Source organism: Hippoglossus hippoglossus, chromosome 19, assembly GCF_009819705.1.
Source record: "Hippoglossus hippoglossus isolate fHipHip1 chromosome 19, fHipHip1.pri, whole genome shotgun sequence".
Classification (NCBI taxonomy): domain Eukaryota; kingdom Metazoa; phylum Chordata; class Actinopteri; order Pleuronectiformes; family Pleuronectidae; genus Hippoglossus; species Hippoglossus hippoglossus.
In genome coordinates this window covers 8468858-8540946 of record NC_047169.1, presented here as the reverse complement: position 1 = coordinate 8540946, position 72089 = coordinate 8468858, and the positions used below count along the sequence as shown (strand labels likewise).

General features: G+C 41.2%; 1 protein-coding gene across 5 annotated transcripts; it reads left to right on the top strand.

The window, feature by feature from the left end:
* The first annotated feature begins 31790 nt into the window (after positions 1–31790).
* pax2b (paired box 2b) lies at positions 31791–61297 on the top strand. Of its 5 annotated transcripts, none has more exons than XM_034571013.1 (10): positions 31791–32338; positions 33949–34114; positions 34626–34823; positions 38130–38209; positions 38617–38736; positions 46852–47027; positions 50248–50362; positions 57739–57840; positions 59969–60055; positions 60546–61297. In XM_034571013.1, the coding sequence occupies exons 1-10, from the start codon at positions 32296–32298 to the stop codon at positions 60665–60667; spliced, it is 1209 nt and encodes a 402-aa protein (XP_034426904.1). In that variant the 5' UTR covers positions 31791–32295; the 3' UTR covers positions 60668–61297. The 5 variants fall into 5 exon arrangements, with proteins under 5 accessions (XP_034426904.1, XP_034426901.1, XP_034426903.1 ...); XM_034571010.1 differs by having other exon boundaries at positions 34608–34823; positions 60527–61297; XM_034571012.1 differs by having other exon boundaries at positions 31792–32338; positions 60527–61297.
* The last annotated feature ends 10792 nt before the right edge of the window (positions 61298–72089 follow it).

Here is a 72089-nt window from a genome sequence, read left to right as displayed (position 1 = left end):
TGTTCGTACATACCACACCATAGAATTATTAGTTTGTCTGTTCATTTAGTGGCTAATATAATCATCCACGTGCTCCCGTCCTGCCTGACTTTATGTAACTCCTACTGTATCACATTGCTAATGAGTTATTCAGATTTCCCAGATCAAATTCAGGGCTCCTAATTCTCGCTGAGTCTGCTGCAACAGATCAAGACATTTGCTAATGACAAAGTTTGCTCCTTTTTCCGAATAAATAATGTTGATTAATTAGCGAGTCAAAAGAAGTGAAGATGATCTATGCGGTATACATCACTGTCACCAAACTTACTGAAACGTTTCATTTACATTGCCTGACTCACTAATTAGATGCATCCAAACTTTGCACATTTGATGGAGAATTAATAACGTGTAAGGTGAAAGGTTTGGTGGGAAACTTGCCATCTACGAATAATCAAGATGTTGGAGTAATTAAAGGATCCAAACAAAACGGTAAAGCCGTTAAAGATATTATTTATCGAAAAAAGGTCCACTTCATCTCTCAGGTAAGTCAACCGCTTTGAATATTTACACATCTGTATTCTGTGGATGAATAAATAAGGCCTCCAGTTAATGTTGGGATGTGTTAATATTAATGTCTGTGAAATAGTTTTCACCTCATGCAGGGAAAGTGTTTGCAAAGCAGGTAAACGTGACAGCGGGCGTAGGGTAGATAGATTGTATTCATAATTTAACACCATTACAAACTGATGGCCTCCCTCCACCTCTCCCACACTCTAAAACTGAATATTTTAATAAGCAACACGGAGGTAGGGTTTATAGCAGGGCTGCTGGAAAAGGTCCTTATCTGGCAAACAAGTTCTGATATCATCCTCACAAACCATGTAACAAAATAAACTGTCATATGTCTAGTTTGTTGCTGTCTTTAAACTTCTTTTGGTCCTTTAGGTCAGAGCTGATGATTAAAAGTAAAGTACATTAACACTTTTCAGGTATTATTAGTTCGCGTAAGTATTTTCTGCTCCTTCTTTTACTTCACTGCAAAAGCAAATACTGTACTTTTTACTCCACTACATTAATTCAGCCTAATAACAGCAGCCACTAGCTGATCTACAGACTCTGATTAATAATACACAATATAATGCAATGAGAAATAAACTGTGATGTAGTATTGCAGGTCAAGACTGTATTGATCCCTGGGAGAGTCATTAACTACCCAGCAGTATATAAAGCAATTAAGATTCTTCTCACCTTCATAAGCTGTAACATTAAATTCACTAATGAATCAGTGATTTCATGATAACAATTAAAATCCAGTAACACAACATGCATCATTCTGAAATGGGCCACTCTGCATTATGAGTACTTTAACTTATGGTAGTTTATACATAATCTATGTTTCCTGCACATTTTGTACAATGTAAATCACAAAGAATGGACAAGTACACAATTACACAAGCTTAATCCAGATCTTCATATTGCACATTTTGAAATATTGTATTATTCTACTTTATTGTATTTCTATTTTTATTCATAATTGTGTTCTTACTACTTGATGTGAATACTTTTCCTTCAGTAAACATTTGAATCCAAGACTCTTAATTAGAGCAGAGTAGTAACAATAACATGTTTGACTTGCTAACAACACAATAATACAAATATTAAGCATTTTGTCATACTGGAGACTAATACTACTTCAAATGGTTTGCACCATTGTTATACTTATAGCCTATAGCATAGCGAATTTATGCTAACGTTATCTTGTCTTACATTAACTACTAATAACAGTCTATCGATATTTTATATTTCTGCTGTGACGTATAGATGTTGGTCGACATGTGGGAGACCAACAAAAATAATAATGATCGTAATAATAACCATAATAATCATAATAATAATTTATACTGTTTACAGCAGTTGAAATGTCGAGCAGTCATTACTCAAGTTAAATAAAAGAAAAAAGAAAGAGAGTAAGAAACAAAGACAGAAAGACAGAAAGAAAGAAAGAATATAGTTACATAAAATGATGAAATAAACAAATAAATTCCAGGTTAGAATTTATAAGCACAAACTGTGTATATAAAATAATATAGGACGTCCTGTGATTGTACTCGCCAGCCTAAATCCACAACAGATCTGTATATACTCATTTAATATCGATAATATAAATTGAATGATCTCCATTACATGCTCATCCTGATATATACACATCATACATCCACCTCTGATTCTATAATCCATGATGAATCATTTGGGGACGAACCCAGAGAAATTTAAAATCTTCTAAATGTTTTAACATCAGAAAGGTGAGAGTGACACAGAGACAGCTAATTATCTTCAAGTTGTACCCATGGCTTACAATCACTACATCACCATCAGTGACACCTCCTCCAAGACACCTTCTTCCTATTCAGCACCATTACATTGCAATTGATATTTGGGTAATTGATAATCCCTGTGTGAGTAATGTTGTCAATTTGGCACCTAAATCCTATTTTGGTGGCCATCTGGGCTCCTGGAATTGCTCCCCGGAGAGCAGAGGTTCTAGGTGGTAATTATTCAGAAGTCATTTACTTTTAGAGGTGTTTAGTACTTAAATGCCTCGCAGTTAAAACGCTGACATAAAGCCCAAAGACTGTGAGGTGTTCTTTTTTTCCCCAAAATATAGTTTGGCCCTGAAGCGTACAGCACATAGAAGACAAATTGATCCATTTTATTGGGGGTATTTAAGTGTCATTTAATCGGAGGAACAAAAGTGGGATCTTCTCTCCGCGTTTAGGTTCATTTCTGAGAGGAACAAACGCTGCGACGAATGGAAATCAAAACTTTCCAGGCTCTTCCTCCACGCAGGTTACACGTGTGATCCGAGTGACAAATGTTAGCCTTTACACACGAGCTTATCCGCTGTCTGTGCATTTCACTCACTTATTGCTGAGGCACTCCGTCAAATTGATTATCCAGTCAACTAATTCCCAGTCTATGTTTAGCTAAAGTATGATAGAATCATTGGGTCCCGCGGGTGCAATTCTCATTTGTGTGTCTGTCTGTGTGAGTGAGAGTTTATGCGAAAGAGGCTAACTAAACTGGGCCAGAAGCTGAATATTGAGCAATCTGGGACAGTCGTGGTTATTTACGCTTTCAGGCTCATCACGGCCCAAAATCCTGGGATGTTGACGGACAATGGCAATAAAGCACAATGGTCGTAGAGATGTTGTTCGGCTGTTTCGTCCAAATCTGACCATCACATAATGTGGGATTTTCACACTACATGAACACTGTGGAGTAAAGAACTTCCAGAGAGGTTCATGATAATGGAGCAAATTTATATTTTATGCATTTATGACGTGTTTTAAACAGTCCTCGCTTTATTTACGTTTCAAATTGAGGTTTATTATTCCCTCTTGTTGGATGTTACTCATACAATGACGTTATGTTTTAGGCCCCATTTGGTTCCTTTTCCTGCTTTTTGGCAGAATGTCTCAAAAACCATAAATGTTGGATTTATTTTCTTCTCTTTTTTTGTTCATGATGCCTGAACCATGGGAGTAGAGGCAAATGTATTTTTCCCTGGAAACTTTGGTCGAATTTTCCCACTGATTCATGTCAATCCTCAGTAAATTTCATACATTCATTCACACATATTGACCCAGAAAGAATATCTGAAGGATTTTGCAAACACTTTAATGTGTCCAGGTCTGATCTTGCATATTGTTATTGATTATTTGATTCAACTATATTTCACAACATGAAATTTAAAGCTTTTCCAAATTGACATAAATAAAAATCATCAAAATGTATACATTAAATCACACTTTAAATTGTACAACAGGGTGAGAAAACACACGATATGGGGATTTACCTACTTCCAATTTGTGAGGAGAAGAGGAACAAGTGTGAAGAATGAAAAACCACAGATTTTCTCTTTTATTTGTCAATATTTTTTCTGCCATTTCCATTCATATCAGCTGACAAATTGTCATTGATGTGCAACTTTTTGGCATTAAGTGACTTTTAATGGCTCTTGCTGATTAACTCTTGCACCAGAAAATCAAATAACATTCACAAATCTTTCAGACAGTTATCAGAATTAAAACATTGGAATTATTTTCTTCTAATAATCACTAAATATTTGTGTCATCTTAGTCTTATTCTCAAAGTGAAGTGCTTCCTGTTGCAGAATTGACTTTAAAGGAAATTTCATTGTGTGCACATCATACTGTACCTAACTATCCAGTCGTTCTGTAGCCTGTAGCATGAACCACAACGTCCTGCGCAGGTCCACATAAGAGCACAGTTCAATACCGGCTGGTCACACAAGGACACTTTCTTTTATTTCCTATTGGAGCAGAAATATCTTTATTACATTTCCTGGTGCGTCTGGCCGAGCCGAGTCCGTGGAGAGGAGAGCGCGGGGTGAGAGAGGTCATGTAGAACCAGACAGAGACACTGGCATGACACTGTGACATGTTAAGATCCCCTCCACTGAGCTGTGCCGTGCACAACAACATGAAACAAGGAAATGAACCACAAACATTTCCCTGACCCCTCCTCTCCGCTCCCCTCCACTCCATGCACACACACACGTACATATGCATAGCCACCATGCAAACACACAAATGGGAACATGAAATAACTGTAAATATGAATTGTTTGCATTCTAAAAGTCTAATTTTAAGGTCATTTGGATACATTACTCGGTAAGAATATGATGCCATGTCTTCTGCAGAGTTGTTCAACGAGGCAGCAGCTCCACAGCCATGTGCTCATCTTGTTTAGTGCACAGAGCTGACAACACTCCGCTGAAAGGGGAATTATATGTCCTCCGCTGGGTCTTCTCTCTAAATGAGAGCCATTGCCCCTATTAGATAAAGGTTAATAGTCATTTGGTGAAGAAAACAGCTGATTTTTATGTCAGATCCAGCACACAAACACAACCAAGTAATGGCAACATTTGTTGTCCACCTCATGAGACCCATCTCGCTCTTGAAAAGGCCCTAAATATTTTAATTTTGACCATAGTGAAAAGATTTTATGTTCATTTGTCTTTGCCCCGCAGGCAGGAATCAATGACATTTGAAATAATTGTTGTTACAGGGGAAATCTCTGGAGGGGGAACGGGGCAAAACTGTAGAGAAGATTTGAGTAAATTACTGTGTCAGCTTCTATTTATTTGCGACCGGATTGCCAGAGGCAGCACTTCAAGATAGCCATTAGGAGTCGGGGCAATAAAGACAGAGCGTGTAGCCATTGTCGAAAAGTTAGCGTGTAATGCAGCAAGTTATCATCAAAGTGCTCCCCGTGGAGCGAGCAGGGCGCACACTGGGGAGAGTACATGTGAGGAGAACCAATTATGGCTCCTCAAATCTCTCTTTCACAGAGGGAGAGGTCATAAATAGGTTGCTATAGTTGTGTACGCTCACTGTATATCACTCCATATGGGGATTTGTGTGTCTGTATCATTATAGGTAGCAGCGATCCTTGCACAGAGCACACATGCTGTACTGCAGGAGAGAACAGTAAAACACTACGAGCAAGAAAAAAACCCATCAGAGTTCCGAACAGGGGGGGTGATGTGATGGAAAAAACTTTCCCATGAACGCGTTTGAAAAGAATATCTGTAAAATGTCATGTGTGATGAAGGGATATCCTGAAATAATTATGAGAAGTGGAGTAAAGCTCAGGATGCGGAAGCTTAAACTAACTTGAATGTGTTGAAGCAATAATATGATTTATAAATAGCCTGAATACGTGTGGGAAAAGTAGAGAAAGTAAAAGTCCTCATCATGCAGAATAGCCCAGTTTAGAAGAATGAATATGAATGTATGTTATTGAATCGTCATTATTATTTCCTTAGTATGTACATTGCTTGAATGTAGTATACTTGGTAAAGATGGGTTTAATATACTTCATATACTGATGGACAATGTGTGAACCACCTTAAGAGATAAAAATGTTTTTTTCCTAAACCAAATAAATCATAAGTTACATGCTGATTACATTTTGTAATATTAATCTGAATCTACAGAGTAACTAGTAACTAAAGTTATCAAATAAACAGTAAAAAAGTACATTTGCCTGTTCAATGTGATGGAGTGGATGTGTTTGGTGGCAGAAAAGTAAAGTAAGATGCAGTTCTCGGATTCAGTTGCCCTGCATCACTGATTACATGCAATTAGTCTGCTTCTAATTGAACTGAATGAATTTGAACAAAAACCAAACAAACAAAACTCATCGTTCTTGTAACTATTTAAAAAAAACAAGGAAGTGATTCTTTGTTTTGTGTTTAATTGCTGTTTTTTTTTCAATGTGAACCTTGCTAAGTTGACACAGGACTGTTTTATAAACCATTTTTATGCCACAGTACATAAAGGCTTTTCATACATGATTTCTTCCTCCTCATGTTTTTTATTTGCGTAACCACTTTTTATTTTTCATCCTAAAAAGAATCATAACAATACCTGGGTTTATGGCACATGAAGCTAACAGAGTAGGCCCTAAAACATAAATAATAGAAGTAAAAAATATACTTAAAGTATATTCAAACCAATAAATGACCATACAAATGTTGAAAATTAAGAAAAAATTAAGTTCCAATCTCAAGACTCATGACCCCAAATCCTTGCTGCAGCCCCTTCCCTCTTCTTTTAATGTGTCTCTTTTTATTTGCTTATTCTTTTGGTGATCTCTCTGAATGTGTCGTTACGTAACAGATATCTACAGTCTCAGAATATAACTGCGTCTCTTGGGACATCCTAATTAAAATGCTAATGTCATGAACAATGTGAAAACACAAAATTAGCTGCAAATTAAATCACACGAAGCCGCTTCAAATAACAGACCGAACTGGTTAATCCTTTTTTAACTCTGTTTAAAACGAGTCCCGGCCTCTTTAGCTGCATTTCTGATGATATTAACGGAAGTAATGGTAAAACAATGAATATGTAAGAAAGTCATAATCCACAGACAAGACACCTTTTTAATCCTCAGCCACTCAAATGCTATGGTATCATAACCGGCAGTGGGCATTGACTTTTAAATCTGGGACTTAAGAGAGGAGGGGGGGGGGGAGAGAGAGAGGATCAAACAATAAACAGGAAGTGGAGATGAAAAGGGAGGCTGCATTAATTAGATGACGACGATGGGCTACAGCGGCGGAGACAAGGCCGGGGTAGAGGGAGGAAGGGATTGAAACTGTTTGTAGGGTCTGCCAAACAAATGGTGCAGGTCCCTGCGGGAAAGAGATTATTATGGGCTCTGTGTCTGTCAAACATGTGAACACAATACAAAAAAGGAAAGGGGGTGGGTGGGTGAGGGGCTGGGGGTGGGGGGGGGTGCCCGAGGCTTGAGGGCCCGCAAAGGACCCGGGCTCTCCGCAGCAACACTGGCCCTGCCAAAGAATGTCTGTAATCCGCGGGCTGACTGAGGGTGATCCCGTGGCTCTCCCCGGCAGTGCAGCAGGCTTCCCTATTGTCAGCGGCGCTCAAAGAGGAGAGGGAGGAGGCCGGGGAGAGGGCAGGGGTGGGGGAGGCGGCGGCGGCAGCGGCGGGGGCGCTGGTGGTGGGTGGGGGGGGGGAGTGCTGTCCTTTTCTCAGCCGGGCCTTATGAGAGCTCCTCGCCATTGTCCGAAAATTACAATTGCACTTTTCTGATCTTTTGTGCACTCCTGTTGACAGTGGTTATTGACTAAGCAGTTGGACATGGAAAGGATATGACCCCCCACCCTTACCCTTCCTCCATCCCTACCACCCTCCTCCTATGTTTTTTTTTTTGCTTCTTTGGGGGGCCTCCGTGAACAAGAGAGGAAGCAGGTCCGAGGTTTACATGTAGCATTAGACTTAAAAAGGGGTTTGTGGAGGCTTATGCGAAAAGGGGAGACAGAGAGGGGCGGAGGCCTCTGGCTCGGACAAAGACGGCGGAAGACACAATGAGCGAGAGAGAAGTTAGACGAAGAAGAGGAGGAAGAAGAAGAAGAAGAAGAAAAAGAAGAAGAAGAAGAAGAAAAAGAAGAAGAAGAAGAAGAAGAAGAAGAAGAAAGAGCTGACTTTTTCCCCTCAGTGTGAAGATTTCCCCCCCTGTCTCTCCTCTCAAACAGATGCCAAGGCAGATGGCGGTGAATTAGCAGAAAATGGGCAAAGAAGAAATGAGACAGTATATTAGAGGTCCGGGGAGGACGGACATGACGAAATAAAGATTAAATCGCCGCTGCAGAGGGGAGGAAATCTCACCCAGGGGTTGTGGGAGGTCCGAGGTGTCATCTCAGACACATAATGTATAACGGCTGCGGTGATGAGCGATATGCTCTGGGCCTCGCGCTGCAAAAGACTCATCATACAGTAGCAGCAGGACCCTGCGTCTCTCAGTGTGCGACTCACAGGGTGAAAAACATCTTATTAATGTAATGATGGGGTTAAATTAGATTGGGTTCACGAGGGAGACACAGACTCAGCAGATGGATGTGGATGGAAATTCTACTTTTAAGTGATAAAATTACTATTTTTTTAATAAAAGGTAAGAAATGATTGTTTTGCACTGAAAATGGAAAAAGACGAGAACATTTGGTCAGTGTTTTGGAAAATTGAAGCACGTTAACTTAATTCAGAAAAAAGTAAAATTTTGTATTCACATTGATCAGGCACAGTGTATTTTTACACTGTAAAAAAAATGTCCGTATAACCTGCTTTTAGCCTTGCACTACATTCTATAAATCTATAAATAGAAATTTAGCCCCCTTCTATTTCTGCAGAGCGTCTATTAGTTTGAGAGACTGACAGAAATAGTGAAAGAGCCGACTAGGTTAAGACTACACAACATTACAACCAGTAATTCGTGCTGCCTATTAGATTTATCTGTTGCAGGCTGAGGGGAAAAACATGCACTTTGTCTTCAGACATGAAAATAGCATCTCAAGTGTTACGATTCCAGAGGGGGTAAAGTGGAATTGCTGTTTTTACATTTCTATATCATTTTTTTCAATTGTTTTGCCCATAAGGAATATGGATAACAAATGAAATATTCAGCCCCAATGTCTGATTTATTTCTTTTATTATCTGCAAATATCACCCCGGCAATTTAAAGGATAGCTCGCTCCATTCTGGGCCTTTTCGCTGGGGGCCTGACAGCCTATCAACTTTATACTGCATAAACAGGTCAGGACTGTGTGAGCGTTCTTATGTGTTGTACTTTAAGGTTTGGAGCTCGCAGAATTCCTAAATAGAAATAGAAAAAAAAGAGGATCCTTGAGGGGATGCTACAGAGCCCCTTAGCCAAGAAATGATCAATTTGCACCACGTCCGTTTTTGAAACGGGGGAACAAAATGTTATTAATTTCAAACCAACTGGAGACCCTTCGTATCACAGTTTCTCAGACTGTAAGTAATATAGGACTCTCCTGGAGAGGATGATTGACTGACAGCCGCTCCAGCTCGGCTTTTTGTGTGCGGGCTGAGTGTTCTGGAGCATCCCTGCGCTCCAGTTTGTCTTGAAGCAGTCAAACGATATAATAAGCCTCGGTTCTTGTCCTCTGAAGGGCCACAGGAACTATTAGTGCTCCTTATCTGACCAGAGATGCACAATTAAGAGGCTCCATCCAGGCTGAAGAGCTCTGCATTCGAAGAAATGAAGGATGTCATTGGAAGGCCTGGGAAAACCAACCCGACATATTGGAATTGAAAGCTGGTTTGATGTCGATTCAGCACAGTAGTTATTAAATGAATTGATTTTGCAAAAATAAACAACTTCGGAGAATCATTGTCCGGCTGCACATCTGTTGCTAAAAAAGATTTGAACTATAGAGATTTATGAAAATGTTTTATTATCTTTTTAAAATGTTGTTTTGGAGCTTCAATCCCAAATCTTATGAAAAATATATATACGACTTTGGGTCTCGGAGAAATCGTATTTTCTCTCGGGTCAGATAGCATAATATGTGAATGACTTTTTGAAACAAAATAGTATTGATTATACATTTGTAGGATATGGATACATATACATATTGTGTTTTAATAGGTAAAAAGAAAAGAAACGAAAAAACTAGAACAGCACTCAGTATAGAACATTCCTCCACCAAGGCCCAACAGTCCTCTTACATTAAACCAGGCTGCACCAGATTTCAAACACTCATAGATATCAGTTCTCTTAATGTGGCAGATTCTTTTTTTCCATCAAGATGCATCCTTCTACCAAGTGTCATGGTAATCTGTCCTATAATTTCCGCGTAATCTTACTTACAAACAAACCAACCAACCAACCAACCAACAAACAGACAGGGGTGATAACATAACCTTGGTGAAGGTAATTCGATTTTGCAGTTATTTGTGTTTTTACACTAACAACAGCAGGTAAAGCCGATGCCAACTGCAACACAAGGGTTTCCCAAATTTGCCATATCTGTAGCCGTGAAATGTTGTCTCTGAAAAATACAATAAACAGTTTCATTGTTGTTGAGCAATAACTGAGTCAACAAATCTATGACCTGCCTCCTGACAAATACATAGAAGGTATTCTGTAAAATATGTGTCATAAACTCGGCTGAGCAGAGGTGGTTTTGCCCTACGACCTTGAGAGAACGTCTCTGCTGCATCTCTCTGCTCCTTCCAGGTATCCGCTGTCCCTCCTCTCTCTGCATTTCCAAACACGCTGCATGGCTAAAGATAGTTATTCCACCTTGAACCGATCTACATCACCTCCCCGGAGAGTACGAGCACGAGTCCCTCTTGTGAAACCTTATACAGTAGAGCATTTCTCACCCTCCTAAAAGGGGGAATCGAGTGGCAGGGGGGGAGAATATTCAGCAAGCCTCACTTTAAATCAAGATAAAAGACTGAAATGGAAAATAATAGGAGGAACAAACCCCTGGATGGCCCGGGGCCCCTAATGGAAACACATGGCTGAAGGCTGAGGTGTTGTCAGCCGCCCACACTGTGACGTTCCTTTCTGATAATCTGGCCTGCCATGAAATTAGAATCGCAAATACCTCCTGACAAAGATGCATGTTCCCTCTCTATTGTGCCATCATAAAAAAAGAAAGAAAAAAGAACTGACTCCAGTGGCGACTCCGAACACCGCAAACTTCAATTTAAATTTACAGCGCTGCGAAAAGAGAAGTGATATGCACTCAAAAATTTTAATAACCTATTAAGTTATGACTTCAATTTCATTTTATGAATATTTTCCTTGGGGAGGACAGCCATCAGCAGAGAAAGATAGAAATTTAAAAAAGATAAATAGTGCCATTAATCTACAACATTTCTCTTTCATTATCCCAGAAAATGAGGAGTTATTTTTGCTCAGATCCTCACGTAATTAGCTCCTTACACTTGATTCACTAGCCAGAAAATGACCATGTTCAGAAAATTAAAAATTTGTCATTAAGTGGGATTTAACATAATATCATTTATCTTTATATATTCCTCGGCTGACAAGCGGCAGCGCTGGGTGTTGATCAGGCTTTTGTGTGCGAGGAGTTAGCGTTACGAGAAGGAGAAGGACTGTTAACGTGCGCTGGGTTAGCAGGTGAATGCCGCCGCTTTCAGCACTCACAGTATTTATCCTACTAATGCTGCTGTCAGTTGAAATAGGGAGTTGCCATTCGTGATGAAACGAGGACTCAAACGACACGTTACACTGTTACACTCCGTTATGAAGACAGATGCAAACATCCAGTTATGTGTCCGCTTTGGTTTAAAAAGGAACATTATGTTGTAGTGGATCTGTGCAATTCCCTCATTTACACTTTCTCAGAGTTTAATGGGAAACATTTCAAATTGAATATTGTACATGAAGTAAATGTATGGCAAAAACCAGGATTATTTTAGCTGTGATTCTAAAATGCAGTATTAAGCTAGAAAATGCTAAATTCATTTTTGCCAAGACAAGATCCGGGAAACCAGATGAATCGGCGACATCATACTTATTCGCTCTCCTGAATGGTCGGGCCCTGCTCCGATTCACAACCAATTTCCATCCATCTGGAAACAGTTTCAGCCAATCGCAACTGTTTATCTAAAAGGGGGCTGGTTGGTTATGATGACTGGCAGAGAAGCACCCAATGGGAGCACTGCTAAACATTCTCCACAACAACTACGATGGCTATTGCTAATGTGGAAAAGTCTGTTCAACTGTATAAGGAGATAGTATGGGTGAAAGTTTGTCTATTTACCTTTTACATGTTACACTGCTCTGATTGGTTACTCCATCCCAGGACCATTACTGTGAAGACTGGCTCCAAAGACGCAAGATGACAGCATTTGTATCACGGCTGTTTTGGCTTTGTTTCCGGATATTGGAGGAATACGCAGATGTAAAAATTGGGCAAATGTCTTAAAATGTACATAACCAGGCTAATCGGAATAAAATGTTTGAATGCCTCGGCTGTGTGTGATATGGAAGCAGCAAGTACGAAAGTTAGATGCCAGTTAACTGTTGCAATGGAAAACAGACACGAAGGGACGTCTCTTAGCAACAAGCCCCCAAAAATCAGTCATCCATGGGAATCCAAAGATCTTGAGTTTCCAAAAAATATTCAAAGACCAATATTTGAAATATCGAAAATTACGCACAACAGCTGCAGCATCATTAGAGTAGAATAAAAAATCTAATCCAATAACGACACGTTTAAAATGTTGTAATCAATGACTGAAACACATAGAGACAGATTCGAATGGGGAGGTTGAGTTCTGCTGCTGCCGGCTGCTGCGTGTGGTCCTGTCATTTAACAAGTTCAACACAAAAAAACATGTTGGTCATCATCTCAGCGCACAGCAGGCTATCCATTAACATCTAATTGATCATCAGAAGCAATGGAAGGAAGAAATGGAGTTGATAATGGTGAGGGGAAACCATTTTGTCTCGCTCCCATTACAGAGTAACAACGTTCTTGTTTAGTTATTATTCTCCTGTGACTATGAAAACAAGAAGTGAGGAGACACATGCTGCAACAAAAACTAACTTTGCATAATAACCACGTGCATTATATTATATTATAATCCTTTGTTTTCCGTGATAAGGACATTAAAGAATTGCATTGAAAGAATTGCAAGAATTCAAAGCGCTTATTGGGAACAAAACTCGTAATTATTCACGACTTCAGCTCATACAGTCGTGCACCACAGCTGAATTGTTTTGCATCGTGCATGATGTCACGGTGCTGAACCAAATTAGGGATACATGTCGTACAATGGAGCCCTCACGTCAAGTGGCTAATGCAGGCTCTCGTCACCCATGCCTGCTCCCCTAAAGCAAAAGCACATTACTGCGAGCTTTAAAACTAATAAACTCATTTCATAATAATATGTGCAGCTGGGCTGGTAATAAATCATTATGGGACTCCTTGTTCCCCTGATACAGTATCGAGGCACTGACCCCGATCAAGTGCTTGCAACAAATATTTGGAATTGCAGAGTGGAGCTGATTCATTTTCAGCAGATTCTTTGAGGAGATCAGTTACAAATTCTTCTTCTTTTGGAGGGTATGGAAAGTATAAAAACAAATAGAAGAGCACATTCATCACAGGTTGGAAGTTAAGAGCGGTTGAATGGCACAACTTCTGACTGGACTTCAACTTGCTTTGAAAAAAGACACCAAGGATCGAAGAAGACTTTGATCAAGATGATTTTGCAAAGATTACAAGATTCCCTATAACCCAATTGAGGTGTGCTTTTAAATTGCAATTTGGGCTTTGAGCCTAGAAACTTTACATATACTTTACTGCAGTGAAACAAAATTATTAAATATCTCTGTTTATGTGGTACAGCTAAAATGGAGACTCTTAAGGAACCATAAGGGTCGACAGCAGCCATTATCTCCACAGTTTCAGTTAAGCTCTCAACTTATAGGGTTGAACTTCGGAAAACAGGAAATATATTTATATAGTAACCTCCACCAAGGAGGTTATGTTTTCACCCCTATGGGTTCATTCAATTTTGGTCAGATCCAGATTAATGTGCGGATCCTAGATAGATAGATAGATAGATAGATAGATAGATAGATTTGTGTCATATCATGTTGAAAAAGTATTAGATTTGATTTATTTTGTCACTTTTACTCTTAGCTAGGACAGTAAAGATGTAGAAGTGAAACACGGGGGGAGATAGATGAGTATATGACATTTGTCTTCGGCTGGGATCAAACCACTATGATATTTTCCCATTATAATCTTCATGTGAAAACTTCAGGTTATAAGGTGTTGAACTAAAGCGATTTGTTTCCGAGCAGATGTAAAGTTGTAAATATGAGCGCTGAGTCCTTGGAGTTAAAAAGCTGGATATCAAAGATGACATCTTAAGTGTGGGATGGGGGGGGGCTGGTTGACACACGTTGGGGAAAGTGTGAACATGGCAGTCAATCACCTGAAATGGCAAAGGAACAAAAGAGCGTCCCGAGGATGTGGCAAAGTCCAACACACATTTTTCACCAGCAGCCCCTCCCCTCCGAAAACAAAAAACCAAGCAACCTTACATGCGACTCACATCCATCCAGCTCCCTGGGGTTCAAACCAATCTCTCTCGTCTGCAGCCGGTCCCCCTGCTTCAACCTGCAGCAGCCATCAAACCCATTAATCCATCCGCCGAACATGACTATGACTGATTTAGCCGCCAAACAATCAATTTGTATCTCTCTCGCTCTCTCTTCCTGGTGCGGATGTACCAGATATCATGAAAAAGCGTCAGTGGTAACAGCACCGGTGAAATAATAGAGTAATAAGGCAATCAGCGTTTGACCTTGGAGGACAGCTAATTCTTCTGCCCATCTGTCTTAATTATTTCCTCTGAAATGGATACAAAAGGAAAACAACATTTCATTTTTTGTGGTCCTCAGAAGACAATTTCATTTTTTATCTGCCGGTAAAGCCTCAATTTTTTCTTGACATGATGCATCATTTCTATGTGGAGACTGGTCAACAAGCACAAGAGCAGCATCTCAAGACCTTAAAGGTTTCAGTTTAAACTCATCTGTATAGTTAATGACCAGATGGAGCAAATGGTCTTATAGGAGGAAATTTATATCTTTTAATGTAAATGCAATTCCAAACTCCTGTCTATCCCGATTTTATGCCTTTGTAAGAATTCATGCAAGATATTTCTTATCTTCCAAATTTTCTGCAATAAATAGTCCAACTAAAGAATCCTGGGTCAATTTTAGCCATCAACATACTCTAGTTGTCCACATATTAATGACAATCTAGTCTATAACATCAGTATCTATATGTAGACATTGGAAATTTGTGACTTATCCTTTAAAAAACCTCAAAGAAGTGTAATGCATTAGATTAGATGTTTCATGTTTTAGTCACCCTCCTGTCTGCAGCATTGGGATAAGATGAACCTTGAGTCTCCATTCTTGACAAAATTACAACAATATTGACGTAACTCAGACTTGTTGCTTCCTCCCATATGGTTAAATCTTAAGATTTTTCTATCATACTAGTTTTTTGGTTGTTTTTTTTTTACTGGATTTTAGACCAAGAATCTTCTCAGTAGATCCATGCTGTTAAAAAACATGTATCTTCATCGAGTAAATAATTAATTTCAATTAAAAATCCAGCTATCTCCCATCAAACATCTGAGCAGAAGATTTATATTCATCAATATATAAGGACAGCAACTTTTAATGGCCAAATAATTTTTCTTTTTCAAGCTGATCATTTTTAAATAACTGAAGTGTCCATCTTTTGGTTAACTGGGGCAATAACGACTGTGACTCCGCCCGTCCTTCAGCACTGAGTCACTCAGGACTGACTCTGTCTCCTGTCGCCTACAAAGAGCTGCTGGTGCTGAGCAGCAGTCGAAAGCAGTCGCAGCTTGTCGGTCTCAGTCGACCTCCGTCAGAGAGACTTTTTGAGAGTCGGACAGATGAGTCAACATGTGGGTGCGGCACAAGCTGTCGGTCAGTGAGTGCAGAGGCAGAGTGTGACTGCCCCAAATGATGTCAGAGAAAGAACAAAGCTTTTAGAAGATGACTGTTTTCCTTTCATCTGTTCACCCACATCCTCTTATTTATCCCCTGATTTTGTCTCAGTTATGAGATAGATGAGCAAGTTGTAATCACATTCTCTTCCTCCCTGTGTTGACGTTTGACTTGTCAGAGGTTTGTAAGATTGATTTAATCTGTATATGCATTTTATCACATATAATTTACTCTTGAATGGTTATATATGCGTAGTTATGTTTATCTCAAATCAAAAATAATTCTACATTGGTAAAATAAAGCTGTGTCGGAAGGATTGTGTCGAACTGTATAGCGACCGCAGGTTTGATTCCGATCCAGATAAAGACAATGGCCCTCCACAATATATTTATAAAAAATATAAATACAATTCAGCCAATGGGGAACAGGAATGATACACAATCAAAAGCATTTCTTTAAAGAAAAAACAGTTTTTACAGTATCAGTTGACTTAATGTGTGGTTTCATTCACTGAAAAGAAGTTTAACAAGTTAGGTTAACACAATAGCAAACTTTAATTTGAAATAACTTAATTTAATTGTGTGTGGGTGTTTTTTAATTGGTAATGCATTTTCTTTTTTCAGTGTTGCCAATCTGGACAACTCAAATGGATTAGTTTGCTTTATTCTTTGGTTTGAGTTTAAATGTCTCAAGATAGATCAGCTTGTATATACAATTACATAAGTAAGTGGACATTAAACCTCCCAACATCCACCCACATTCACTTTGTATTTAAAAAACCATGGGGAAAAAAACAATGGATATTAAACATTTTTACAGTATATTTTCTCTTCCTTTAACATATTTGTGACTTCACTGCAAACGTAAAGAGAAGCATCCTCCATTCGTGCCATTTATAGAAAGTATCATATTGTTCTAATGGAGGAAACAGTGCACAGGGTTTGTATAACAATCCCAGTTGAAAGCCAGAAAGGGAGAAAAAGGCATTTAGAAGTTTGGATGCAGCCCATAAGAACAGTGAGTGGGATATAACCCTGTGTGGTGCTGGGCTCCCAGCAGCCGCGGAGATAAAGCAGCTCGTGGCGAGGCCATGCGAGAATGCAAAGCAGGCCATCTGATAGCACGGAGCAGAAGGTAGGAAGGAGGCATGTGTCTGGGAGAGGCAGCCGAGGAGCATTTGTCAGGAGACGGTGACAAAAGGGGGTTGAAGGGGCCTTGCTCGACGCTATTCACAGACAATTTGTAAGCCCGGCTGTTGAAGCCAGGCCAAAGACTCGCGAACAGCTGGAGCCCCGGCATGATTGATAAACGCGGGCCTCCAAGAACTTCATTTTGATATGAATGAAGACAAAGGCGCGACAACATTCTGTGAGTGTTTAATATTACCGTCATTAAGTGGCGACAGTGGACAAACGCCCCGTCCTCAGCTGGGGATACACAATGCCAAAAGGGAGGTCACTACCCCCTGGTAATTAACATTTTTATGACAAAATACCCCTTTTTGTGGGGGCAGATTTGTAATTAATTCAGTTTTGGAGCAGAGCGATTAAAAGAGCATTTAATCTGGATTTAAAGGTTTGGATTACACAGGGGAATAATCCACATAAACTCACTTTTAACCTTTTGGTGATGGAATTATTTTGTCTGTCTTTTATATATATATATATATATCCAAATCAACAATATTAACATCTTGCTATATTACATTTTTTTAAATAGTTGGATTTTCTTTCTACGTGTGCACAAATAGTGTTTGTATAGTGGCAGCGCAACAAACTTAAAAGAAAGGCAAGTCTTCTATCACTGTGACATGCGGGAACGTTAATCTAATTACACTGCAGGCAGTTTGTCATGCTAATCATGCAATAACCAAATCTCAGCACTTATTGACAGCGCGCCGCGACAAGAGTTTCTCAGTCACAGGCCTTTGCAGATGTTTTGACCCATGCTCACATGGGTCAGTGAGAGCGACGGTGACCAGCTATGATCCTTTCACTTAACGGGTTCACTGACTTTTAAACCTGCGGGAAACGTCTTTATCAGCAGCTTGTTTGTATTTCACCGGGTTATTGATCAAACTTTGCATCCGGAGTCAAGTTTTTTAAATAAAAGAAACGCTACAACGAATCAGGCAAGCACATGAAACTAAATCCTTCTTTTTTTTTTTTATTGATAATGCTTTTTCCTAAATAAGCAGCTTTATCAACATAACACAGGATCTCCCATCTCTTTCATAGAATTGAGAGTAAACTATGCACATTCATCCCTGACCTATTTAATGGCTGGATAGTGCCACAGACCTACACGGGAAAATTGAAAAGTTTTCCATCATTAAGTGATATATATGGCTGTGACCGGAGTCCATAAAAATTGGGAATTGTTCTATACTAATTTAAAATTCTATTTCAGATGCTGCTCGCAGTGACAAAGGGGAACATCCATCCAGTAATACAGTTGAGAATTTGCTGCCAGGATTCACGATGAATGAGTGAATATTGATGAAGTTGAAAAACTCCACCGGGTCCCCATTTTTTTTTTTTTTTATCTCCTCCACATCACTCCAGTGGAGGATGGAACGCGGGGGGGCTCGTACTGGGTTACCATGGCGAGAGGCACCTTTTCTCAATATTCAGAATCCCAGTGTTCTGTGCCGAGTCTCAAAAAAGCAGATCAATCTCACTTTGAAGCGCGGGGGGCTTCATTTGTTTGTGAAGGATGTGAGGTGCTGCCTAAAAGACTACGACGATTCTTCAAAAAGACACTTGCAGCTGACACTCGGTGCCTCGGCGCTCATTGTTTTTGGGGCTCGAGTTCACAGACACATGATTGAGCCCGCCCCATTTTTTGGAGAGGCTCGCTGGGGATAAAGATTTAGAGGCCCGGTAGTCATATTTGTTACTCAACCAGAGCCCCGATATCTCAAAGATCAGTAAAGTGAACCATAAAAGACCCTGAACAGAGGAAAAAGGAAGATTTGGTGAAGTGGAGAGAAAGAAATGAATCTGTGCTGTTTTAAAATCTGCAGACGTCAGCATCAGTGTGAGTTCAGAGAATCTTTTTATTTTAGAGTTTAACGAGACAAAGGAAACAACTACAATCAAACAAGTATATTGACTTAGGAAGCAGGAGGTTTGCATGTTTTTTTCAGAAAGTCCACTGGGTTTATCGGGGAGAATTTCCTCAACCCATGAAGGAACGTGTTCTCCTTCTTTTCTTATGATTAAATATAAATCCCCACATTTGGAGATGCATGGTTTTAGCTGGACAGTGACAGATGTGACTAACTTTCAATTTGAACAGTACTCACTGTGAAGACCAGTCCACAGAATATATAAAATTCTGTGTCTGAGTTTATATGCTCCTTAATAGTCACGTTTTTATTTAACTTGTCCTTTAATGACATTTTATTTATAATTTTTCATTTTTTTATCCCAACACTTACAAAATGTTATCTGTTGTCTCCAATGTATTTTTATAGAGAATGTATTTGGAGTTTATGTCCTTCTTGAAATGCATTCAAATGAACTTAAATATATAAAATGTCGTTTTAGTATATGCTTTTTTTCCACAGAGAAAAACCCAAGAAACCCAAGAAAAACCATTAAGATAGGCTTGCTGCATTTATTGTGATTTTCTGAAATCTATCTTTTATTTTTTTTAATCTGTTGTGTCCTTGTTAAAAAATCATTTCTCATAATAATAAAAACCTAACCCAAATGGAAAAGTGGGCTGGAAGGCTTGCAAGTGAGCCACATCTGCATCACCAATCCAAAATTTTGCTTCAAGACTGATCACACCCTATGCATAAAGTCATATCGAAGCTTCTTTCATTCATGTTTGAGGAAGTGCAAAAACCTCCAGGTGCAGAAAGACAAGGGACATGGGGGAAAAGACTGTACCAGAGACAACTACACTGTTAAAAAAAGATAATTACATATACTCCATGCACTTCTAAACTGTTGATGAGATCATGTTTTCGTCCTTTCTGTTTTCCATCTTTGAATCCACCTGCCTGCAAATATTAAAACAGAAACACATCCAATCACTGATAAGAGGATTTAATTCATCTTTTACATTTTTATTATTTTTCTTCCAGTGGGATGAATCTATCTCATGTGTTGTTGTTTTGTTTGGAGTAAAACAAAACAACAGTGTGAGTGTGCCAGTGGAGCCCAACATAAATAAGTCCTCCCCTCAGTCACCGGTGCTTAAGTAGCAGCACGTCAAGCCATTCTTCTCCCAGTTTTAGCAGTGCAATGGCCCATGCGGTTCCCCTCACAGTGTGTTTAGAAGAGGACCCTCCATGTCTGCTCGGTTGTGCCTGGTTTACCAACACTATTGATTGCAGGTGATGTCCTGGATAGAGTCCATCTGACCTCTGGAGGGGCTTAAATACATCATTGTCCGGGCGAGAGACCTCCTGAGACTGTGGTAGTACTGTGTGTGCAGCCCCGCGCCTCACTCCCAGACACGCTGATAAAGTGGCGACAAATACAGTCAACAGGACACATGGATAAGCACTTCTCACTCGTTTTCTGCACTCTGCAAAATCTAAAAATACAGCTGGAGAACAGATAACCCGTCTTCAATGAAGCACTGAACTCATCTTGGGTGTTTCAACCTTCGGACGCCGTGGCCGAGCTGCATTTATGCACGTTGCGATTCTCCCTCGTCGTAATCACGCTGCTCCTCTCATTGCCTCGCCGTGAATTCTAATTGGCGTTATTAATCAGCAATCATGTTAACACTCTCTCTAATCGGTGCGGCGAGCTTTTTTGTTCCATACACACCTCAGAGCCATTGATGGAAATCCAATGAGACATAGGTTTACCTGCCATGAAAGTGCCTCGGCAGCCGCCAGTCGACACATTGTGGGGAGTGAGGGGGGAAGTACACTTTAGATTAATTAACATCAGACCTCTTGTAGCACTTCATTTCTGTAAACAAACATTCTAATATGGCGGTAATTAATTCAATATGCCAAGGTTCCGTCCTCTTCCTCCTGTGCATCCTTCTTCCTGTATAGCTCGCTGTTTTTTCGTTTATCTCTGGTCGGGATGGGAACCTCCAAAGCGTGTCATCCTCAGACAGGTGATGCAGGACTTGTGCTTGATCTCACTGTTTTAATTTCCAGTTTAACTAATACAGTTTTGACATGATGTTCATTAAAATAATGCAAACGGATCCACCAGATGTCATTTTTTGGAAAAATCTTGCAAAACAATCTGTAGTTGTGGTGTATTTTAAAATAATGTAGATGTTTTCATGAAAGTATTGCAAAAATACTCTGGTGCATTAAGAGTAGATTGTTCTGAAATGTGGAAATTAGCATTATTAAATTATTTCTAATCTAATAATAAGGCTGAAATGTTCTTAATGTTAAAGATATATTCTGTGAATCTGTGGTTTACGTACAATGAATTTGCGATAAAACCAGCAGTCAGTCTATACTATTTTAAATTAAGTGTTTTAAAACTTTAAAAGCATCATTAAACACTTATAATACGTATATCCAATCACATAATACAATACTTAACCATCAGTGATTAAAGGTTAAATTGCAGCGTCATGAACTTTGACGCTGTGGCGACCAATTCAGCTTTTCGTTTCTTTGGCCCGAAATTTGTTTGTGAGTGTCACCAGCTCCCAAAACAGGGCGCCATGACTCTCTGCTTTCCAGATTTCCATTTTCATATCTGCAACACTCACGCGCCCCGGCTCTGCATGAGAGCCGCTCATGGCTGATGATTTTGAATCGATTTGCGATTCTCACAAACGAAGGCCACAAAAGGCTGAGCAATCAGTCCAAGGCTGGCTGCTCTCTGGCCCAGAGAGAGGAGGGATGCTCTGCGAGTGGAGGGCAAGCATGGCTGATCTGAATCATGAAGAATAATGTTTAGCCTGGCAGATGATTAGGGGGATGTTAATTTTTTTTCTGGAGAAGGGGGTTGGGGGGCAAAAGGGGGCTGGCACTCTGTGATGTCACTTTGGCTGCCCGAGCGAGCTGGCACGGCCGATCCTGGCGAAAACGCTGCTCAATTTGCTGGGGCTCCTGCTCCATTTGCCTGTTAATGAGCACTGTTGTTGGAGGTACCCATGTGTGCCATGTCACGAGGCGAGCAGGCAGCACCTTCACCTGACGCTCTGACCACAGAGGAAAATGGCAGCCGCTCTGACAGATGTTTTCACAGTCCTGGGGAGGAAGCCACGGGAGAGCCGTGCAGTCAGAGGGCCCGGAATATATCGCCGGCAACAACTGCTACAACATGTGTCTGCATCAGCGTACGTACAGCGTGCACGGAAAAACAAGGAGTCAGCTCTTTGCTTTCAAACGATGTGGAAATGACAAGATTAGGTCCATCGAAGACAAACAAAAGCTTTTGTTTTCTCAACAAAATCTTATTCTGACTATGACAGAAACGAGGACAGTATTCTTGCATGTATAATATATATAAATGTTTCCTGTCTGTGTTTAGAGAGATAAAGTGCTGTTTCCTGGTGCGTGGTTCAGTGGGAGGAGCTCTCGGTGTCACAGGATGGATGGTCGGAGTCAACTCATTACGTCACAGCATGACAACAGCGCTTAATTACCAGGGAGGGGGTGAGCTCTCCACAGTCCACTTCAGTTGTTCAATTAATCCAGGATTAAAGGTCCAAACCTGTTTATTTTTCCATTCTTCCACAAGTTTAAATCACGGCTGATTACGTAGCTGTAATATTTCAGACTTTTCCCCTTTTCTGAATTAGTCATTTTAGAGAAAATGTTGAAAAAGAAAGTAAAGATAGACTCGACAAAAATGAGATGACGTGGATATAGATCACTGGCAGAGACTGGGGCTCTTTTAAGTGTTAGATTATAAGAGCACTGATCTGAGATAAGTATAACAGTGGTGTAGTTCAGGTTTTTTCAACTCAAAGGGTCAATATACCCTCTTAATAAAATTAAAAAAATTTTAATTTTAATATTGTTTAGCAAACGAAGGTCAACTTATCCGTTTTCCTGTTAATAGCAGCATAACAGCAGCCGTTGGTTTCCATTCATTTCTTGCTTGAGTTGAGAAAATCATCACACATATGAACCTTTGCCAAGTCAAATCAAACATTAAGCAGTGAAGGGTTCAAATAAAAAACCTGCTGATTGAGTTTCATATCATTTGGACATGAATGGAAATCGATGGCAATCTGAGAAGTAGAAGAAAAATGTTAAAATACAGTACAAAGCAAACTGCATCCGAATAAGTGTCATTAAGCTTCAACGTTTGAATTCTGCTTCCACAACATTATGATTAATAATATCATAATATCAGCATATGACCATTCTGTAAAATGACTAATTCAAATTTTGATAATATTAATATAGTTTTGCTTATAATCTGACTGCATCTTTACCCATTTAAAATTCAGGACATTTAAAGGACTGAAGTATTTCCTTTTTGAGTAAACAATAGAATAGAATAGAATAGAATAAAAAGCCTCTATTGTCATTGTACAAGAGAAAGTGGTACAATGACAATAGAGGTTCTAATTTTAGTTTTAAGTTAAAAATTTGACAAAAGACATAAACACACAATGAATGTGGGCCTAATCAATACTTTAAAATACAGTGGATGTATTTGTTAATGTTGCCCTAAAAAGATGTGTACAAATACATGTATACAGTATATGTAAACATTTCCTATGTATGAAGAGGTGTAGAGTTTAGAGTTCAGTTGGCCCATGCAAAGAAACTGTTCTTGAATCTGAGAGTTTCAAACTTCGCTTGATTTGTTGGCGGGAAGCTGAAACTCGCGAACACGAGGCCGCCACGTGCTGGAGGCAAACAGACAAAACCAAGAGGATTGTGGGAGAAGAGGAAGCCTCTGGGCTGAGATGGAAGCCAACGGCGGTTATTTATCGACGCCACTGAGTGAAACGTGCCAATAGCGGGGCTATACATTGCAGCACTATAACACAGTGCATCATTAAACAGATCCATAAAACAGACAAGCAACCAGACTAAATTTTAATGACAAAAGCGCTGATCTGAGATAAGTATAAATACGATGTAATTCAGCGAGGTTTTATGCCTGGTTAAGCATGTACATCTTTTGGCGGCCCGCTAACTGATCCTACTTGGGTGCAATATTTCAGAGTGCATCAACATCCCAGTGAAATTAACTCTGATGTGCGAGCGGTTCCCGGGTCCAGCTCTCCGAACTGTCTCGTGATTATATCGAGATAGATCGAGCAAGTCGTGCACAAAAAACTCCTCAAACTGTCCTGACAAATTTAAACGCTCCCCGGGAGAAAGATTGGAGAATCGCTCTCTCTAATGTTTTTTCCGCCTCTGTAAAATAGGAAATAGATGCGATGCCTCAAGAGTGTTTTTGGATTTCCCTCCGTGTGATTACTAAATCTAGGGTTGATCATATACAGATGTAAATATGCTGCTTAGATGCCCCCTCCGCCTCCCCTTCCATCCCTCCCTCCCTGCTCTCTTCCATCTGCCAGACAATAGTTTAAAATTCTTAATCCATGAGCAACCATTGAACATTAGTGAATTGCAAATTACAGATGTTTTACTGTCTCTCCCTCTTCTTTTTTTCCCTGTTTTGATCCGTGCATCCCACTGTCACTCAGTGTCGCGCACGCATCCCTCGCTCCCCTGCATTCATTAGACGCCCCGTGCCATCATGGCACCATATGACACTGTCATCATTTGGTAATTAAACCTTTGCTCGTTTAAATATGAAAAGCTGGCAAGGGTGTGATCATAAACAATGTCGCGCAAACCAGATTTTCCAGACTAAATGAGAATTCAAGCAACATCATGCCAGAGATGGATTTTTTGTCCCCCCCCCCCCCTCTCTCTCTATCTTCTCTTGCAGCAAAAACAAAACTGGAAAACAAACAGTGGAAAAAGTTGCTCTGGTGCCAAACACAACACACTTTGAAATTCATGTAAACAGATACTTTTATTTAAAAGACGAAACAGTAGTTAAGAGAGAAATTCGATAAAATGAGATTAGTTAAGATAAAATGAGATAAACTGATACTATGGTGGTGAAATTCACTTCAAATGAGGTCGGCAAGGGAACACATGAAAGTCTCAAATAAAATAAAATACAGAGAATATGTACATTATATACACCTTTACCTACAGATGGAAAATTATGACAAAATGAAGATGTATACTGTATTTCCACATTATTATTATGTATTAAAATAAACATATATATGCATACATAGACTGTTTAAAGTATATAGGCAGGTATGGTATATAAATTAATACAAGTATATAATAGTGTGTTTTATATATATATATATATGTGTGTAACTTCACACTACTATATAGTAGTATAATTATATAAAGATGTATGTATATGATATTAATATAAAATGGTATGTAAATATGTATATAAAAAGGTAAATTACTCAAAAACAAGAGGCATACGTATGGAATAACACAATTGGTTTATGTATATACATCTTATAGTCACATATAACGTCTCTCCTCCTTCAGTTCAGAAGTAAACAATGACAATAGACCAAAAGATGAGAACTTCAAACACCATTATGAGCACATGTGATAAGGTCGTGGTGGCAGAGGGATTTCTGAATTCTACCCTTAAATGATATAAGCACGGGACATAACATCAGTGTTGCACTCTCCTCTCCCCTGAACACAGTTATGTGCTTGATCATGTTGGACCACCAGACGATAAAATCTCCCCCCCCGGTGCCTGAGGACAGGCGTCAACATCACCCAGACTCTCATCTATATTCACACAGGCCTCCATCACTGAAGATTTAGCCAAATGGCTGTGGAGAGGAGGCATGCCCGAACCATTACAAGCCAAACTCGTGGCTTTTTTTTATGACCACTAAACAATCTTCCTCAGAGCCGTCCTTTAGCGCACCTCCGAGCCGGGAGCCGGCGAGGAGAGTGCGTGGGAGGAGGCCATTCAGTCACATTATGGCTTTCCATAGATCAAGGTCACAATTTTCATGATCATTACACCACTGAAGGTGACAGGGAGCATTTACAGAAGTGATCAGGAGCTTATGTGGGAGCTGCTCATCCGTAGATTTCCAGGGAGAGGAATATATGTGTGTACACAGCCTCACACACACACACACTCACACACACTCACACAGACACACAAACTAATCAGCAAGTCACACTGTGCAGCTGACGTCCCACATCATCATTACAGTGAGGAGAACTCACAAAGACAAAGAGGAGAAATGAGAGAAAACAACAAGACAAAGGGGGGAAATTAAAGAAATCAGCTGATCTGTGGTAACAAAAAACCCCAACATTTGTGATCTGAAAGGCTGCCACCAGGAGGTGACTGCTACATTATGCATTCACACTGAGGCTAACACATGTCAGCGGCCCACCGGACAGCAGCTCTGTTTCCCATATTGCTGACATGTGAGTGGAAGCTGTTGGCTGTCTGGTTGGGACAGAGGCAGCTGGCGGGACACCACCGGGCCGCCTCAGGCTGATCTCTGCTGCACACACACACACACACATCCACACACACACACACAAACACCCACCCAGCTTCTCCCACAGTGATGAGCCCAGGGCCTTATGGGAGGACTGGCTGGTGCCTGGTGCCTGCTGCCTTCACTCCACTGGATGAGGAGCTTCTGTGCAGATCTGGTGGTGGTTGCAAAGGGAAAGTGGATATGATGGGGGGGGGGGGGGTTTGTTTCATTTGTAGTTTGTTGACTTGCATAAAATAATCGCACACAACAATTAGGGGAATGTCATTAGTTGGATATCAGTGACAATGAGGATGAGCCTTTGCAGAAAAGCTGCAGAGATACTCCCACAATATCCCTGACTTTACTTTCCAGTGCCCTCATAATTCCACTGCTCTCTCTCCAGTCTTTGTTGAGCTCCAACCAGAGGGGCACACATTTAACTATTCATGTGGAAAGTTTGATGGGGAAGAGAGGGGATTTAGCCCTCGTTCCCAGTACAATACATGCAACATGGAGAATACTTTTTTTTTTTGAAAATGACAAGATACAGTCCTATTTTTAATCGAGCACTGCGGGGCATATTTAACAATTACTTGCAAATCTGCATAATGAATGAGGAGCGAGAGAGTTTATTTTAAGACTTTGGTGCTTTAGTCCCCCAACTTAACAGCGTGTTAAGAAAAACGTGTCTGAGATATCTGGGATATGGAAATGCTTTTACATGAAACATTTTACATTTAGATATTAATAAGAATAATGTTGTGTTTTTTTTTGGTAATATAGGGTATTTCCTCTTCACGTTTTTATGCAAATGAGATGTTAATTTGTCTTAATGATTTGTTGTACCTGAGGCGTGGAAAAGCTCAGCAACTCAACTGTCTTGGCTGCTTTTGTGCTCAGGGTATGAAAAGTAATTTAACAAAGTGTTTTCTAATCAGAGTAATGTAATCTGATCCCACTTGCATTTTGGATCTTTTAATATAATACAAAAACCCAATGGAACCCACTCAGTGGCTGTGTGTGTGTGTGTGGAGATGCTGGTGTGTGTGTGTGTGTGTGTGTGTGTGGAGGGCTAATGACGGGACACATCACCAGCTGAACAGTCAACCTGAAAACACTGCACATATAAGCAGACTTTAATTGGAGTTAACACCAAACTGGATGAAGCTGCTCCTTTTATTTTCGTTGTGTAGATTTTTTTTTTTTCACAGTACAAAAGACTCACATGCAGCAGCTCAGTGTCCTTCCTGTGTGTGTGTGTGTGTGTGTGTGTGTGTGTGTGTGTGTGTGTGTGAGTGCTTTATCATCTGATATACGACTCTGACAGCTGTAAACTTTCGCATTGACTTTTACGCCTATTCTTAATTTTTGATGATTCCCCATCAAAAGACAGCAAACGGTTAAATTGTCTGCGTTAAAGTGACGTGTTCATACTTTTCTCAGCTCACTTTGAAAAGCAGAGACGTGGATTGAGATATTTTAATATATATTCAAAAATGAATATCAAAAAAATTGCATATATAAAAATATATATATTCTTAAAAATCAAACTGGGAGTTATAATAAATATAAATGTACCTACATATCCTAACTTAATGTAAAAAGACGCTTTTTGCTTTTTTATTTATTTATATCAACTTATTGATATTGTGCAGCATTGAAAGTTTGGGGTTGTGCATGTTTTTGTATAGATTTAATTATTTATTGGATATCAGGCATAAAGTGTTTTTTTTCTAACGTTTGGTTTGGGTGCATTTACAGGAGCCTCACAGCTGACTATTTATAATATTAGAATAAAGCCTATAATAACCCTGTCATGAATTTAGAAATATAAAATGCAGATACTGTAAATGCAAAAGTACATTATAGGATTATAAAATAAACAGAAGAACAATGTCAATGTCAGAAAATACATTTTTATTTTAAGGTAATTTTTCGTTAAGATAATATGAAGAGGATGAGTGTGTGTATTCAAATGAAAAGGCCACAATCCGATTGTTATAATGACTCTTAAAACTCTGCAATATTACAACACAGTTGCATTTTAAGAGCATCGAACAGGAAGCAGACGTTCAAATAAGTAGATTTAACAATATTCGATTATAAAACATATTATCGTGGCTCCAAATCATAAATAAAAGATAAATGCAAACGAGAGGAAGCGTAGATCACGTCCTAATTCAACTTTAGTTTTACATCTAAACGACGGGATCGATGCAAAAACCGCTGTAATGATCCAATTAATTATGGGCAAAATTAAAAGCAAGTGCAAAATCAATCTTTCACGGTGTCGAGGATGGAATCAAATTGATGCTCCATCTGTTCACGCCAGCAGGATTTGTAGCCCGGAGTGGGAGTGTGCGTGGTGGCCTCGATCGCTGCAGGAGCACGCGGGACACTGTGGAAATCCAATGTACAGTGTTTTACCACAGCTCCAGAGTCAGGGAGGTATTTTAGTTTGTGATACAGCATCGTTTAAAGCGGAGAAAAACTCCTCCTGTTACATTAAAATACCAAAAAAAGACAAAATTGCATGTTTAAAATATGTTTTTTTGATTAATTTGAGCCATAGAATTAAGATTATTTATTCATTATTTAAGCATGCACACACTCTTGCACTCTTGTTGCCATGCGTTATTCTCAGGTTTGCAGAAAAGTCCCCAAATCTCACCCCCAAATCCACCTATAAACCTCCACACATGCAGACCCCTCCCTTAAATCAAAAAGGATTAATATTCAACTTACAACCAGTAGTGTCAGCCCCCCCCCCCGCCCCCCCTCCCTCCTTCTCACATCGATTGGTGACGTTGGAGTAACAAGGAGACGAAGCAGCAGAGAGGAAATGACACATCTTCTCCACCATCACCACCATCACGGACGCCCCGGTCATCCTCCCCACACTTGCCCGAAAGTGTGAGCTGATGTTCGGGGCGCGCATGGAGCTGCTGGACCCTCGGTGCTCCCTCCTCCTCCTCCTCCTCCTCCACCACCTCCTCCTCCTGCTCCTCCTGCTCCTCCTGCTCCATGCCACCTCTCTCCTCTCTCCCCTGCACAGGCCATTAGGAAGCGGGGCAAAAGATGAATTGCTCTCTGTCAATACATTACACCTCTCTTAATGGGTGCACGGAGGCTCCAAAAACATTTTTGCAAACTCCTGACATGCAGCTGCGCGTCATCTTAACCACTGCAGGTGCGCGTCGGGGGGGGGGGGGACAATCACTAATCTGGATTTAAATTCATGCATTTTTCTTTTTTATTATGGGCTCAAATATCACATGCATGGTTTTAATTGTTGTCAAAAGTCATATTTCCTTCATCCATCCCATCGTTTGATTTGTCCTGAATGGCCTTTTAGGAGCTGTCTGACCCCATGTTGTAGCAGCTGAATAGAGCCCCCCCCTTTAAAGGGAGAGAGTGAGAGGGGTCTTAAGGCCCAATGTGGCCACACACAGCACGTGCTGCTCAAACAAAGTGAAAACGGTGCATTCATTTGGATATGTGTTTAACAAAATAAAAAAATAAACAATTTTAAGCATCCCCCCCCCCCCTCCTCCCCAACCACATACTGCTTAATTTCTGCAGTGGGGAGCAGGAGAGGAAGACAGGAGAGAGGGGGAGAGAACTGAGGAAGGGGTTGATGCTGGTGATGGTGGTGGGGGTCTTATAGTGTGAGGAAGGAAAAAAAAAGAAATGTAGCTTTAAGGGAAATGTGCAGCCGGCTGTGAAATTACAGCCTATAGTGCTACATATTGTACCAGAAGCTCGCTCCAAAAACAGTAAGAGAAAGAGAAATCATCCCCTAACCTGACCAGGAGGCACACCGCGAGATGTGGCCCTCTGCCCCCGAGAGGTGGCCCCCGCCTCCCCCACACAGCCCACCTGACAAACCCCCAACTCACCAAATGTGTGACAGCGTGCAGGGGAAAAAACACAAGGAAAACCACCTAATATTATGTATTTTATTTTGAAATAGTTTTATTATAATACGTTTTTTATTATTATTATTATCATTATTATTATTGTTATTATGATTGTTTTATTCCTTTGTATTTATTTTTTATTATATCACTATTGTTGCATTTTTTTTATCACTTCAGGTAAATGGAAATAAACGACTTATCGAGGGAAATTTCAAGATGTATTTTTTTTAAATAATTTCTATTCAATTTTTATTGTTTCTTATATACACATATACATGTATACATATCTTAGTTATACATATATATATATATATGTGTAGGCTATATAAACAAACAATCAAAAGAAAACAGTTAGTGTGAAAAATAGGATGAGAAAAATAAGAAAATAACAAATATATATGTTTTACATATTTACATATATGTTTACAAATTTAACACAGGTAATTTTTACAAACATATATATGTCCTATATTTATTTATTCATTTATACAGGTCTATCTTTATTTTTAGAATTTCTTTGAATTCTGATTTGTTTTATTAGTATATTGATGAATCCAAGACATATGACTCCATTCGATAATATCATTTTTTTATACTGCAGGTGTAGACCATCAGCTGTTTGGTTCTTACACATCACATGGATCTATAGCTCGTCCATAATTTGCTCCTGAAAGATATTTTTACTTCCCAGTTTGACCACAGGCTCTCAAGTGCACCCCAACTTTTACTTTTTGGGGGACTTTGGCAGCACCTTCAAATCTGAGAAACTATACAGCGCCATCTACAGAAGCTCGGCGGCACTGCTACGTGCAGATGCAGTTTCACCACTGTACTCCCAGTATGGACCATGCACTGCAATCATCACACCATCAGGAGAACGTAAAAAAAGGTCAATACATGTACGTGATATACACACGGGGCACCAGTCTAACACCTTATTCTTAAAGTTAAAGGAAGAAATAAAGGAATACAAAATATGCATATGCCTACTTGTAATCCAGTGTGAATATAAAGGCAGAAAAAAAAGAATAAAAAAGAAGGATTGAGCTAAATCCAGGTGCAGCCCTGACCACACCGAGATGTCCTGAATATTCCCAGAGACAGGATAGTCCGAGTGATCAAAGGAGGATCAAAGGAACACACATTTAAAAAATAATCTCTCTCTCATTGATTCAAAACTTCCAGTAAACGAGCTTATTATTCACAGCGGTTATAATGTCTAATAAACTCTCAGATTCCTTTCCTTATTTATCTCCCTCCTCTTGCTCCCTGCCGCTGTCAGACCCACAGACCTCCTCATTTGGACCCGCGTTTCTTTTTTTCCTCTCTTTTTTTTGGCGTTGGCGAATCACAAAGTGTTGGCATCTATTGCCTTTGTCTGACAAGTCATCCATATAAGCAAAAAAGGGGGGTCTGCAGGAGGGGAGGAGAGGGGGGGGGGGGGGGGGGGGGAGAGAGAGGGAGAGAGAGGAGGGGAGGGTTGCAGCTTTTAGAAACCACAGACACAGAGAGAGAGGCTTCATTCCCAACCCTAAAGACCCAGCATCACGCATCCAGCGCGCAAGAGAGAGAAACCCCCGAGAGGTGTGTGCGTGTGTGTGTGCGTGCGTTTTCTCCGCCGGTTTTCACGCGTGAATCGAGGCCACCAGGATTGAGGAGATACCCGGGCCCCCCCCACTGCACACTGGACCTGCACGTTTCCTTCCGCGGTGTGCTCCTCTGTTCGCTGTTGAGAATTACCTCTGGTCACCCCGGGCTTTGCACAGAGAACACCGACAAACTGCGGGTCGAATTTCGGTCATGCTGCGCACCTGCCAAACCTCCGCTCCTCGACCGGACTGTTGAAGAAGAAAGGCAACTTTTGTGGGGGAAGAAGTTGCCATCAAATCGCATCGTTGGGGGGGCAGACCGAGTCCCTCCATCTAGTAGAATCGCCTCTTTTTCTTCTTCACCTTTTCATCCTCGATAGGAAGGCGAAACGGCGACTTCAGTTGATTATCGGTCTTTCCTTTGCTATCCAATGGATATTCACTGCAAAGCAGACCCCTTCACGGCGATGCACTGTAAGTAGCACAACCTGAGTTTGTCTCCCACTGCAGCTCTCACATGCACGCGGATGAAAAATACGAATAAGCGGAAGAAACGTGTCGTTTCTTCATAAAAAAAAAAAATACAAAGGCCCGCCGCAGCGGTTCCTGTGCGCGTCTTTGCGCATTAACAGAAAGACAAGTTACGAGCTGTAATAAACTGACACAAGGAAAACAGAGAGAAACATGGAAACATAAAGCTGCTGCTGGAATAATCGTCTACTGATCATTTCACACTTCTTCCTCTGTGCGAGAATTGAAGCCAAAAATGGTGCGTAAATGTCTTTAAGAAATACCACAACACTTGTACGCAGGGCAGAGCTGTGCAGAAATTAAACTTGTGATAGTAAACAAAGAACATGCGTTGGCAGGTGCTCAGTCATTTACACGTGCATCAGCCTGCAGCTTCCCGCGCACTCTGTGTGTTTAGGCCTAATAAGTCAGGACTCACAGTAGTTACACATCTATTATTCACATTATCCAAATAACAGCCAGCCCCACAAGTCCAATTCTGGTCCACGTGTTAGTGTGGTTTACTTGTAATTCGGTGGATGTGCGTGAATAATGCATGACCTCTTCATTCACTAAAATAATACGTAATATGAGTAATCAAAGCTCGTTCAATTATTTAAAATGACCGTGCGGGGAAAATGAAGGAGCTCGTAACTTAATACCAAACATGAGGTGCAACATGGGGAAATATGAAGTGTCTGGGTTTTGACTGTGAGGAACTTTCAAGTACTGAAGACTGAATTAAATTCCTATTTTACATTTTTTATTTTGCAATTAAATATGAGTGTTGTGGCACATGTTCATCACTGGATTTAATGTGCTTGTTGTTTAAAATGCATAATAAATAACAATGGACATTTTGAAAATATAAATGCTGCATAGGTATTCAGTGTAACGTGTTTTATATAATTTAATAGTATCATTGTTACAATTATTTAATTATTCCAACTGTAATAATTATTTGGAAATTTCAAGTTGAAGATAAATTACAGCTTTTTATAATAAAGATTGGGAGTTAAAAAAAATAACAGGACAAAATGTATGGATAAAAACGTGCAAATATATATTTTGAATAAAGCTGCAGTGTCAAATGTATTTATTTAAATAAGGATACAAAATATTTGCAATAGACATTAATCAGTTAAGTAGTTTTGCTGTGATATGATCAGCTCTAAATTAAATGGCATCCTCCTTTATCTATTAATTATTTAGAATAAGTACTAATGACTGATCAAATATTATAACTTGGACAATGAAACACAGAAAAGTGAGAAGTCACAAATATGACAGTAAACAATCACATAAAATAACAAGAAGAAATTCAATATTTCAATAAAAAACATCATTTTGAAATAATATTTTCAATGTAGCATCATTCGTGCATTTAAAAATAATAAATACATATAAATCCAACCTGCTCCATTAGACTAAGTAGGAAAGTGACCTGTGTTTAATATGATATAATAAAATACTACTTCACATTAAAAACACAGCCTTCACTCACCTGCACCTTCTCCGTTACGACCTTATGTAATGTTACGGTTGTGCGTGTGCTGCTGTTGTGTCCCACGTAGGGCACGGAGGTGTGAATCAGCTCGGCGGGGTGTTTGTGAACGGCAGACCCCTCCCGGACGTGGTGCGACAGCGGATAGTGGAGCTGGCCCACCAAGGGGTTCGGCCCTGCGACATCTCCCGGCAGCTGCGGGTCAGCCACGGCTGCGTCAGCAAGATCCTGGGCAGGTAATGGCGCAAACTCTGCGGCCAAAGCATTACGCACAGATGCAGGTGTAGAGACTGATGGAAAAGGGAAGCTTGAATCTCCAAAACGCAGCTTTTATCTATTGAATAGATTACAGTATTTTTAGAATAATAGAGTGCATGTGGATTTATTGTGGATATTTGTCTTTTGGAGAAAAAAAAAGCAGCAGACCAGTCTTTAGAGTTAGATGTGTCGTGTCTTAACGCAAGCATGGATGCGTTTCTCTTGAATTTGAATTGCTCTTTAAGCAAGTTTGTGTTTGTTTTTAACGTTTGAAGTAACGATTCTACTTATAAAACACACAGGATTCACGTTTTGCTAAAGAAAAGTTTGACTTTTGTAGACTTTCTTGTTTGAACACCTCACAAGCTTATCGCCCATGTGCGTAATATTGAGTTTGCAAAAAATATGTAAGGCATGTGTTGTGGGGAGCTCTCCAAAACATTGTGCGTTAAATATTTCAAACAATTGCAGTCTGGTTGGATATTGCAGATACTATGAGACTGGCAGCATCAAACCAGGGGTGATCGGTGGCTCCAAACCTAAAGTGGCCACGCCAAAGGTGGTGGACAAAATCGCAGACTACAAGAGACAGAATCCCACCATGTTCGCCTGGGAGATCCGAGACAGGCTGCTGGCAGAGGGCGTCTGCGACAACGACACCGTTCCCAGCGTCTCGTCAATTAACAGGTAGGAAATAAAACATGCAAAAATATTTATGCAAAATGTGGATATTCTGATTTCTTTTGCATTTGCAAATGGTGCAGGGTGTTAACGGTCTAATGCAGAGCGCACACTGGTAACCATGCATCCCAGTGTTATCTGTGCAGAGCGCACTACGCACACCCACCATGCGCACACAGCAGAATATTATTGTTTGACCAACTTTGTGCTGCCCGGCACGTCGAGGCTTCAGCCCCGCTGGTCTCTGAGGTGCAATTCAATCTCTCACACCAAACTCCCTCAACAATCAGCAGTACATCCAGGACTGAGTGAATCTGTCGAGATGAAAACCGATCAATATTCGGTGACCAGATCCCGTGGCGCTATAAAGCAGGCCAGTTTTCTTTAGCACATCTAATGTGCTGGAGAAACCTGCTGCACACACACACACACACACACACACACACAGAGAGAGAGAGAGAGAAAGATAGAGAGGAGAGAGAAATACATGGCTTTTGTGCAAGATGTAATTTAGAAGAAATGGAGTGAGGAGGATAACTGGAGGGAGATGCCATTTGTTAAATGTTGCATCATGTGAAAATAAGGTCACGAAGAAGAAAATGTATATTTTATAATGAGGCCAAAATTGAGCCTTAAAAATCACTTTCTTCTCAAGCTCGTAATTTGAAATCCTTGCATTAAAATTCAAAGTGCTGCAGCCTAATTAATACTGATACAACATCATTAAGATGCACGGAGGTGCGATTGCAATTTTGCATTAATCGTGCCATTAAAACAATAAAAAATAATGAAACTAAATCATCTCAAAGTAACATCTTCCAGTTTTCTTAAAGAAAGTGATTGTAGTTTGAGAGCGGATGCTACAGGAGGACCCAGGACACCCCCTCACTCACCCTCACCACCACCTCACCCTCCACCCCACCCCCACCCCCACCAGCGACCCCCCCCCCCCCCACCAGAGATCCCTGGTGATGAACTTTGGTTAAGAGGCACTGTTCCATAGAGCCAGCATCAGCATTACATTTTAATGAGCTGATGGGAGAGAGCGCGGACAGCTCCGCACAAGACATCTTTTAAATAGAGAAAGGCTGAAGAAAATTCATTTCATGCTTCGTGGCTGCTTAAAAAGCCCCATTTAAGGAGGCTCAGACACATGTATGTGATAAATTCAAAATGTACATTAATATCATTAAAAGGGGCCTTATAATTTTTTTTTTTTTCTTCGATTCCAATTAAAGCTTTCTATTTTGGAGCAGGGAGGGAGGGAGGGGGCGGGGGGGTAAGAAGAAGAAGCCTTGTGTGTCTTTGTTTATGTGGCAAATTAAATTGTGAACACAAAGAGCTGTAATTCTATCAGCCAAATATGAAAGCTACTTTGAATTTCTATTATGGCTTAATGCTGTTTTTTTTTTTTTAGCAGAGGAAATGTTAAGACTTCAATGTGGTGCTGTGCAGTCTGGTGACACACACACACACACACACACACACACACACACACACACACACACAGAGTCAGTGACACATACACACAAATGAGACGACACAAGCATTTGTTTTGATTTAGCTGCAGCTAAATATTTCAATACATGTTGGAATTCCTAAAGGGGCAGTCTGTGAAAAATCAATGAAAACATCACACTGGCAGATTTTGCTCCACATGATCTGAAGTAAAGAGAAAAAGTATTTTTTTTGTTTGTGGTCTAAAAATAAACGAGAAGGTTCAGAGGGGCTTTCCAACTTAAGACAATTCTGAAGAAAAAAAAGAAAAACCCACTGGAGCCAGTCTTTTCCAGTTGGGTGGCTGCGAGTGGGGCCAGCCGTGGGTTTCTGTGGCAGACGGTCTGACCTCGGGACTGTTGACAAAAGAGGACGCTCCATTTAAACACCTTTCCCCCGCATGCATTATTAAATGCTACCGAGATAGTGTTGTACTACATGTCAGGGCCACCAGCAACAACCAACAAGTAACGCTACCCTGCTGCCAGACATGAAAAAAAAAAAAAAAAAGAGGTCCTCAATGGTGCTTGATATTATTGATTCAGAAGTAAAGCAATTTTAATATTTCTTCAGGGGATTTTCAGCAAGAGCCAGGCCATTAATTCATTCTCCCAAATTGCTTATTCAATATCACGAACATGGATACCAAATAAAGTCTTTGGATTTATGTAGCACGCACAAGTCAAGGGGTCGAATAACTGTTATGGGGAGAAGTGAAAAAAATTAAAACATCAATATGCGCTCTGTGGAAAAGCTTGTTGTTAGGTAGCTTTGCCTCCAAGGGGAGTTCTCTCTTTTTTTTTTCTCCATTTGTGACAGTGTTGGATTTATTCCTCTGCAGCCTCCTGGCACCTCGCACCAGAAACATCAATATCCAAATCATCTAATTTGTTGGGAGGAGGGAAATAAAAGGAGAGGAGTGTATTTTGTGGTTTAAAATCATAATTTGGCTGCTAAATATTGTCCGAGCGAGTAAATCCTTCCAGTCCGCTGAAGTAAAATCAGCAAAAAATTAAGAACAACTGAGCGAAATCTGAATCATGTAAAGAAATCAGCTGTTAAAGGTTCTATAGTCCTCACCCGACCTCTTCCCCCCCATGCTCTCTAAAATAGCCCCTGTGGCGTACATGATGAATAGTTTTAAAGTTTACAAATTATTGTGACAGCTCCCTTTCTCCCCAAGTGCCATTCAGATTAAAGGAATCTAATGCTGGCGTAAGCTAGTGCAAGGCAATAAGGAACTATTGCTTTCCTGTCACATATAATTTATAGCTTTCTATTTGCATCTGTTTGCCCGTGTGACTAATCCCCAACTTTTTCTCCCCAAGCCCCGATCAATACAACCTCATCCACGCTGGCACACGGGGGCCGCTGGTTTCCTACAGAGATGTTTGATCTGGGGAAGCAAAAGGGGCTATTGCAAACGGCCCCCCCTGTGAAACCCCCTTCCACAGAGGGGGAGAGAGGGAGGGAGAGGAGTGTGTGTGTGTGTGTGTGTGTGGGGAGGGGGCTGATTAGTGTGGGCCAGGTAGAGTCAGTGAAGCCGATCATTGAGGTGAATTGATGTGATTTCATGCTTTGTTTGCAAGATCACTCAGACCAAAAGTGCAATGAAGACTTTTCTCCACGTCTCACCTTTAAGGTAGAGCCGCTGACCAGATTCCCTTTTCCCTCCGCGTATGAGTTGTGCTTGATATCTTCATCACACAGTATCTCCATAGTGACGCTGCCGTGGCCGAAACAGTTTGCAGGAGGAGAAACGGGTCGTAGCAAAGCAGTAGTGACAGTCGTGTTTTCTCTGTGTTTCCTCTGCAGGATCATCCGAACAAAAGTCCAGCAGCCTTTCCATCCATCTCCCGACGGGTCGTCCTTGTCAGGGCCAGGCCACACTATAGGTAAATATACATTGGTAAAGCATAGCACACATATACAAGCATACAGGCTGCAAAGTGTTTGTTTGTAAGTCTGAAGGATTACGCAAAAAGTAAAGGATGCATTCCTACGAAACTTGGCAGAAGGATGTGATATGAGTCATTGAAAAACTCATTTAATTTTGGTGGAATTATTTTTCACTTTCTTTAACATTGTGCGATAGGGCGTTTTTCGCATTTTCCCTGATTTCTCAGAGAATAATTCCTGGATCTTGATGAAAAATAATCTGTCACGTTTGGGGACTATTTATGAGTTCATGCAATTTGGTGCAGATCCAATACAAATCTGGATTTAGTGAATTTTAAATGGGGTTTGATAAGGGGACTGTTGGGCCTTGGCAGAGACACTATACTTATTTTTTTCTCCTCAGTACCAAGCACAGCCTCTCCGCCTGTAACCAGCGCCTCCAATGACCCTGCAGGATCCTACTCCATCAATGGCATTCTGGGTATCCCACGATCCAACGGTGAAAAGAGGAAAAGAGATGAAGGTAAGAAAGTTTCTTGTCATTAGGCGAGAGAGAGAGAAAAAAAAAAAAAACACTGCTTAAATTCAGGATTAGCAGACAGAATAAATCTAAAATCCTAAAAATAAAACAAAAGGTTAGCGTTGTGCTGCAAAAACCCACTTTGCTGAGTTTGCAATAACAGCATTAAAGAACCTGCTTCAGTTCCAGAAGATGACCCTTATAAAACACCTACGTCTGAACTCTGTTACACCGCTGTGTCAATCTGCCAAGGAGTCTTTTGATTTGAAGACACGACCTCCGCTGTTGTCTCCTGCAATTAATCTTTATGGAAGTGATTAAAGGGCTTTAGATAATTACATGTCAAGATGATGTAGCCAACCACCCAGGTCAGTCAAGAGAGCCGCTATATAGCTCTGTGGAGGGCTTCTCTTCTTTTTTTTTTCTTCTCCTCCCCTACAAAAGTGGTTCCACTTGTGCTGCTGCAGAAGTAGCAGGTTAGTGGATATAAGGGGGCCTGAGGCGATGTAGATTATTGGTTCTGTAAGCAATAGGCTTCCTTAATGTCACTACATAAGCAGCTGATGAGAATAGCTAAACAGATGCACTCGTGTTACGAGGCGTGCGCGGGTATGGAGGGATGATGTGGCTGCCGGAGAAGGGGCAGTTATCTCAAACAGGGCCGGGGAATGAGTGCCTTATTTCTGCAGTGCTCCGGAATGAGAGCTAATCAGAGCACGGCAGCAGTTTGCATAGCGTCTTCTTTGTTCTGGCGTTGGTTGAGAAGCGCAGGGGTTTGCGGGATATTGAGTGGAATTGATGTTTTATGTGCGTGCGGGGAGGGAGGGGATGACTAATGACCTGTCAGAGGTAGATTTCCTGGCAAAGATATAAAAACCAGCATGACGTGGACATGGCAAATGACATAATCAAGTCTTTCCCTGTAAGATATGCAGTCGCGGCGGCATAATGCAAACGTCTGGTATTTTCAAGGGTTCATTTTCAGTCGTTGGAGGACCTCTCATATTAGCCAGGGTGTAATGTCTAGTCACTGAATGATAGAACGCACACATTTCTATGCAGATTGCTGGTGAAGGGCAAAGAGGTATTAAAGGGCATGGAGAGGACTAAGGTGTGTGTGTGTGTGTGTGTGTGTGTGTGTGTGTGTGCGAGGAGGAGAGCTGGCCCGGTTTGTGGAGGTCTTCCAGGTGACAGCGCCATGTTTCTATGGCTATTCAGTCTCAAATGATTCCCCTGATGTGCTGCCATTTCTGTGATTTAGGTGCTCGGCCGGTATTACGATGAAAGAGAAGAAAGCTGTGTGTGCGGATGGAAGTGTGTGTTCACCTGTGTGTTTATGTCAGGGTAGGACTTGTACTCGTGGTGGAGGGGGTGGGGTGGTTCTTATATACTCTCTCAACAGCCAGCTGGTGCCTACCTGCAGAACCACGGGGTCGGGGATACTTTATCTTTCCAAAACATAAACCGCAGGCATTGACCACACACACACACACACACACACACACACACACACACACACACACACACACACACACACACACACACACACACACACACACACACACACACACACACACACACACACACACACCTGCAAAAGCAATGTCTCGCCTCTAGCCACAGTTTGTAAGAATAGTATATTATGAACAAAGTTACCCTGTAGACACTGTTGTCCTGTTGCTGTCTTCTCTTAAAGTGAACCTTGCCAAAATCAAATTTCAACATTTGGGAACTGTTGGGGCCAGAATGTCCTCTCAAGCGGAACCATACCATTGTGTGCTATGTTCTTAGTGTGTTGGGACAGTGGAGATGTTTGTAATCTTTGCAACCATTAAGTTTTGGTGGAAATTGAGTACTCTTATTTTGAAATTCAGGTTTCAGCACCAGGTTGTCATCTACTGTTTTGTATGTGGGCCTAAATTACAATGTAGGATTGTGGGTGTAGTGTTGAAGGAAAATAATTACAAATAATAGGACTGTTTAATAAAGTACAAATTAAAATCTTTAACCACGTTAGAGAAATGTGTCTGGAAGCATCAACCGGGGCCGTAGTATTTAAAACTTATTTAGGTGGAAATTAAGTGTCATCCAAAATTAATACTTTTATTTTGAAATGCAGGCCATAGCTTCAGTATGTCATAACCTGTGGCCCATATGGCCCCAAATAACCACGTGTTGATGTGTTTGGGTATTACTGACAGAAAACCATTACAGATGTCATATTTGCCATATTTGCCACCAACTGTTTTAATGGGGCTGGTTTTCTTTGGTTCTATTCATGAATTTTTCAACATTAACATATTTTTGAAAATGATCATATGCTATAATCGTTAGCTTACTGGTTAGACTGTTTCTTTTACCGAACAAAGAGATATTAATTCTCAAATTAAATCGTTGAGCAGTCAGAAACATGTCTGTGCATCTCACTGTTTCATGGTCTCTTTTTTTTTCTTTTCTCCTGCGTTTTTCTTGTAGCCTTGTTTGCGTGTTTTGCTTCACTCAGTAGGAAGAAGTCTATAGTCAGTTAATGCTCGGATTAAATTTCCTCACAGCGCAGTAGCTCGCCTGAGTCCTACTTAACTTGGTAAGCCTCATGATGATTATGGCACAAGCAGTCATTACCAAGGCCCGAAAAACATGAACAAAAATGAGCGAAGGCAAGGGTAGAGGAATGGAGGGGAAGGGTTAGGGAGGGGGGGGAGGCTCGCTGTGCAACACAAGCTGCGCCGGTGAAATGGATTGGCTGCGTCGCCCGGAGTATTTGTTTTTAGGCAGTGGCTGTGGCTCGCTGCCAAGCCGGGGCAGACAGCTCCTGAGTTTCCAAGTCAGCAGTGCCCTTAAAAAAAAAGGTCCCCCCCCCCCCCCCCCCCCCCCCCCCCCCCCCCCCCCCCCCCCCATTACAGGAGGGATGTAGAGATAATGTAGTGTGACACACGTTATGTACACTGGGCCTCGGCGAGAGGGGCTGCGGGGACACAGGTGTCATAAGAGCCATTAATTTGCTACTGTCACGTGTTATTGCAAATTAAAAGTAGCATGTTACACTTGGCAGCCATTGTTGCGGAGGGGCAGAGAGGGAGAGAGAGAGACCCCTGGAGATGGTGTCTTCGGTGACCACAGCTGTCCGCTCGTTTTACAACGTGACATACTGTATATTAGAATTTGCAATTCTGCAGAGAAAAGCTATTACCTGACAGATTAACATCCAAGTGCCCCGACACCCGCCTCACCCCTGCGTCCCAACCCCCCACACCCACCACTGACACGGTGGGCTCCGGAAAAGACAAAGGAGAATCTCACGCTTCTTCTCCGAGGGCGAATCGAGCATCTTCCATTGAAGCGTCTCGTGTTTAAGTACAAATCTGCTTTCAAGGGTGTTTCTGTTCACCTCCTTGTTATCGGAGAATGTGCGAGAGAGCTGAATTGACCTGCTTGGAGGTCTGTTGAGAACATGCAGTGTCCATGAAGTGTGTCCGGCCTTTTCAAAGTCACGCCGCACGTCTCTTTCAGAGTGGCCCTGCAAACCGCACAATCGGACCGGTAGCCGATTCTTAATTTTTCAGCAATTCTGAATCCGAACGCTTCGCTCGCTTTGTGTCGACCTTTCTTCTTGATTTATGGGCGAAACACCGAGAGAGAAATTTCGTGTTAAGACGATCATCATATATTTCGAGAGCCAACAACAATAGCTGGTGGCAGTCAGAATGGATGTGATTCTGTGCTTCAGTAGCTGTTGAATTAATTATTTCTCATCTCTGAGTGTCATGAGGGCTGAGCGCGCGCACGGATGGAGATGAGTGATGGAGCGAGCCGCCGTCACACCCCGCTCTGTGTATCAGCATCTGTTTGGGGCGAGAGGAAGAATCAACAGAGGAGCTGAGGGGTGCATTGAAATGTCACCACCTCATCGCAACGTCCAAATTAGATTAATAAAGCTTTTTTAAAAGCTTTGAAACATCGCAGCCTAAACTGTCGCTCTCTGACTCCTAATTGTTCCGTTTATAAAGTGTCCGAATTTTTAAAAAAAAGAAACAGTTTCTCAAAGCCAAAGGTGACGTCTTCATGTTTCCAAACCCCCACATTCATTAATTGATTACACATTTTTGATCAATGTCTTTTTTTCCTTTACCCTATAATCCCTTCCAGCGCTAATCACGGCTCCTCTGTGATGCTGATTTCAGTTATGTTTACATAATCAAAACATTCAATTAGAAAAACAAAATGCAGCTGAGTTCATCCAATTTGATGCAAATGAGTTTTAATTTGATTTCATTTAGCCAGGAATTGAATCAGGCGGGAAATTATGGAGGTGTATTATTGTGAAATACATAACAATGTGTTGAGGGAACGAGAGCGTATGTATGTTGACATATTATTTAAACAAGGAGCAGACTTTTGGGAAGGGAGGCCAGGGGGGGGGGGGTCGCTTTTCCGTGACCTTAAGGCGCCAGCTGAGCTCCTCGTGCTTCAAACAAGTACTTAGAAATTCAGTTTTAATTTGCTCGAAAGAGTTTAGACTCTTACTCTGAAATCCTCCTCCTCAGACTTCTCAGAGGAAAAACTACTACTCATCTTCAATCTGCGCTTCGTTCGTGACAATTCTTCTGTTTTTGTTTGGCGCGCAGTCGATCAGACTCGCTCCCAGACCCCAGAGTTGCGTTGGCTAAAGCCCTCCTGCCGGGGGTCGTGACCCCAGGGTGCCAGACCCGCAGAGAGGAGTCGGCTTCTTAGAGCTGGTTATCTGATCTGATAGAAGCTGCTCCCTCGTTACCGGAGTGTTAATACCTACCGATGTCAGGATGAATACGCTCAACTCCCTTGATGATCGATAAACAACCACAGAGCAGGACAAGCATGTAACGCACCAACAAAAGCCACTGTGGTCAAAGATTAGTATCACCGCTGCATAATGGGCAGATTTGGAAATGTCCAAATATTGAATCTGACTTGTATTGACGATGACGCTAATAGACACTTAAAAGCACATGAAGTTGAGTGTTTCTCTTTAACAATACATATTTGTGAGCATTATTAAAATCTGATTAGTTCATTCAAATAAATTTAAATAATAATAAATGCATTCAAATACCTGACATCATGTTTTGTGTCCAACCATCTTTGTTACCTTCAGACACCAATGATCATATCTATTGGTTAGCTTTAGAGAAAGATCCTGGTTTGACTTATTATGGTTGTTAAAGTCAGGGAATGATTGGGCGGTCATGATAAGATAAATAGAACGTCAGCTGTCGACAGGAAACAGTTAATTCACAACCGTCGCCTGTGTTACCCGATGGACAGCAGGCATAATTTATACAACTGCTAGAGGACCTTGTCACTTATTTCTTGGGAACACCAACTAGAAAATGTTCAAAACAAATACGTAAAATTGATCCACGCCCCTTGATTGAGCATAATTAGGCTGCACGGCGACGTAATTGTCTCCGGAATCATCTTCATCCACAGGACACAGTTGCGGCTGATTTGTCAGGTGGGACTGTCAGTGGCTGGGAGGGCAGCTGGGACTGCCGTCGCTCTGAGTGGGAGGACGAGTGCGTAGGTTGACCCGGGATGGTTTGTCTTGTGTGTGGGAAGTGTATTCTACAGTGGTGAATGAGAAATATGGCGAGGGTGGGTATTGATCAGGTGTTGTGGCTCGGGCTGGCTGATGGAGAGTAATTAATGACTCTATTTGCTTTGGTAGCAAAGAGAACAATTGAGTTTGATAAAGTGACAAGCGGCGGCTAAAGGAGGTGAGGGCCATAAAACAAGCTGAATATTCAGCTGAACGGGCCGAGGTGCCACCATGAGGAACAGATCTGGTTTCAGTTTACAGCTGTGCAGCAGAAATATGGGGAAAATACACTTAGTTTGTTTAAAGTGAAAATGAATGAAGGCAACAGAAACTGTGATTTGGCAGTTTAACACGTGGTGTCAGAAAGTGACACAATGTTAACGTGACACAGTTTAAAACAAAAAGAACACGCCTATGATACAAATGTGACAAGAAAGGGAAATTTCCCAAAACGTCCAGCTTCTCTTTTTAAATCCTCTGCTCTCACCAGTGGGTCCATCTTCAACATTTTCTTTCAGTTTTCAGTGAGTTTGGCAAAATTTGGGGAAAACTTGTACATAATGAGGCCCAAAACATCTGGAATGTGTTCATCCTGATGTAAAGGTGCAGCTACTGTGACATTGTGTTTGAACATTACATCACTCAGTATCCTGGACCTTCATAGAAAGGTTGTGATACTTATGAAAACCATCTATCTCCACAAAATCATCTTTCCAGAAACTATGAACACGGCCTTGGATTTTAAAGCTTTAATCCAGTGAATAGTGAAGTGGTTTTACGTGCACGTAGAAGGTCGGATCATTTGTTCTGGCTGCACCAAAAAGTCATCAAATTTAGAGACTGGTTTTAAGGAGGCGTAAGAAGAAATTTAAAGGTAAATCAAGAGTTTACTGGGACAAATGATGTAACGTTTTGGGGGGTAAAGCGACAGTGATCTCTTATAATCCATACACATCACTGTGTGAAACACTGGAATAAGTTCTATATGAGGTAACACAAGGACAAGTTTCACTGCTCCAGTAAAAATTGATTCATCGGTCCGCCCTTACTGAATGAATGCAAATGGGAAAAACAGAAACCTTTGATTTTTCATTATGACGTAGACAAAGAAACTCGTGACCGATTCCCGATCCACTTAATAGGATCATTATCGGCACCGATAACGATTTGGCGTATCGGATCGTGCGTTGCTTGTAAATAAGTCCTGACGCGGTCGTCCATGCAGTGGGTACAGAAAAAAAATGTTAACAAGATATTGTTAGCAAACTCATAACTTGTTTATTACTATAACTATCAGCACAATTTGAGGTTACACACGGCTGCAAGTGCTCGGATACACACTCATGCACACACACACACTCTCACACACTCACACTCTCTTTTATAGCTCCTCCAGCTCTCCAAGAGAGAGTCGGGTTCATTCTCTGGCCTCAGCCTGTGAAAAAAGGTCAAGCAGCAGAATAGGATGGCAATAACCCTTCCAAATGGTACTATCACACAGACATGATTGATCAATTGAATTCCATGGCAGAGAAAAATGTGGGATTAAGTAGAGTATTATACGCACAATGAGTTGAGGCATGATGTTCATTTCAAGTTCATTTCAGCTCCCTCTTGCCACCAGATCAGGCAATCAATAGGGGCCTTGCATATCATATATCACCACTCTCCCACCGAGGGGAGAACATAATCTGCAGCAAATTTAGAATGACAGATTTGTAAGGGAGCTGAAGCTTTGTGGGATCTGGGGAGGAGACCAAACAGACACGGCCGCTGCAGCCAAGGAGAGGTGGGGGGGGGGGGTGATGGGAGGATAAAAAAAAAGAAAAAAGGGAGGGATGGATGGAGGTATGGTAGGATGGTCTGTAAGAGGGCTTCAAAGCGTTGCACACAAGCGATACCCGGGAAAAGCTAAGGCATCCTTCTCTCCCAACAGTTGGGTAATCAGGTCAGGAGTCGGGAGGAAATTCCCGTGTTTGGAGAGCAGGATGATTGAACTAGACTGTGCGATTTTATTCAGGCTCTTGTCCTCCGCCGCTGTTTCCAAATGGAACCGCACACTCGCCGGGAATGAAAGCGGTATTGAATTGTAAAAGGGAAATTGTGCCTTTTAAAAAAAACCTGCTCTTGATTTCATCGAGCACCAGGAGAAGAGGGGGAAAAAAATGCTTTGGCTGGAAAGAATAGGCACTAAAACGGAATAGCTGCTGTTTTCATCAGTATACATGGACGCCACAACATGTATATATTTGCACGCGATCGTAATCCATCAATTACCAGAGGGCTTTCAGATCATGGTGGTGTTAATACTGTGGGCTGGTGCAGGTAAAAGTCTGTATGATGTAGCCAGTGGCTCACTACAGCCATTAAAGGTGCTGAAAAAAAAAAAAAAAAAGCTGCACTCCATTCTTTTCTGTCCTCCTCGGGTCCCCCGCAGAGGTGGTAACAGAAAAAAACATGAGGAGAATATAAAGTGCATAGCTTGAAGTAAAGGCCAGCTTCCCCGGGGTCAGTGTCTCGATTGTTGCTCTCTCTTCTTGTAGATGGTTCAGATGGTTCTGGCCCACACAGTGATTCTCAGGGTAGTGTGGAGAGTTTACGGAAACACCTGAGGGCAGATGCCTTCACCCAGCAGCAGCTGGAAGCGTTGGACCGGGTCTTTGAGCGCCCTCCGTACCCTGACGTCTTCCCCACGCCGGAGCATATCAAGCCGGAACAGGTTAGTAACTCTGCAGCTCGCCATTTTTTTTTTTTTTTCCTTCTCATGAATAAAAACACCAAAATAAGAGTCATACCTCTGCCAAGTCCCAACAGTCCCCTTATGCAACCACATTGAAATTCACTAGATGCAGAATTTTCCATTTTCTTTGGATCTGCACCAAATTGCACACACTGACAAACATCAGTCCCATAAACATGCCTGATTCTTTCCATCAAGATCCATTAATTATTCTGAGTAATCAATGAAAATCTTGCAATGTTAAAGTGGGAAAAAAAATCGGATCGGTACCAGATTTTAAAGGCTTCTTCCCTGACTCATAACGAATCCGTCCACCAAGTTTCATGGTCATCCATTGGGTCGTTTTTGCGTAATCCTGCTAACAGACAAACCCACGCTGATGAAAACATAACCTCCTTCGCAGAGGTAAAACTGTGCATGTGACGCTGAAATCGAGCATTTAAAAAAACCTTGGTCAGAAATATTCCCAAACCGAGAGCTAATTAAACAAACGTCCGAGATGGCCGAGCGCTGGATTAGACGTTCGGCGTGTGTGTAATGCTGCAGGGATCAAAAGGAAAAACTCCCACACACCATATTGATTTTGTGATGAAAAACACATTCCTTGTATCCCCTATAATTGAGAATAACAGTAAGGCAACACGAAATTAATCAATACCTAGATTTTTCTTCATTCTTGCTGTGTTATTCAACCGCTGCTTCTCTTTGTTGTTTGTTCTACGACTCGAGAAAGCCATGGCTGACGAAAGGCCGTTTTTTGAAGAAAATAGATGCATTAAACATTTGCAAACACCCTCTGATATTAAAAGCACAGTCGCCATCCATCCTCATTTCAAAAAAAATTAGGAAGCATTGGGGGAACAGCCACCCCCCCCCACACACACACACGCCAAAACGACAGCCAGAAACCCCTGCTTATTAAAAACTCCAGGCTTATTACAATGGATAACCTTTATTTACTTTCATTATACTATTAAACAACAAGAGACTATTAATTTCTCCCACCAAACTACAAGTTGGACCCATAAAGCAAAAGCAGTCGCCCTAATTGAGTTCATTTTAATTTCTCTCCAATCGGGGCGAATTACGCAGGTGATAAATCAGTGGGACAGGCCTCACCTCCAGAAGAGGGCCTAATTTGCAGCTAATTACAAAACTGATTTCTACTGGAAGATCAATACCAAAACGAATTGGAAATGACTTGCAATCACAAAGAACGTCAGGGGGAGTATTAAAGGCACAGGGAAAGGGGTGAGACTAAAAAAAAGGGGGCAAGCAAGGAGGAAGGGGGGGGGGGGGGGAGAAAAGAGGCCAAGAACAGTCCAGAAAAATCAGCTTTAATTTAATGCAATATTAATCAGAGCACTTTCCCCCGTCATGGGTGCCTCGCGTTGTTTTTTTTCTTTTTCTTCCTCCACTGGAAAATGTGGCCCTATTAGCCAGTGTCTGGGTTCTGTAGCGGGGCATTAAAAACCCATTCTGGAGATGCAAAACTCAATGGATTCACCCCTCCCACACTTCTGCTAGCCATTTGGTCATCCCATTCAGACCTATCTTTTCAGTCCCCCCCCCCTGCCCTTTATCTGCATGATAAAACGTCTGTTTGGCGTCTGAAGCCTCCCAGAATAGAGGAAAACATCCGACATTGTGCCAGCGAACAGTTGTAGCAGACAATTAGAGTTTATCGGCGATAGTGGCAGACAAGAGCGGGGTCACGGGCGTCCCCCCCGGTGGGAGCGCGGCCCACTGAAACCACTCACGCTCACACTGGGCTTTTGGACAAACATTGTCAACACTCAGACTCCGGAAGTCTCATCTCATTAAAAAAAACCTGCTAACATCTGCCGTGAGTGTCTCTTGGTGGATTCACAAAAGGAAACATGACGATGAAAGGGAAGCTGGGACGGGATTATTTCTTAAATGAGTGGATTTCTTTTTTTTTATTCAATGATCGGTTCACCCACGTTACAAAAAGACGTTTGGTTTTTATCTGCTGAGGTTTTCGGAGATGATTTCTGCCTCCACCCCAATGTAGTGGAGGTGGATGGGTTTTTATTTGTGGAACTCAAACCATTGAAATTTTAATTAAAAGTAAAACAATGGGATTTTGTAAAGAATCTGCTAGTTAAGATAATCCACCTACTTTGCTGTCAAACGAAATATTCCATATGATAACAGTAGCCTGTATGTGGATTATTCAGCGTATGAATTCGTTTCTGCTGATCAATTGAGCTTTGCATCAAGCTTCGATTTAATATAGCACCAAATAAACTAATGTTTCCTGGTGTCATCAAATATCTGGACAGATCCATAGTTTTTATTCACAGATACAGATATTTAGTTATTTGAATCATAATCATATTAAGTTTTAGATTTTAGATTTACAACTGAGTGGCTTCTTTTTTTAATAAAAAAGAAGGGTTTTGTTGAAAAACAGTAACAAATCTTGAAATGGGATTTGGTCACTTGGGTTTTTCAGCTCATACTGCAAGCTACCATTTAATTAAAGTAGCTCTCATCCATAAATGTTACCTAACCCCATTTAAAGTTGGGTTAAGATTGATGTTTCAAAAGGAAAATATCTCAAAGCTTTGGCTCACAACCCACAAAATGATCTGCATTGCTTGATACAGCTTTTCCGAGAGTTTTCTTTTTGTGATTAGGGTGAACTACTCCTTTAATACGACATCTGAACGCACACAAGAAAGCAAAACCTCAAAGAGTTCAACACTCACAAAAAGCCCAAGTTGTACGAGTGATAAGAAGTTGTGAAATTTAAAAAGGTGGTTTTAGACTTAAACATCCCAAAATGAGAAAGGTGAATGGTGTCTCTCAAACAGGACCACATGGTGTGCCTGTAACAAAGCACAACTGCTTTCTCCCTTGGCTGATCAGGGGTAGGACTGCAGTCAAGCACAAAGGGCCAGCTGACGCCTTGGCTTTTCACTCATCTCAAAATCCCACTTCCTCTCAGACAATACCAAAATACATTCATGATATGCTTGAACTGCCACCCTGCAGCTTGAACACACACACACACACACACACACACACATACACACACACACAAGCACAATGCCCTCATACAAATTTATACTCGCACAGGCCTGTGTGTGCAGCGCTTAATGGAGGAGGAGAAGGGAGGATTTCCATCTAGGTATTGTTTGGTTGTGTAATGATTCAACTGTCCTTTTCCCAGGCTAATGAGTACTCGCTCCCTGCCCTGAATTCCAGCCTGGACGAAGTCAAGCCCAGTTTATCCTCTAGCGCCAACCCAGACCTGGGCCCCAGTGTGTCGCAAAGCTACCCTGTAGGTAAGATCCAGTGCCGCACAGTATACGCCTTTACGCTGCCCGGGCCACAGCTTCAGCTGAGGGGATTTTGAAGAATAATGTAAAGGAAAAAAACATGCTTGTGCAATTGACGAAAAAAGAAAAAGAAGGAAAAATGTGTGAAAAATAAAGGCAAACCCAAAAAGTTAAGTGTGAAGACTTTTTTAATAAACCATTTCACTCTGAGCTGAAAAGGTGGTACGACGATGCGATAAAAGCTTAGCAGCTGTCGTCCGTCTGGTGTTTTCTGCTGAGCAAGCAGGGCGATGACAAAGATTGGGGGGTGGGGGCGAGCTGTTCAGTCACCGCTGGACAAGGACCTTTGGGTGTCAGCACATCAGAACTATGACTGTGTATCAGAGCAAGGTCTCACACACACACACACACGTACACACACACACACACAGACACACACACACACAAAAAGGCCACCATGCAGCACTGACTGCTCGTTGGCTGCTGCTGTGTTGCTCCTGTGATTTGTTCGCCGCGAGACAGTTTGTGTGTCTCAAAGCGCGAGTAATGTGCCTCGGTAAATACACTCTGGCATTTCTGCCGCCTAACTCTAACACCATGATCATTTATTTCACCCTCCTCTCTCCCTCCCGCTCCCCCCCCTGCCCCCCTCTCTCCGTCTCCTCTCCTTGTCACAGTTAATGACTGCCTGGCTAATTGAAATATTGTTTCGTTGTTGCCGTATTACCAAGAAGAAGGTTAAGTTTACTGAAAGTTTACGATGACTGTCGGAGGCCCCGAGATTAATATACAGGGCTTTTATTAAAATTCATATAATTATGCAGCAGCCATCAAAGGCAACGAGTTCTGCACGGGGGAGGACGGCGTGATTGAAAATTGCAGCAGCCCCCCTCCTCAAATGATAGCCAAGCAGCCTTACGAGAAAATACAGAGGCCCTTCTCTCATTAATATGTGGGAGGTAGATTTCCCCTGTAAGGCAGGCCTCCTGAGAAGAAAGGTGTGTGTTTGTCCTTTGTGCACCGATGACCCCGTAGAGAAGGCAGGCCGGGCTTTGTTTGCACCTGGGATATTTTAGAGGGTCTCCGCCGAGAGGGTCTCCTTACTGCTTTACAGGTGCAAAGAGACATGTAGAAGAAGAAAGATGGGATTGTATGCATATCAGTGTGTTGCATAGTGTGTGTGGGTATGTGTGAAAAGCACAAGACTTGCGTTTGTATTAGTAAATACGTTCATTCCACGCCCTTCTCTGTTGCTAGATCTCACTAGAGGCAGAGAAATAAAGCATATAGAGGTCAAACTAACGGAACAAACATCACTCTGACTTCCACTTGGTAATTAGTATTTGGTTAGTGGCTCCTCTGCTTGCCCCCCCCCCCACCCAGTGCCTGCCTCCCTGTCTGGGTAATATTCAGGTGTGTGGTCTCTCTAATGGCTGAGTATTACAGTTTACTTGCCAGCGATAAGCCTACCAGAGGAATTTTAAGCCAGGCGGAAAAAAAGTAGTAAATTATCTGCAGTATTTAGGCTGAGATCCAATTTAAAATTAATTGTGTCTTTACGGGGGAAAGAACTGGAGATTATGTTCATCCTTAAAATGTTTTCGAACACCAATTAAAACGCCCGAAGTTATTGATCTTGTTGATTTTATGTCCCGGAATTTGCATAATCTATTAAAAATGAATGATTCATGAAGTGCACTTTGCCAGAGATTGGGATTCTCAATGAAGTGAAAGACTTGAGAGATAGAAATCTATTGTGTCCTCTGCTTATCCTATTAAGGCTCAAAAGTACCTGCAAAGCAGGCTCAAATAAGAAAGGGATTTAAGGGCATTGTGCACATCATCGAAATTCAGCGGCAAGAAGCCACTTCCATTAAAACCGTTTTTTTTCTCTCTCCCTCTCCTCCACATTAATGCTGTATTACCTGCTAAATAGTCCCTCTTACCCCATAAAAACACCAAAGGGTTCCATGAATATGTGGATAGGACAATTGCATATTGTGAGGTAATTTCTATTGTTGGTATGGGAAGTAATTTCTTTGATGAATTCCCTTCGAGAGATGGATTTCATCTCAAGTGCTTCTTATTCTTGTTCATCCGAACTGCTTAAAATTCAAATAGTGTGGGCCGAGGGTGAATTTATGAATAGCAGAAGGAGGAGTTCAGAACTTTTTTGTGTATTTTGAGAAATAAATGGAGAGATGGCCTTGATACGGCCGATTGTCCACTATTTCTATAGCGAGAGTCTCTGTATTTCCTGAAATTAGTCAGAGCCCACCTGTTTTCTTGATGGTACTTCAGACTTCAAGCACCGGGTGTATTCCCTTGAGCATTCAGTGGGAGTTTTACACATCTCCACTCAATGACTGCATACTGAAGACTCTTTAAACGTATTCCCTGCTGGGCCTGTTAATGGAGGTCTCCACAGGCTTAAAGCCCGGCGTGTCAATGACACCTCTCCTCCTCAAGCATCTGCCTTTGTACGCTCCTTTATCTCCTCCTGTTATTCTTCTAAACAAAAGTTCATCCAGAAATAACAAATACTCACACTTAAACTTCAATTACGGTGAATGAGAGCTCTCAGGGTGAAGTAGACAGGGAGTGCAGAGACCTGCCGTTGTCCAGTGAGCAGCGAGCAACGATCAGACAGCAGACCTGCCGTCGGTGACGTGTGGCCTCGAACCGCTCGCTCGTCTCGCTCCCCACAGGCGGAGAACGCAGACTGCTGGAATTAATGCTTATTTCGTCTTCACAAAAGCAAACTAACCTTTGAGCACACATTTGATAATGAATGACTTTCAGCCGGTGTTTGGGGAATTAAAGCAATTTGGCTCTCCAAACATTCTTTACTTAGTTGTAATTAATTAGGGTGCTGAGATTTTTTGGCTTGTGATAAATTGCCCCATTCTGCGTATAGCCTGGAAAATGGAGGTCAAAGATTTTTGGTTGTTGTTGAAGCAAACATGAAGGTGTCCCTGTCATGCTAAATTTAATACTCTTGCAAGCAAAAAGAGTCGTTCACAAACGACTTTGTTCCTGTGCCAGATAAAGAGAAGGTCACCCCGCTTTTCTGTTTGGGTTTTAAGAAACAGACTTGATGGAAATGCAAAAGCTTCACATCATGTTTCTCGTCACGTCGTCGGGCTGAGATAAAAACCCATGAATCTTTGTCTGCAGTGTAATCAAGTGTTGACGAAATAAGTTTCTAGTAGTAGTTAAACTTCTACGATGTTACCAGGAGTATTTAAACACCCGCACAAGGCTGTGTGTGAAAATAAGACTCGGCGGTGACGGTTACAAGCCACTTTTCAAATGCAGGCAGAATTCAACAGGCTTTCGTAACAGCGAACCTCAAAAAAATCCTTGAATTGATTTTCACAGGGAACGAAAAAGAGGGCAGGGGAAAAATAAATAGCTCGTTTTTGCTGGCGATGAATCTGAGGGGACTGTCAAGGGAAGCAGACAATATAAAGAGTCCCATCTTTTAATGAGAATCTGGACACACATCGCTGTTGTAAAAACAACAAAGACTAGGAAGCAGCTAATGAGGCTATCATTGCTGTACAGAGAGTTCTCCGAACCGGCGCCTCTCTGAAAGACGGCTTTAAAGGGGACATAAAGCAACAGTCACAGAGCTGCTGGCAGTCACTGCCAACTGTACCCTGGAACATACAAAAACAGGGCCCAACAGAGGCAGTTATTATCATCACCAGAGTCAACATGTGAGGGGGAAAAGACCTGTGGTAGCTTCGGTTGAGGGAAAACACTGTGTATACATAGACTGGCGTTCACATTTATGAACTTATTTAATATTGGGTCATGAAAACCCTAAAAAAACATGTTTGAATAGTAACTTTGTATCAAAATAATAACTAAAATATGAGATTGTGTCAAAGTTCTGGGTTGCATTGTTGCTTCTTAAGGTTAAAATGAAGGTTGAAGTCTCCAATAAGCGTTAAGTTGAAAGTATTGATGTCCTGATCTGATGCAGTGGATCAGTACCAGGGCTAATATTGATCAGGTATTGGCTAGAGGTGACTGGCCCATATTAAAAAGAGTTTCTTGAGCGAACCCTCTGGAACAGTGTCATTAAAATCTGTTCAAATATGAATGAAATTTGTTGTGCGAGTCTCTCCACTTAAAGTTGAGAAGTGATAGGTAGTTACAGCCTCAGAATCGATAAGTTCAACCAGTAAAACCTGGAGATTATAAACTGAAAATGGCAGAAAACAAAAAGGTGAAAAAGTCGAGAAAAGGTTTATCCCTGTTTTGTCCAAAGTTACAGTCATAGCAGGTTTCGAGGTGACATTTCTTACATTTGGCATATCTTTAAGAAATTAGACTATAGATGTTAAAGTGATTCTGTGCAGAAAAGACATGGATCCTTCGCTCGTGATGCATTTCATCTCTTCGAGGCGAGTTAATGAAGAGATAAGAGTATTTACTTTTATTAAACATGTACAACTGCTGTAGCTGCTGCAATAATAATGAAGAAAAGATTGGGCCAGTATTTGCTGAGACAGTCAGACAATAGTTACATACACACACACACACACACACACACACACACACACACACAATGGCCTCACCCCTGCTGGACCCCCCACCTACGTTAGTCCCACGGCTCCCTTTGACTTATGTGCACTGGCTTGTGGCTAACTAATTCTTATTATAAATGAAAGGTCCGGCATGACCTCACTCTTCTCTGTAAAGCTCTTTAACTCTGCAGCCCTCCAGACTCAGGGCTTTAGCCAAAAAGACACATCTCACCAGGTTCTCGTGCAACACAGCGATCAGTGCTGAGATTTACAAATAATAGAGAACAGTCGTTCAACGCCGACTGGATTTTTCTCTTTAATGTTCAATTTCAGATCAAAAACTAAAATGTTCCTATTTTATGTGTTTATTTTTCATATTTTGTGACACAAATTGTAGCTGACTGACGAACTCTAGTGATTATGCCACACAGAGACAAATCTGGGAGCTGCTCCACAGACTTGTAACGGCAGGGAGGTGGTTTTTGTATTTTCTGATGCAGCTCTGCAGTAAGAGAGGCCTTTCTAGATAGAATTCCCAATGGTGGAAGTAGAGGTCAAATTTATTCAAGCAGAAAAAGAGAAACATATCGAAATATACAAGTCCTGAATTAGAAATGGAAGCAAATTGTTCGTTAGTATCCAAACTCACTGATTATGTAAAAATAATCATTTTTTGTAAGGTAACTATAGAAGCTGTTTAGTGCAGTATGAATTCAATTTCTGCAAAAGTCAGTATTTCTACAAAATCTGTTTTTGATTCTCCTATATCTTCTATAAGTGATTGTGATTTTGTCAAATTTTTCGTTTTTGTGAATGTGTTAAGAGTCCAAATAGCACAATAGTAATTATCCTATTGCAGAGGATGTTCCCGATATATAATGTATTCATGTAAAGTATGTATATATGGACAGACGCATCAGTTCCTCTCTCTCTCATTACATCTGTACACATCTCTCCTCTATTTCCCAAAAATAAGTTTTCCTCCATCATCAAACCCAATTTAGAAAGAACCATTCTCTTCTGTAGCTCCACTCAGCCCCACCACCTCCTCCTCTTCCTCCCCTGGCAGGCCTGGGTCTTGTGGACCTCCAGGCTCGCCACCCTGCCTCTTTACCAGATTTAGCAGCTGTTTCACTTCCCGTGCGGGCCCCCCCGTGGCCCCCTCTGCAGTCAGCATGCCTGGCAGCAGGTACTTCATTACCCAGAGGGCTCAATCGCTCACCCTTAAATAAATAAGTTGTTCAAAATATTCCACGTGTAGAAAATAGAATTGACTGTTCTTTATGCTCTCATAACTGGCAGCAAAATAGCACAATAGAGTTGTATTCACAGTATGAAGCATTTTCTAACATATTTTTGCAAAATGTATTTGGTCTATAATGTAATATCATTTGTATAACCCAGATGTGTCGCACACATTTTAGATAAAGTGCAGTCTGTTAAACCAAAAAATGTTTAAGAATGGGAAATTGTTGTTTTAGTGCTTTTCTATCTGTTGTATAAATGCATATTCTGGTATTTTCGTTTATTTAATCAGGTAAAAGAAATTAAAATGACAATTGAAAAAAATACACTAAACCTAAATGTGTTTTAACATCAAAAGCAATCACCTTCATAGTTAGTTTTATATGTACGGAACAAAATAAATCATCATGATAAAAAAAGTTCTTTAGGTTTTTGATAGTTGGCTTGTTTCCCTGCGCTTTATTCTTTAATGCAATGACATGGACAACTGCTGCCTTGTGATGATGTTATGATGCATTTTGTTCCTCATTAAAGCTCCAGTGGGAGATGGTTTTCCCTTTGAGTCCAAGTGGCCCTCCTAGCTGACAATGTAGCTGGGGCCTCTCCTACCCCGGCCCCTGCTTACAGATTGGGGTTACGTAGTCCAAATGTCCCCGCGGCCAGCGAGGACAACCCAACTGTCACTCTCAATTACAGTGCTGAATATCTGCAAGTGGGCGACGCTCAGCAGAGGGGCCTGCATGCTCGGCCTTTGCAGCCACAGCAGAGAAGAGAGGAGCCTTATGGGATGCAGCAAAAAGCCTTTTACTGCCTGAATAGTCTTCTACTATTCTACCTCCTGCAAAACACCAGCGGCTTTCTTGTTTAAGTTCACCTGTTCACCAGTAGACGGAGGCTCTGTGGTGTTAAGCAGCAGCTTTAAAAGACAACGTGGTCTTTGGAATGTTTGGGTCGGGCAGATCAAGTGATAAAGAGTTGTGCAGACTGACTTGTGGTGGTGGTGATGAGTCGTGACGTCTCTGTGAAATCTGGCATGATGAAGATTGTGTGGTTACAAGGAGCTCCTTAGCATTTTGGAACTGAACAGAAGAAGCAGACTTTCAAAAGTAACTAGGTTTATAAAGTTCAAAGGAAAGTACTTTATGAAATGTACTTTTTCTTTTTACTAGGTTCAGATTTACCATACAAAACATAAAACAGGACATGAAATATGGTACTTTTCCATAGATTGAGCTAAAAGACTGTATATAAAAGTAAAATTAGCTTTCATGTGTCAGAAACAATCAATGATGTAATATATACAAGTATATATACATATAATACCCCAAAAAATGCTCGTACTTTGTAAACAATGAAATATGCTATATATATTTGCATGATGTTTCTTGAATTTACAGTATATAAGAAAAGATATTTCTTCTACCATTGTATTCCATTCAAATAGTTATATTTTAATGCAATTTCTAGCTCTGACTTAAGAAAAAAGGCCCAAATAAAACGCTAAAATTCTCCAAGTCAAGAAAAAGGCTTTCCAAGTTATAAATTAAAATTCAGTCGCATGATGACGTGTTTTTTGTTTGCTTTGTTTTGTGTTCGCAGGTCGGGATATGGCCAACACAACCCTCCCTGGGTATCCCCCTCACGTCCCCCCCACAGGCCAGGGCAGCTACCCGACCTCCACGCTCGCCGGGATGGTTCCTGGTGAGTGAAAGTCGACCTCAGTGCTTTGTATCGTCATTAGCATCCATTTAACAGGCGGCATCGCCCTCAAAACGAACAGGTGTAGAAACCAAGAAGCACAGTGAGGACACTTACACATCCAGGCGATGAATATTGACCTGCAGAGTTGAAGGCGAACACATCCTTATATTAGCTATGTGTGTATGATTGGATCAGACAGGTTGAATAAGTGATCAGAGACAAGGGAGAGGACGCTCGCTCTCCCTTTCCTTCCCACTTTCCTCTCGGCCTTATTGGGTCATTATCTCCCCGCGTGGCAGTTCTCACCGGCCATCGATATACAGCATCAGCAGCCATCCCCAGCCTCTGCGCTCTGGAGCATATCCCTTTCCCCTGCTCTACTTAACCTGCAGTTCAGGTTCACAGCAAACAGTTAAGGGTCAAAAGGCAGAGGCATGGGAGCCCGGTAAATATTCAAATCGCCGTCTCTCTGAGGAGGTCGGGCTTTGTGTTTCACTGCCAGGATACATGGCAGGGATGCGGTTTTGGTGCTGGGCTCGTTCGCCTCTTGCAGCTCCAGCATCGCCGCGCACATTTTCACCACAACACAGCCAACGTTTTGTTTTGATGTGATTAAACCACATGGATGGGGGAAACCAGTGGAGTGTGTGCTGTGTTAGCATATCATTTACCAATTACACAACCCCATCGCAGGCTTGGGCTGTTCCCCTTCTCTCCTGTGTAAAGCTCTGCCATGACACATGTCGTTATCTCCTCGGCCAGGAAGGTCAGATTTTACGGTCACATTGGTTTTTGTCTGGAAGTCAGCAGATGATCGCAAAAAATAAAAACAAATACTTTAAATGTATTTTATGAAAACGTGGAAATTAGGTCAAGGACAGAAACAACTATATTTCTAAAGGATTTTAAAAAGGATTGCTTTCAAAGGATCCATTTATCAAAAAATACCATTTCATCTACTTTACTTAACTTACTTTATCTTGTTTGACCTGACAGTTAGTAAATGAGATTAACTGAATTGAGTTTAAACTTCCTACTGTTTGTGTGTGATTGTGAAGTGACCCTTCGAATGACAAAATAATAATTTGAGCTTTACTTAAGATGCCAGTCACCATGTATCCCATGGTGACTCGTAACTGTGTGTATTGTGATGCAAACACAAGCCAAAATAGCAATTTTCGTTTTCTATTATTTAAATGGAAAGTTTAGAGAAGCCTTTTCAGTCTAAAACGCATTCTGAAAACTATTCTGCAAATATAAAGGCTTTACCTGTTTGACCTACTTCTTGAGCTGAGTCACTGTAACAGCTACCAGTAAAAAAACAGAAGACATGGCAGCACCCTGGTGGCAGCGCAGTTTGGCTGTAGTTTTCAGATTTGGGATTTTGACTAATAAACCTGTTAACTCATGTGGTCGGAAAAGCGTCAAGTCAAACATACTTTTACCTTCCATTTGTTCTTATGTGGCACAAAGCAAAAGATCAGGGCCTTAATCCCATGGCTTGTGGTTTTGTGTTACAAGCCATTCATCCTATACACAACCTCTAAGATTTAGTGACAGGCGCAAAACACTGTTAAAGCAAAGCCATTTCTCACCAGCTTCGTATAAAATCTTGCCTTTATTGTCTCGTAAAAAGAAAGAAACGTGTTGAACCAACAGCAGTGCTCACTGACATGCTCCAAGTTACTTCCCCTGCAATGAAATTCTGTTGCAAGAAACACCCGAAGCTCAGACTTGAGGCGGTTCACATTGGAGATGTTAAAATTTCCTCCAAGAAAGGCTGCAGGATTTATTGCAGCATATCAAAAATGTATGCATGAAACTGTTTATTACCACTCTGTATTTATTAGGCCAGTTTGGAATATACTGGAGGAAGAAGAATGGGTAGATATCCATAAATGGGACAGGGAAAGCCGCCTTCAGTGTCACATCCTGTATTGTTCAGTGTTGCATAACTTAAGTGAAATGAAAAAGAAATAAATTACTTGCTTGACTGGTCGCACACCGATGACTATCACTTTCCCCCCTCAAATTGCATCCTGTTTTGAATGACGAGAAATGGCGGCATGTGACGGGGTAATGGCTTGACGCATTGAAATGCTAATTGATTTGTTGTTTTGTTTTGCAGGGAGCGAGTTTTCGGGGAACCCCTACAGTCATCCACAGTACACAACCTACAATGAGGCCTGGCGATTCAGCAACCCAGCATTACTAAGTGAGTAGAGCGAAGAACTGGACGGGAACAATCAATTGACCGTTTGCTAAGCCCCTCCCCTGAACACTTGTCCAATTCTAGTCCCAGCGACTCAAACTAGGCTCAGGGTCTCTATCAAGCTTTTGATTTCTCTCTACAAAGCACCATGTAAGACGCTGTGCAATGAGCAATGCTCTGCCTTTTAAGTATTTGGATGATGCTAGAGTTTTAGAAATTATATACACATGAGCAAAAGTGCAAGAAATGGGTTGGCCTATTAACACTTATATAATTACAAAAATGTTGAGTCTTGATTTGCCACCATCAGCATTGTTAACATAAAGCATCACTGCAGCGATTGTTACGTGTAAATTATCCATAACATTTTTAAATCACAATTGAAGTCTACTATTAACAGAAATGATAAACAGAAATGTTGGTAAACATGTGTGTGTGTTGTTTCAAACAGTTCGTTCTTCTGTTAACTTTCAGGTTCCCCTTATTATTATAGTGCCGCATCGAGAGGCTCCGCCCCTCCCACTGCTGCCACTGCCTATGACCGTCACTAGTTACCATGGAAACCAAATCAACCTGCAGGACCATGGCCTCAGCCTCCATATTGCCCCCGTGTGAGCGGCATGGTCCACTGGACACTGAGCAACTGCGCATAAAATGTTCCTGGCTCACACAAAGAGACACTTAACGTTTTTTTTTTGGGGGGGGGGGGGGATTCCGGACGACTCCTCTCCTCTTCTTGCAGCTTTTTTGGACATTCAAAGCCAAAAAAAAACTACAAGACGTCATCAGAGACACTTAAAGACACTACACAGACGAGGAACATTGTGGCTACTTGCAGTGGTGTAAAAAAATGACACAAAAAAAAAAAGAGAAAAAGACTGTAAACAAAAATATCCTGAATTTATTTCCCCCCCCCTGTAGAACTGTCACAGTTTCATCCCATCATGGATCAATACTGTACATTCCTTTTCTTGGCGGCTCTCAGCAGGGAGGCCGTCCAGAGCATAAAATGTAGCAGCAGCCTTTTTCCCCTTCGTTTCCCATTCATCTCCCACTCGATTCAAATGGCAGCGCAGTGAGATCAGAGGAGATTAGCAGCAGCACACGCAGACTGCGACAGGCCAACGTGGTTTTTCATCCATCTGAACAGTCACCGAGCGAAAAACATCCCGCATGACGAAAATCGATCACTTTTGATGCCATGAGAAGATTAGGACATATTCTCTGTGATACACAATCAAGATGTAAAAAAAATGAAAATGAACTAAATAAAGAAACATCCGTTTGAAAATAGGGGAAGCCGTGACAATATATCACCATGGCCCGCTATTTGCAAGATTTCAAGAAACTAGTAAATATATTCTTAAAATAAGTTTTTTATTTCATTTTTTTATAATTCGTAAAAACTGCAGACTGCTCGGCTAGTGTTTGACTATTTCTTATTTGTCAGGATACGAGAGGTCATTAGGCAAAACCTTTCTGTGTTTTCTGTTAATTTTTTGCACTATTTTCGGAGGTTTGCAACACTGGAGCGTTATTATGCAGAAAAATGATGATGCATATTTGCTTTATTTCATGACTGTATGTCTAACGAGTCTCATTCTGAAAAGGCACTTACAGTTTCACAGTTTTTTCTCCCCCCCCCCCCTGTACTTCAAAACCCATTATGTCACTGCCTTGACGTGCACTATACTATGTTCTCACATCTTACATTTTCATTTAAGTTGATTAAGTCTTTGGCATTCAACCACAGAGAAAAGGATATAACAGCCATCCCGAGTCACACCAGTGTCATCATTTGTCTAGTTTGGTGCCAGAAGCATCCGGATTCACTCTGATTGGATGATTCTCACGACGATTTCAGCTAAATGCCTTAAACATGTCCCCCCCTGACTTCAGCTCCGTCACATGTTTCAGGCCGAGTCATTTTCGTTAACTCAAGCTGGAACGACGGTTTCTTCATCTGTCAAGTGAATGTATTCGCATTTGCCAAAGACTTAGTTCTTGTTAATGTTTATTTACAGGCCGCCAATATGCATCATGAGAGCAGTATTATTATTATTGTTATTATTATTATTATTGTTGTTAGGAAAAACCCACTTTGTTCATGAGGAAAGTCTATGTATAAATTCTATGCAGTGCAGAGATGGTCATCATATGCATATTCAGCTGTAAACCTAAAGGTAGGTGGAGTTTATTTAATTATGTTATTTACAAATGGTTCCTTTTTGTAGAAGGTTTTTTGTGTGTGATGTGAAGACACTTCTCTGTAAATACAGTAAGAAAAAATGTCTTTCATGTTTCATGGGTATCATCACTTTCATTACACTGGTCTCACTTGTACAATAATAAAAGTGTCTGAAATCTTTTACGCAAAAAAAAAGGGCTGCATGGTGTTTCTGTGGCGCTGAAGTGATTTGATGATGAAAAAGATTAACAACTATTCTGATTATTGTTTATTCGTTAAATTAATTTTTTGCAAAGAAAAAAAAATACTGGTTTCAGCCTCTCAAAGGTGAAACTTTTTGATCAGACAAATACAATACAATAACATCCCAGATTAATATTTTACATAAGACACGTTTTTTTTAAATAAAATGTACTCTTGTTAGATTCAGCTGCCCCACACAATATGAAGGAGCTAAAAATAGATTCAAACATGACGAACTATAAATCACAATTCTAGTTTTACAAAAAAAACATAATAAATCAAAAATTTAAATGCACTATTCTAGAATCTCCTTTACTCCAACCTGTGAGCTAAATCTGTTCTCTCTTATTTGCTGCCCTTCAAAAACAAACTTTTGAAAAACATCTTACTTATAATGGAGTATTCTAAGTGTGGTGTTGCCACTTTTACTTAAATAAAGGAAATACTTCTTCCACATCTAAAGTACACTATACTTTACTTGTTATTTAAAGTATTTGTTAAAATCTATAACTTGTATGAAGCACCTGTGGAGCATAAACAGCTATAATTCTGTTGTGGGGGACGATAAACACTGTAGATAGATTATATTTATGTAGATACAGCGAATAAATCAATCCCTGTAATAGGAAAACAATTTAATATAATAAATAAAAACTTTCTAAATCATATTAATATAAAATCACAACTATCTTATCTATACATCAGCTACAGATGCTAAATATTTCTCATATTTGCTATATTATGTCATTGTGTGCTATGAAGAATATGAGGTGTTTACACACAAGACATCAAGGTAAAATAACGAGTTAAACTAAGTGTTGCCATGTTAAGAACACACTTGATGTCTGAAATGACAAATAACTATTATTTCAAGCCTAAATAAACAATATGCCGCAGCGAATCCAGGCACCTAATCGGACTGTTCTGAGGTAAACGTATTTACTTTTCTGGTGTGAAGATCACATGTTGCTCGACGGCTACAGTGAGAATGCCTCTGAATGTTTTCTCCTTGATTTGGATCACTGAGCAGCACATAAAGTGTTTAACCTCTCCTCGCTTTGTAAAGCTGAATTAATTTTTCTAGCAGTGTGCCTGAATTCAATTTGTACTAAGTTGCAGCGAGAGACTTATGCATGAAATCCCTCTCAGAGCTTATTTTCACTCTTTCTTCGCTCCGTAATCCCTCCGCCACCGCCGCCTTGAATGACTTAGTTATATCATTATTGATTTACAACAAGTGGACACTGTCCTGATTAGCGCGGTGCGATTTGCAGAGGATTTGGGCGGCGGGAGCACATGATAAAGTGGGATGTACATTTGAAATGATGGCAGACAGAATAGAAACGTATAACACAGTAATTCAGACGTCTGTTTGTTGCTCCAAACAGAAAAAAAGTGAGTTTATCCCTCTGGTCCTGCTTTGAAATTATATTAAATTAAGATGTTATGAAGTTGAATAGGTAAAATATTAAAAGTCAGTCTTTTATCACATATTTTCCTTCAAATTTCAACATTTTAAAGAGAAAATAAGCTTAAAACATGCTGAACTGCACTGGTTTTGGTGCAAGCTACACCCACAAAGAGAGACCCCCTTTTTACTTTGTAATTCAATTTCTCTGCCTGTTGTTTATTTCATAGCTCCCCTGTGAAGCATCAAAAGCTGATGTTCTGTCAGCCCCTAACTGTCATATATGTTTGTCATTCACAGCCCTTGTTAAAGCGAGAAAAAAAGAAAGAACTTGACTCTTCTCCTTTCCCCAGCTGAGAATTCCCAGAAGCAGAATTTAGATGGAAACTTTTTTTTTTTGTCACGTTCCTGTCTAAATTGGCATATCTGGCTCTCTCCTCCGAAACCAATAAACTGTGAACCTGGATGTATCTGTCAATCAAGCTCAAATTGACTGCAGCATGCCAGATGACAACAGCATCCTCCAGAATATAAATATATATATTATTTATTGTATAGGAGCGGTGGGATGATCTGATTGGCTCTAATCAGCATCTGTCTTCACTCAACCATCATTCGGTTAATCAAAAAACCCACGTTGACACCGCTCGTCTCTGATGAACAACGTATAAAACTGCATATGACAAAACATTAAAAATAAAAGTTTAACTCAGTAGAGGGATGAATAATGAGACTTTGATTCCCTTGAAAAACTACTTCAGTAATCGAGTTAATGCACAAGTGCGGAAATCTTGATTTACTGTACATTTTATACACGAAACAGGCCATGCTTCTTAATTAATTCAAGAGAAGAAGAAGAAAAAAAAACACTTTTATGCTCTACTTTTAGCTCCGGAGCGAACTGTGACATTAATGTTATTGCTCCTCAATGGATAAGCAGTAATTATCTTTATGTATAGACCTCGTTGTGGAAATTACTCCTGAGGAAGGAGCAGGTTGGAGGCTCCACATGTGGGAGGGTGTGCGTGCTAATATAGTTTTGACAGCGCTGAGAAATACCTATGTCAGGTACCATACCAGTGAACCTCATCCTGTATAACGCCGTACACCACAGTGTCGGATCCAACTGTTGACCTTTCGGAGCCGCTTCGCACTAATACGCGCCGACTGAACAGCTCTCCGTGCGATTTGTTCAGCGCTTCTATGAATATGCTGCAGCGACCGAATTATAATTTGGTTACTGGTGTGTCAAATGTACAATAAATCCTCAGGATGTTATCATTTGCGGTGACACTCCAGGACGGGGGGGGGGTGGGTGGAGTGGGGGCGGTTGGGCGGCGCGCGTGGAGAATATATGAAAATGCATTTCACGTCTTTATATCCGAGTCGTAGTTTTGGACGTTATGAAAAGAGGGGAATGGATCTGCTGCTTTATGTGCTGTATCTAATTGGATTTGGCAATATATAATACGATTCTCCAGTATCCATCAATTCCTGTGTTAGACCTGTTTGTATGGCCGTGTCAGTGGGGCAGCCTCGCTTGTTATGATGCCTGAGCAGCAATTATGAGGTAATTTTTGACTCTTGCTGCGTGAGGCCATCCAGAGGATACTTGAGGGGAGGTTCCTAATGAGTGAGCATTGATTGATTGGACATAATAAGTGCCCCGCTCGCTTGAAAGAAAGTGTGAGAAAAGGGGGAGAGAGGAAAAAAAGGGAAGGGGTTTGGATGACAACACATTTCCAAATGTAGCAAATGAGCGGTTATTATACCTGTTAGCACATAGGTGAGCACCACACCTTCGCCAAGGCAGGGAGAGCTGGCTCGCCGGCTCAGCCCGCCACCAAAACCCATTTACCCTTCACCAGTAAATAATTACCCTAATGGCTATTGTGTGATACATGATGCAATTAAAGCCTAATGAAATGCACCTCACTTAGCGAACGTGTCAGGTCCCACAATAACAGGCGCCAGCGGTCCCGGGCTAACGGGGCTTGCTACCTGACTGGCCAGTAATAGGGGGGTATCCTCCAAAGCCGACAGAAGAGCTCCCTAATCAGCGGGATCTGTCAGCCCGCCATGTTTGTTTGCAACCGGGGGGAAATATTCCACCGAATTTGATGCAGGCTATTCCTGTTAGCAGAGCGGGGAATAAAAAGAAGCGGGTAGAAGAGAGGGCACAATCATCAACCCCCATCCTTTCTCCCCCCCACCCCGCTATAACCCCAGCCTCTCCTGCAGCTCCCCTCGCCCTCGCCTCCCCCACCACCACACTCCCAACACCCCAGTCACTGTCAGGCCAAACACATGATGAATTGCCCTGTCAACAGAATTCATTCAGGGACCAATTAATTCAGCAGAAATGAACTAGAGCCATCAGTCGCTGAAAAACTCAGAGCAAAGAGAGCAAAGTAGCTCTCTTTGGAAGAAAGAGAGACAGTGTGTGTGTGAGAGAGAGAGGGGGAGAGAGGGAGAGGGAGAATGAGGGAGAGGGTGCCAGGGGAGTGCAGTGGAAGTTAGCCTGACAGGAATTGGTCATTTAATGCTTTAGCGCACTGGAGACAGCCCCTGTCATAGAGAAAGCCATGACAGGACTCCCCTGGTACTTTATTTATTAATTATCCAGAGCAGCAAGGGGCATTTAACTGTCTCACTCCAGGCCTGTCAACTCGACTTCTTGTCATTCCCCCTCCATAAACAGGTCCTTATGACACAAGCCCGAAATGAAAGCAGAGCACGTAATTGTTCAAACAAATAAATGTTTTTATTGCGCTAAATAAAGTCAATCGTCATGTTGAAGCGCGACCCCCTTAGAAAACACTTGTTTGTCTTTGAGGAAATGATCTCTGGCGGCAGTGAGGGGGGGCTCCGGTGAGAGAGGTCGCTCTCACCTCTCCAGACAAAACAAAACCCAAATGTAAACACCCTTCAATGGACATACATTTCCCATTTAAAAAAAATAAATGTATCTAAAACTTTGTGGAGTGAAGCAGTTTTGGAGTGGATCCGAATAAATGAATAGATCCAGCATTCCCTTTTTTACTTCCTTTAACAAGTTAAGTCTAGTTTCCTTTCCTTTGACCTCCCCAATACAAAGAAATACATCTTCCTGATCCGTGCATGTGTACGTTACGACACGCCTGGAGGAGTAAAACTGTTCAGTATTTCACAATGAAAGGAAAAGATTTCAGAGAAGTGTCTTTCTATCCCAGTGATCAGACTCCCTGAGAGTCATGCGTGACCCCTTGTGAGGGTCCGGACCTTACACCCAAATTTATTGGATTGTTCACTGGCCCAGGCCTCATCCCTCCACCAGGTTTGATGCAAATCTGTTCTGTTCTATTTGCTCAGTCTTGCTGACAAATAAACAGAACAAACCAACAGACAGAAGCAGGAGGTGACACCAACACAGAGGTTGCTAACTAATGCTATTGTAAAATCCAGCAAAGAAAATAGGGCCAAGGCACAGGAACATGCACAATATCTTTATTATTGTATTCTGTATTTTAACCTCTGTTAATTATCATCAAAACGTGCATCTTATCTTAATCTTAGCTTTCTTATCTTTCCTTTTCTTCTATGCTTTCTCTTTACTGTTGACTCCTTTACTGCAAACTGAGTCCAATGAGCTGTTGCATCAAATGCGAGTCACTCTGTTTAAACACTACTGTATGAAACAAGAAAAATTAATAAACAAATGAATGGCTGACCTAATAACTGTTGAGTTCCTCTAGCTTTTCGAACTTTGGAGTGTTACTCTGAAACAAATGAGATGAACATGAGGATTTCTTTTCTAGACAACATCATGTCCTCCTCGAGTCCGTTTTCTCTGCTGGAAACTCGATGAGACCGTCGTTGACCCGTTCAGTCAAAGGTTTGATCTTTCTCTTTTGTGCTGTGTTGATCAGCTGGTAAATATTTGATGGAACCTTTTCTTTAGCACATTTTGCCTCCTGGTGTAACAGGAGGAAGGTGCTAGCAGCTGGGAAGCTGCTAATTCACCGGGTATCCCTTACCACCATGACACAACAACCATGACACAACAACCTGCAGCACGACAACAACATCACCTGCAATGCCGGCATCACAAAGAACTTTAAAGAAAGAGGAAAGACACAGAAACTTAATGAAGGGACGTTCAATTACTTCTCATCCGATACCCTCATTGTCACGCGTGTTGCAACAGTGTTGAGCTTAATAAGTGTGTTAAATCCACACCGGCATCATAGCCACGACCCTTAAGTGAGGACCCGCAATCAACTGAGAGTTGCTTCTCTTCTCTGCAAGTTTGAAACAAAGGCACTGGAATCCAGAGGAAAGCAGAAATAAGAAGAAGAAGAAGAGCTGCAGTATATAATTAATTAAATGAGACTAATTAGGAACATGAGAGCAGGTGCCAGGCTATGGGCTGACAGCGCAGACAGCCAGACAACAGGAAGGAGGAAAAAAACCTATGGGTAAGGGGTGTAACGTGACAAGAGGAGGGACAAAGCAACTTTCTGTGTTTTGTCACATGAAACCTCCAAGGAATATATGTGACAGAAACTGTAGACCCAGACGCCATGGGGGTCTCTCCCTTTGTTTAAGACAGATTCTCATTTTGCCAATTTGAGCTTGATGCAAGCCAGAGATTTTCCTCCTCATTATGTCTGCTCATGGATTTAAAAAGACAAAAAAAAAAAAAAACAGAAGAGAGAGAGACTTGTACCGCTGAGAAACTGTATGTACAGCAGCTCACCGGAGACAACACGGAGCATTTAGAGATACCGCGCATATGCATTGAAGCGCAGGGCTTACATCACAGACTGCTCAGGCTGGATATGCACTACTACGCCTTTGTTTGACAATGCATCACCTCCGCTACGTATACGTGCACACTGGTGTACACACTACCCCGGAGTTTTAGAGCCACCACAACAGAGAAGTTTGGAAACGCTGCCGGCCTCGTTTTAGTGTGAAAACTCCCGGGCTGCTTTTTAGTCTGGACAGGCAGAAACGATGCAAACACATTAACAACCACTTGCTGATTGGGTCTTTTCAGTCACGTCATAGCCTTCACTGATTCGTCAGGCTCCTATCACAAGACCACCCATGGTACAACTGCTCCCATGCGTAGGAGACAAACTGTTATTCAAGCAATAAGCAACAGTTTCACAACTAACAGCCAAATGCTTCCAGTTTAAACCAGCACACGCATACACAGTGTAAGTGAGCGGTCACATGATAGAGTATATATTTTCAGACGTGTTAGTATGGATGGGGATTCAAACTAAAAGAGTCAAAACGCTGGTTTGTACAGAGAACATTTTAGTTAACAAAAACATAGTATGGATGTAGTCTCTTCCTCTTGTGTAATATATAGAATTCCAGCAATACAGGTCCAACAGAAAAAGTAATAGTTCCAGATTGATATCAGCACGAATAACCATTCTGTTACATAACTAGAGTACAACATGTAAGGAAATCTGTATTGTGCCACAAAAAATCCTCTTGTTTTGCTCACACATATGTGGTTCACCACATTATGGAAAGTCCAGCTAGTGCAGCCAGAGATGCTCACAAGGGGCATCAGCCTATTTTATCACAATTTGCTCGCTAACCAGTTACAAATGTGGCATGTGATGACAATAATGAGGCTTGATGTCACTTAGCCTTTGGGCCGTGTGTGTGTGGAATAGCAAAGCAGGATGTCAGGGTGCTGCAGGTCCTCCACTCCGGTACTGAGAGGCTTCCTGCTCGGGAGGTGACAGACACCTCGGTTAGAGAGAGAGCCGCCTCTCTAACAGCATTATAAATTACTGTAGATCCTATTTGTGTCAGTGGAGGCAAGTGGGGGGAAAATTCAACATCAGCCTATTTATTCATTTACTTATTCCCTGGCTCGGTCAGGCTCAGTGCTGCCGGGGAGGAGCCGTGCTCCCCTCTCTGTAGTGCCTCTCTGCCTCAGAACAAATGCTGTGTGTTTACGGGGACACATGGGCATTTTAGTTTAGAGACACCGGTGACATCAGAGTCAGTCAGGCCAGAGGATGGAGAGCAGCACAGCAAAGCCATTTTTTCTCTATTCCCAAGCTGGATGAATTCAGAATTTTTTTTTTAAAAGTGTAAATAAACCTGCAAGAATAAACAGTACGGGTAAAAATATTCTTGCTGGGACATGGATTTAAAGAGTTCATTCTTCTATATTTAGAAGTCCTTGTAAGTGCGTGACAAAACAGGTTAGGCGTAAATATGCAATATGAGTAGGTTGTTCTTTTATAGAATAAAACCAAACCAAAACTAAATATATGACCATTATGAAAACAATTTATATGCTCTATCAACTCTATTGTCACAGTTTGGTTTAGTTTGTCGCGGGAGGCAAATTTGTGAAAGATTGAAGTAATGATGGGAAAAGATGAATGTCGACAGGATGCCAATTAATGTTCTCCTTTGTTGATTAATGCCAACTTGTATTTTTGGCTCTATATAACGCTACACTTTGTTTGCTCCACAGAAGAGAAGTCACTTGTCAGCTAAACTCAAGGTCATTTTAAGCATTTCAAGAGTTTTGATTCCGGTTGCTGGTGATGTTCTGTATTTGGTTAACCAGCTTCAGTTTAAAAACATCCTATACAAGAATTACAAGCAAACAAGATACATAAACACAGAATAGTAACCACAAAATGTGTCATAGGTCTGAGTTAAATTATAAAACAATTATTGCTTTCTAGGAACAACCTAAAGTAGAACCAATGAGAACATGAGATAAACAAATTATACTATTATATCGTCTAAAAATTAATTTAAGTCCAGGTAAGAGAGAGATTTTCCTGACTGTTCATAACAAGATTAACAGTTCTTACTTTGCGTAATCAATAACACAAGACAGAGAATAGATCTTGTGTATGTCCTTGCTAACAGTGACGGGTGTGATGTAAAGATACAAAGTAACTGAAGCTTAAAGTTTTTTGTTATTGCGTGCATCCGTTTATTTCAAAAATACAATAGCTAATGCAGAAAAAGAGACAGCACTTTTTTTAATTATCGTGGGATGGCGTGGACTGTGCATCATCATTAGTTTGACTAAATAGCGTCGGTCAGTGACTCAAGCAGTGGTAAATGGTACAATTAGCAGGCTGAGCAGGGAGAGGTATATTCAATTTGAAAGCCTTCTTTCTTAATCCATCTCCTGTGATCATGAGAAATGCTGAGCTGTGGGCTTTTACGCTCAATTTTAATCAGGTTAATTCCGAGTAAAATGTCAACATTGTAATCAAGAACTAGCACACTCCAGCAAAACTGTAAATGTCCTCGGACGCTAAATTTAAATGTCCAACGGCTTTTATCTTCCTTATCTCCATCTTAATGTTCTCTGTCCTCTTGTGTCTGCACAAATTCCTCTGTGCACAGTTCGGCACATTTCCTCTTCAGCTGAGCATATTTGATTAGCAGCGAAGAAAAAAAAAAGGAGCAGAGATTAGTTAGGAACCTACATAGCAACCGACAATGAATAGCTTTAAGTACAGACACCAGGGAGGTGTTGACATGCTTCCTTAACATGAATCTGTTGTTCCTTGTTCTACTTCTCCCAGTGCCCCAGTGCTTAATCCCTCAGTGCACTTGCTCCGTAACCCCAGCAGGTGCAGTGGGAATCTATAAACACAGCTGGTGCGTCTCAGCGTCGAAACTCTCAGATCTGCCCTCACCTCCCAACCTCTCCCCACCAAAGAGCCCCCCAGTTTACCCAGAATACCACGCATAACCCAGATTCACGATGCTGGCTGATTCTTTAATCAGAGCTGTGGGTACAACAAGAGTTCATGTCAACTAATTACAAGTATTCAGCGTTGCCGTCAGGACTTAAAGACATTTCTCGGGGTTAAAAAGCCACTGAGAAAGCTTGTGCATCAGCATGAGACAATAAAACTCACAGAATCTCTACAAAACGTGGGTCAACCTATAATATGCATTTACTGTTAGTGCAAACTGAGAAATATTGTGATTTTTTGCAACAAATACAATAACAACACCAAGAAATTAGAGGAATAACTCCATCGTGTAACAAATACAATACAAAACATATTCATTGCAGATTTTACAATGAATAGACTGTCCAGGTGCAAACTATTTTAGTAGCACTGATGATAGTTATTAACAGTTATAATAAGGATTAAGGGAAATGGGCAACAATCTAGAGCTAATTTTTTTTTTGATCG

Coding starts and splice junctions, on each gene's coding strand:
- pax2b (XM_034571013.1), top strand. CDS start 32,296: ATGGATATTCACTGCAAAGCAGACCCCTTCACGGCGATGCACT. Junction 38,210..38,616: donor AGGGCCAGGCCACACTATAG/GTAAATATACAT, acceptor TTTTCTCCTCAG/TACCAAGCACAGCCTCTCCG. Junction 57,841..59,968: donor GCTCGCCGGGATGGTTCCTG/GTGAGTGAAAGT, acceptor TTTGTTTTGCAG/GGAGCGAGTTTTCGGGGAAC.